Source organism: Lemur catta, chromosome 8 (genome assembly GCF_020740605.2).
Source record: "Lemur catta isolate mLemCat1 chromosome 8, mLemCat1.pri, whole genome shotgun sequence".
NCBI classification, from domain to species: Eukaryota; Metazoa; Chordata; class Mammalia; order Primates; family Lemuridae; genus Lemur; species Lemur catta.
Window position 1 is genome coordinate 41814765 of NC_059135.1, and position 72089 is coordinate 41886853.

The following is a 72089-nucleotide window of genomic DNA, read 5'->3' on the forward strand; positions in this document are numbered from 1 at the left end:
TAGACTTTCTTTTTCTTCTAAATTCTGGTCCCCTTCTAAATCTTTTCAGTCAGAACTCTCTTTCCATCTTGCATACAGTTCAGTCTTTCACCTCCTTTTCTTTCTTCTTATTCCTCTGTCTTGCTATATGTAGCTTTCTTTTCTCACTGCAATTCTTTCTTCTTTCTGTTAATCTGCTCTTCTTTCGTTCCACTCCATACAGTGCTTTTAGTTTTTCTTGTCTTGCTAGAAAACTTGAGTTAACTTTTTCCACGTATTTTTCTAGGAAAAAATTCTAAAATAATTTTCCATGTGAATTTAGGCCATTGATTAATTTTCACATTCATCTTTGTACGTGATATCTCTGCAAACTGGCAATTTTGATATTTTAGTGATCTTTCAAATATTCATCAGGTAACTCTTTTTGCCAATGTGTCATTATTCACACCAATGGCTGAGAGGTCTCCATTGGCACTTAAATAAGAATCATTTCTCTGTCTTAATGCTTTTGTGATTTAAATTGTTTTACCATTTCTGTGTGATAACACACTGTAAGACAGGTTAAAAATCAGTTTTTGAACATATTTGATCATCTCTTCAGTAAGGTCATTTTGCCTTCATACATTTTCTATCCATTTTTAATCACTTATATTTTACTATAATTACTCTCAGTTTTGTTCAAGAAAATCTGCTGTTATCTTTATGTAGATTTAATTCAAGTCTTTTACTACCTAGAATGAACTCTTAATCTAGAGTTTAAATTTAAAAAATGGATGGAAACATCCTTCTAATTACATAATTATTTCCTGTCAGCACCTGTATATGTATTTTAATAATTATGGTAAAAATAAAATGTTATTTTATGTTACTATAAAAATAAATTAAAACATACGAACTCAGTTTCTATTGAAAACATCATCTCCAACTTCATTAATGCTTCATAAGGAAAAAAAGTCCGTCATTTTCTCAATTCATTTTTTTGTTTCTAATAATTCTATGAAAAGGCCAAAATTATACCCAAATGACTTCCTGGGCAGGAAAATGTGAGCTAAGCAGTATTGGCATGTGCTGACAGAACATGTGTACAATAAAACAGAGGAAGAATTAGCCTTGGGGTTTGCAAATTCTATATAGAAATTCTTCCCAAAGCGATGAAATGTTTTTACGTATTTTTAAGGCAAGTAGAGAAGAATTCAAATCGGAAGAAATTTAACTTTGTTGGTATGTCAATTCTGCTGTCTGAGTGACCCCTCCTGGCATTTCTCAGATCAAGCTGAAATTGAGTGATCAGTTAGCTGAATGAGCCAGTGCCTTATTCAGAGAAAGCCTTACTTTAATATTTAATGTATCTCATGTGATAACTTATTTAAAGTATTGTTAATAGCATTTAAAATAAGATTAGAAAATTCTCTATTAAAAATTGTCCAGAATGTTTAGAAACAATGGTTACCTTATAATTCTATGTTTATGATATTGTTATTTCCTTAGGAAAAACTACTTTTCAGGTAACTCTTTTATAATCATGCAGAAACCATCTGCCAAAAGTCTCAGTATTTTTTTTCTCTATCTTTCTGAAGCAAATGTCATGGTAAGTATAGAAACCCCAACTTAGCAACACTTCCCGTAAATAAAGGAAATGGTGTCTCATCCCAAGTGCTTCAGAGCTACTGTTAAGGCAGTGGAAAATCTGCAGAGGAAATCTTTTGAAATTAATCAGCAGCAGCTTTGGGTGGAGTCCTGTAATAAGTCCTTACCTTTCTGTATTGGTTTCTTAGTTAAGGAACTTGAGACCAATGCCAACTGGAATATTACAAAATGTTGCCCGTAGAAACACACTTAAGTCTTTTATGTTATAATTAATTATATATGAAATATGTATAATTCCCATGCCCCATGTTTCCATGAACTAATTACATAGATAAAATGACAATAGATAATATTTACATTTAAAAGTAAAGCATTTCTTAGCATTCTTTGAGATTATAAATACTATTGTTATATAATTTAAGTGACTCTTTCTCCACATCTTCTAAAGAAAGTAAAAACAAGAAAATGTATTTATTCCATTATTAACATCATTGAATGAATATAGTTTTTGACAAACTAGAGATTTGATATAAAGCAGGCATTTAAAATTAAATTTAAAATAATGTGTTTTGTTTCCCTATATTTTAAATTGTATAACTTTCTATCTGCTTTATATAATATTTCAACAATACAATAGTGGCAAATATACTATATATTGTGCCTCTATTTTAAAATGTTCCATTTAAGTTGTACTTAATTTCTTTAAGGTTACATTCATAAATGAGATTTGTATAACTCTGGATCATTTGTTAGAAAAGAAGTATGTATTTAATGCTATTTCTGACAGTTGCCAAAAGAATACTGAGGATAAACTAGAACTATCAGAAACTGTATTAATCAGAGTTCTCCAGAGAAACACACACACATATATATATTTATTATTATTATTGTCATAGGGTTTGACTCATGCAGTATGGAAGCTGAGAGATCCCATGACCTGCTGTTTGCAAACTAGAGAACCAAGAAAGCCCGGAGAGTAAGTCAGTCCAAGTTCAAAAGCCCAAGATCTGGGGAGCTGATGGTGTAAGTCCCAGTCTAAGGCCAATGGCAGGAAAACATGGATTTTCCAGCTTAAGCAGAGAGAGAGCAAATTTGCCCTTCCTCTTCAATGAACTGAATCATGCCCACCCACATTGATCAAGATGGTCTTATTTACTTAGTCTACAGATTTAAATTTCAATTTCTGCTGCAACACCTCACAGACACATCCAGAAATAATGCTGCATCAGCTATCTGATCATCCCTTAACCCAGTCAAGCTAATAGTGCATAATGGACCATAACAACTATTTGAAATGTATCCTCCATACTTACTTCCTAGGACCCATTTCATAAATTGTAGGAGACTTCAAGCACAGAGCATTCATAATCACTGGTGCACCAAGGTCTTAGTGAGAATAAAACAGCTAAAACTTGTCTGACATATTGTATGCATCCAGAAAGTGTGTGCTGAATGTAAAAAATAAATACATGAATGTTTGGATGGATGAATTAGTGAATAAATGAATAAGTGAACATATAAAGGGCATATTCATCCTCAACAGTCTCACAGCCTCTGAGAAGGCAGAGGCAGTAAACAAATGTCACAAGCAGTATGCTAGAGATAATTCAAAAGCAGTATATATCATAGAAAATGGAGCCTTGCACTTCCTGAGAAAGTCAATGAAGAAAGTCTTCATGGGGGTGGGGCAGAAGGCATTATTGCTCAACCCTGTTCACAAATGTCTGAGCTTATTCGCGATTCCACTTAAATAGCATTATTCCATTCTGCTTCATTAACAGCTTATTTGACCATATAAAGCCTTCAATGACATTGCTTGTTCAATTATTGTGTCATTTTTAAAGACGCCACATATCCGAGGTCATAATTGCTGATCTAAGCCACTGAAACTTGTCCGTAAATACCAGTAAAATGTGTGCTATTTAAATTTATTCCTTTGAAAATTTAAGTTGCTTTTATGGAATGGACTTATTTGTCTTTTCTACATTTCCAATACTGCTTCTAATTTCTGCCACTGACTTTTGAGTTTAAGACTTAAGACGAAGGGTTAGTCGAAACATGAGAATTCTTATAACCTTTTAAATTATAATGATATTGTAACAATAAACAGACAATTAATTTGGCATCATGCATATATACACAATGGTATTCCAAAAACAAAAATAAATAAAATGACCATAAGCTTGAATTGCTAAACTTTTGGATGCAGAGAATAGGCATAATAATTCTTTTGAAAAGCATAGACACACACTGAAATAAAAGGAAAGCAAAATAATTTCTAGAAACTAGAGTTATAAAAAATTACTAATTATAAAAAACCTAAGCCTCAGGGTAAACAGATAATTAAAGTGAGGGTTTCCTATCTGGACCAAAAGAAATATGAGAAGCTATGTAACTAAAATGTTTGTATCCCCATAATATTCTGAAATTTTAAAAAAGTATGACATTAACAAATAAACATTTCTTTTCCTATCAAAAAAAATAAATATGGGCTGGGCGCAGTGGCTCACGCCTGTAATCCTAGCACTCTGGGAGGCCGAGGCGGGTGGATTGCTCCAGGTCAGGAGTTCGAGACCAGCCTCAGCAAGAGCAAGACCCTGTCTCTACTAAAAATAGAAAGAAATTATCTGGCCAACTAAAACATATATATATATATAGAAAAAATTAGCCAGGCATGGTGGCACATGCCTGTAGTCCCAGCTACTGGGGAGGCTGAGGCAGTAGGATCGCTTAAGCCCAGGAGTTTGAGGTTGCTGTGAGCTAGGCTGATGCCACGGCACTCACTCTAGCCCAGGCAACACAGCGAGACTCTGTCTCAAAATAAATAAATAAATAAATAAATGAATGAATGAATGAATGAATGAATGAATGAATGAATAAATAAATAAATAAATAAATAAATAAATAAATAAATATGAAAGGCAAATAAGAAGATTAAAAAGTAGAAAGTGCACTATTGTAAAAACTGGAAGACCTCCTGAATTCTCAGTTTTGTCAATGCTTAACTCAATAGTTGTTAGCTATTGGACATGCTAACTCCTCTGAACTTCGGCTGCACAAAGTAAAGTTGGACAACATAGCCTTTAAGAATTCAAATACCATATATGTATATCTAAAATTCATGACGTCTTAATAGACAAAAGAACAACTAATCAGTAATTTTATTCAACCTTCAGCAAACACGTATGGTATCTCCAATACTAAATTCACTTGGGAGTGACCAGAGGTGTATTTTTAACATATAAGATTTGGTATAAAAACAAAATCCCAAATTTAAAAATAATTGTTCTGTTGGATGTGAAGTTTGGATCTTCATTTGTAAAATTTGATTGTCCACTAGTAAGATACACCTGCAGCGGGATGTAGAATACCTGTGTCTAATGATCAAAGCACTGTGTCCCTAGGCCATATTAGAAACACACAGATCATTGCAAAGTAACCAACTCCTTTTCTTTTCTATTTTCTTCTTTCAGTTAATAATAAAAACATTTAAAAGAAACTAATAAATATTTATAGGCCCTTATTTTGTCCCAACTGTTATAATAGTTTACTTTCTGCTTTTTGTGGATGGCTGCATCATACTCTCATAATCTGTCCAAGTTGGTGCTTGGTTGTCATCATCATTCTTATCTTACAAATGAGGAAAGTAAAGCACAAAGAGGTTGAAAATCTTGCATAGGGTCATATAGAAAGGAAAATAGGAAGATCAGAATTCGAATCAAGCCAATTTGGTTAAGGTGTTTAACCTTTTAAACCAGATGTTTCTCCAGTTAAAGTTAATAACTTTGTCCTCTGTCATTAGTTACTACTTTTTTAATATTTTATTAGGATATTCATTAAAACTGCTTTGTGTAGTTTTATGTATGTGTCTGTTCTCAGTATAGTAGCCCCAATAGTAGCCAGGGCTTGCATCTTATATATTTTGAATTTCCCAAACATTTAGCACAATACCTTGTTTATACATTATATGCCTTGTTCGTAATAGTTTTTCAATAAAGCTTTACCAACCTTATTGACTGTGTAAATCTCAGTTATATTTCAAGCACTCCCCTTCTTTGCTCACTGTGACTGGTGTCTCTCTCAACCAAGCCTCTTCTCTATTCCTGGCATGGGAAACCTATAAATACATTGCCTACACTCCCTTCCTAGATCACTACCTGTTAGTCGCCTGTTGTTAACGGGAAGCACTGACAGAAGATTAAAAGATAGAAAGAAAGAAGAGGCCATTTCTTCCAGCTCTGGCAGTGCTTCTAGCAGTGGCTACAACAGGAGCAGCAGCAGCACCAGCAGCAGGTGCAGTCGCCTGTCAGACAACTCAGCTCCAAAGCCAGCAGCCTCAGTGGCACACTATCCTTGGGCTGTGGGGAGTAAAGTTGCTCCTGTTGCTTCTCCAGATTTATGGAGTAGTGTCATCCTGCTGTTTCTAATTTTCACCTCCTTGTTTTGGCTTTTCAAATTTCTAATGTCTTAGTAGCCAATTCCTAGTATTAAATTCCCTCTTTTATATGTTCTGATTAAATACTAATTTGATACACCTACCAAAAGATACATATTGGTCTTTATGCCTGGATTTATGTAAACTCTGATAAAGATCTAGTTTGATTTAGGGAATATTAGTCTAAGACCACCTCTAAGATTAGAGTACTTCTGTTAATAAAGTACTAATAAAGTACTAATCCCTCTTCTATTGATTTGTATTACTTTAAAACTGAACGGGTGACTTGTCCTTGACATCATTCCCAAATTCAGAGACCTCACGTTAGTATGGTACTCTATTCTATATATTGACCACTGCATTCACTGCAGTAAAATAGGATTCAGCTGCCTATACACAAAATACATTCATTCAATTCAACAAATGTTCATCACACTTCGATTACGTGTTCCACATTCTTTAATACTCTTAATCAGTTAAATTCATTTCATTTTAATGTTCAATTTTTTCAGGTACACTATCTAACTCATTATGTCAAATAATATGTTTATTATTACCAGATGACTAAATAAGTAAAATAAATCTGCAGAAGCTTTATACACATAGGTTTTTTTGGAAAGGGCGTACAACAATCTGAAACTTTATAAAGGATTTTCCACTCTTTCTTTGGGACAGGTGGCAAGAAAGGAGAACATAGAGGAGGGAGGTGACAGTTGGTCTGCAGTAAGAGTGAGTGATAAGGAGCTTGCCACATGAGGAACTTTGGGGAAAGAATTTCAAGCAAAGAGAGGAGCAAATTCAACGACAGGGAGGCTTAAGTTATACTGGTTGGTTCCCTTTGGAAGTACCCTTCATTTATTCATTTAATTAATTAATTATTTACTACGAGTCCACAATGCCCTAGACTTAGGGTTTTATCTTGGACAAGTTTTTTCTTGTGCATGTGGGAGCCATACTCATGAAATAGAGAGAAAGCAAATCGCAGAACCACAGAGCTGTAGGGACCATGGAAGTCATGTAGTTCAGTTTTCTCACTCTGTAAATGAGACAAGTGAGGAGGACAAGAGTGGCTAAGGAACTAAGGTGACATAGTCCCTGGCTCACAGAACCAGATTATTTCATCTTCTCATAAACAAAGTTCAAAATGGATCTACATGATTCAGTTTTAAAGTTCTCACTTTGAATTATTTAAAAGGCACTAGGCTTAAACAAATTGGTGGTGTTTTCACAATCACTTTCATTTCCCAAATGGGTTTATTACCAGTGTATAACCCCTACTGAACTTTGCCATTTAAAATAGGATTAAACAATGTCATGTTTTCATTCTCTGGTAGAATCGTAAAAAATAAAATAAATAAGGTTAAGCTAAAGTTAGATTCTGGTCAAGAGTGAAAGCAGAAGTAAGTACATCATTACAGCATGAAATCCAAATAAAGATTAAACTAACACATAAACAGAGTCTAAAGTATTTTACGAGTGAATTGGACCTTCTTACTTGAAATAGCATGTATTAAACAATCAAAGTATATAATTAAAATATGTTTCTTCTAAGATATTGGAAAGAAAAGGGGGAATTTGCTATGTCTGGTACAAAGAATGGTCGTAAATATCTCTCAAACGAGACGTATCAAAGGGGAAACACTCAGTAGAAATTACAGTAACACTGGAGGATTCTCTCTTCTGGGGGCACTTCCTACTATTGTCATGATTTACTAGTCAACTGCTCTGTAAATCAAGGCTCATCAAAATGTTACGAAGAGACATATGTCTTTTTGAACATCATTACTATGTAATTGTCTTTTGGGGGCATACTTGTAATACAGATTACATTCTCAATGATTTTTTTCCCTACTAGAAACTTACTTGAAAAGTTTAAAAACAAAAAAAAAAGACCTCTATTTAGTGCATAGTTTTCTTACCTTTCATGTTTATTAGGATGATATGAGCAACATAATTTGTGTTTATTTCATACCGAACTATTCCCTTGACCTCTGCTGTTTGAATTTCATCCTCATGAACTTGTCACATTTCCTATTAAGGGTGTATGCCTACATGATGAGTGCGTTGCACACCCTCTGGGGAATGGTCATGCTTGAAGGTGCTGACTCGGGGAGGTGGGGGGGAGGGGATGGAGGTATGACTACATGGTGAGTGCCAGGCGCACTGTTTGGAGAATGGACACGCTTGAGGCTCTGACTCAGGGGGATGGGTGGGACATGGACAATGTATATAACCTGAACTTATGTACCCCCATGATGAGCTGAAATAAAAAAAAAATAAATAATAAATAAATAAATAAATAAATTTAAAACCTTAGTATCTTCTTTCCCAAAACTAACAGCATTTATTGCTACTTTTCCTTAGCTTTACCATGGGAGAAAAAAAAAAACTTAAAAGAATCTGGTTTCCTACCAAATATTCTTTTCATTGCTCTTCAGATACTTTATTTACTGACCATTCTTAATATGGTATAAACCTCCCCCCACACACACACTGAGACTCATTTTTGGCTTCATATCCACAATCTGGAAAACTTAGAGCTGATATAAATTTCCATATAATTAAGCCAAGAAATATTTTATGGAAAATTTTGACTGTATAGGTTGATCAAATAATTTTTCTATGTATCTGTTTGAATTATAGTTGATGGAATAATTGTGCTATCCTGCATTCACATTATTTTGGAAAAGACAGACCAAAGGCTAATCTTGTAAACAAAGCATTCATATTTTCTCCTAAAGGTTAAAAGAGATTTCAAGCAGGTGAAGTTATAATTATTATAATAAGTGGAGTTTTCCATTCCATCTAGTATAAACAATAAATCTGGCTATTATACCAATTCCATAAATTTTACCAATACTCAGCTATGTTGTAGAGACAAAATTATGGTTAAAAAGAATGAGAAGGAGAAGACAACTATTATAGTCTTCTCCAATAATAAGTAGCAGCACTTGGTAGAAAAGTTTTCCATAGATGTTTGTATAGTATTATGTTTCCAAAAAGTTGAAGACTTGGATGAGTACACACGGGATATTTTCTATATTTGAAGGCTGTAATGTAATTTGAATAATTTATAAGGTGCATCTTACTAACATTGAAGTAGTAGGATTAATTTGAGTCATTTTAGATTTTTTAATATATTGCTACATAGCTGATTTGACATAATTAGAATCACTTCAGAGTTATAAAATATAAGTTATACCTATTTTTGCTGCTCTATATTTGTTATTTTAAAATGTATTATTTAATGAAGCTGGTAGTTTTGTTTCACAAAAATTCTTTAGACAATTTCTATCCAAGATGGTTACATTGCCTGATTTTTGTTTATATTTCATTTCTACTTAAAGCAATTCAGCAGTCCTAAATACTAAATAAGGAACCAGTAAAATAAATTTGGTTCCACTACATACATTCTGACTTATTAGATTTGAAAATTCAGTCTCATCAATTAGGCAACATAAATAAGAAGTCATGAATCATGGTTACATTATTATTAATCAAGGTTAGATTATATATGAATTAGAAACCAGAACCCCAAAATAAGACTATGAATAAAATTCAAACCACACATTACATAATTCTACTTACTAATAGGGAACCAAAATGCCTGTTCCTGTTTTGAGGCTCACTGAGAAATCAATAAGGAGCCAGCTCATGTGTTCGTCTGGACAACTCAAATCTAAATTTTTTCAGTTTGTTGTTTTGAATCTTAGTTTTCAAAGTTTTATGTCTCACTTTTAAAAGATCATTTTTAACATCTTATTTTAAGATAATTTTAAATGTACAGAAAAATTCTGGCTTCAAAAACAGCTTCAGTGGTAGGGGCTATGGCTTGTTGTACTAACATTTCTCTTACTGGAGTACTCCAGAAAAAAGAGGGCCACTGATATCCTAGAACAGTAGTTCAAAGAACTTAAATAAAAACGCATCCCTTCTTCCAGGATGGCTTGAATTCTCCAGACCACTGGACCTCTGTCCCTCCCATCAAATTTTACTGTTGTAGCAGGTCTCCACGTCTTCATAAGGCTTACAACACTCCTGAGTACATCTTACCAAAGTACTGGCCATATACTAATTAACATCATAATCAACATCATTAAATTGGTATAATGGGCAATGTGGTATTCTGCAGAATGTCCAGTTTCCTCTAGCCTATATCTGACAGACTGTGAAGCAAGGTAAAATAGTACTAGGCCAGACCATAAATGTGTTCTTTCTCCCATGCATTGATTTCCCCCAGCCCCTCTCCACCTCAACAGTCATCTGATTCCATACTCCTTATGATTATTACTTCCCCCAAACCCTTTCAATACTGAGATATTGCATTTGCAGTACATTACCTACACGGTTACCTCTGTTCTATGTTCACAATCAGGGAAACTTTAGCAATTTTCTTACTCCACCATAATTAGTGTCAGTGATGCGGTCCTCTCTGCCAGATGACCAACTGGTGACCTAGCTACAAAATTTCCATTTAGAATCTGTTTCTAAGACTACTCTTGACACCATCTGCCTTACTTCAGATTCCCAGAAAACAGACTCTGAGACAAAAAGTGGTTTATTGCAAAGTGCTCTTAAGAACTACAGCTATAAAGGATAAGAAAAGGATGACTGGGTAAGAAAGACTTTGAATTGCAATACAATTGCAACAACAGAGCCTTGGCTAAACCCAAGGGAAGCTCTGAAACTAGGGTGGCCCTTCAGAGAAGTCCTAAATCAAAGCAAGGTGGCCAGGCCCTTGCAGCCTCTTAGTTGTGGGCTGCCCATGTGTGAGGCAGATATCCTTGGCCAAGGGTATTTCCCCAGGAGTGATTAGCTATTAACTATCAGCAGAAAATACTACTGGCAGCTGAAATAATGATTGTCTTTGTACCAAAAGAGGGGTTCTGGTGGCATACAATAGCATCTATAACACTATAGTTCATTCATTTTGTGGAGTACTCCATTTTGTGAAAACCTCATAATTTTTAAATTAATTTTCTGTCAGCTCACATTTGGTTTGTTTTGATGTTTTCCATTTGTATACTGTGCTAAAATATTCTTGTACATGTCTTTAGATGCACTTCAACAAACGTTTTTCTAGAAATTATGTGTCCAAAAGATATTTTTACAGCAAAGTGCTCAACTGTTTTCAAAATAGTTGGGCAAATTTTGACTCTCAATAGCAATTTTGATCCACACGCACTCATAACATTTGACATTGTCTGACTCCTTAAATTTTTTCCATGTCTGGAGAGCATAAAATTTTATCTCCATGTGTCTTAATCTGCTTTTTTCTTATAGATCAGTTTTAGGTATACATGAATTAAATTAGAATTGAGGCACTCCTAATATAGTTTCTTAAAAAGATAAGAGTATCTTTAAAAACAGCTAGTTTAAATGAACATGTGTTACAACCAGCTGAGTTACATACAACCAGCTGGATATAGCTCTGGGAATGTGAGTGGAAGGGCATTTGTTCTCAGTCTTCACAGTAGTATGAGTGCTTCCATAATGTATTATTCTAAAGGATTTGTATTTGCTTTATAACTATCTCAGCATGGGTTCCTATATGCCTGCTTTGTTCTTTTTTTAAATTATAACAAGGCTCAACACTTTTATTTCACATAGAATGTAAAAGATTTTGCCACATTTTATCCTTTGAGTTTGATTTGGGAAAATGCTCTGGCTATATTGAAAATATATGGAGATTATATATATATATATATATATGCATTAATGAATATTGGCATTGAATCTTAAAATTGATATCCTTAAAAAAGTAGAGGGTTTTTCTTTTCTTTTTTAAAAAATAATTTCCTTCACTGACTAAAGTCAATTGATTTAGCTTCTATTATTAAATAGAATAAGTTATTTTCTGGCATCTAAAATATTTTTTATTTTTATTATTTTTTATTTACATATCCTAACTGTACATATTTGTGGGGTATATAGCGATGCTTCAAAACATATATCGTGTAGTGATCAGATCAGAGTAATTAGCCTATCCATCATCAAGCATTATCATTTGTGTTAGGAACATTCAATAGTCTCCTTCTAGCTATTTAACAGTATATATTATTGTCAACTGTAGTCATCCTACAGTGGTATAGAACACTCTAGAACTTACTCCTCCTGTGTAGCTGTAATTTTGTATTCTTTAACAAACCTTTCCCTATCCTCTCCTCCCCACTACCCTTCCCAGCCAAAGAACCAGTTCCTTAACTATTTAGGAAATGGAGTTGCTTTAGTATAATATTTGTGAATATCTCTATATTTCTTTTTATTGATTCATTCATTAAATTAATATGTATTGAACATTTTATCATTCCATGTGCTATGTGATGATATGAAACTTCCTCTCTCCTTCTTTCACCCAAACAAGGTGCAAAGGAGTGAGCCAAGAATGCAATTTGGACAAGTCTCATATCATTCTGTTATTCAATAAACAATTTCATTTGGTACACACACATAGCAACCACTAATTGGCTACAATAATCACATACTCATACTAAACTATTTCAACAACACTGTGTGTATGATACATTCAGCTCATCACATTACTCACTCAAAACCCACCTCCTAACAACTATAGCCTCAACTGCATGATTTGCAATTACACATTTTATTGCTACCTTACACAACCCATCTGGAATCTGTATGAATATTGCTTCTTCCCCTCCCCCATTCTCTGCCTGTCTTTCAAAACTGGCTTTTCAACCTCGAGACACTCTGTGAATTTTATTTCCTTTTCTTTTCCAAGTAGAAAGAACATTCTCAATCCAACTTGCTAGTTTAATCTTCGCTGCTATCCAGATTTTATTTCTCATTTTTTTCTTGCCCTCCCACCACCAAGGTTTTCTTTTGCTCCTCTATCCTTCTCTCTTCTTCAATTTATTTTCAGGTGCCCTTCAACATTTTCTTCCTCTAATTTTTTTCCTCTTTCTCTATGTACATTTATCAGGGCAGTTCTATGGCTACTAATTTAAACATAATCATGGTGAATCCATGTTTAATAATGCTTAGTGCTTCAATACTTTATTCACAGTTTCCTACATTCTGCCTACCACAGAATTTCTTCATTTCTCTATGCAGTCAGTTCAATCCTAGAATCTTTTTCATTTTTAGAGGGCATCTTTTTCTACAATAGAAAAGATTCAGTCTCTATTAAATGTGATATTTGAATTCTTCCTTTACCAAAGATAATGATACATTCCTTTATTTAAAATTTAAATCTGTAATGACTTTTCCTTTTAATTGAAAAGACAGAAAGCATTTACTCTTATGTTCTGATAAGAGAATATTAATTCTCACGGGAATTTCTTATACTTCTCATCTTAAAATTTAATGCAATAAAATTATTATCTGTTCCCTCTGAAATTATTTTTAGTATTTAATATATGGAGGGTTGTCAGGTTTAGCAAATAAAGTACAGCATGCTGAATTGAAATTTAATTTCAGATGAATAGCAATTTCTTTTAGGATAAACATGTCATTTGCAATATTTGGGACATAGTTACACGAAACATTATCCATTATCTGAAATTCAAATTTAACTTGGTGTCCTATAACATATCAGGCAACCATAAATATATGTCAACATTTTAAAAACAATTTCATTTGTATATTTCAATAGAACTAATAAAGAACAAACTCTACCTAATTAAATATCTCCAATAATTTCACACTTAAATATCTCCCAGATGATACTTGTTGTTTAATTGGCACAGCATTAACTAAAGTGGGCAGAAAGCTAACTCCAATATAAATAGAGATTGCATGAAATATTGTGAAATTGGGTTTATTTTTAATAAGGCTCTTCCCATGGAGAGCACCACTTTAAATGAATTTCATCATCTTTGACTTATAGTCATATTTCTCTTCTCTTGGGTTATTAGGTTTATGGAAAACTTTCTCTTTTCATGTTGCTATGGGCTAATATTTGTTTTCTACACTGAGCATTTTGGTAATTCCATTTCAGCAAAGAGAGACTCTAATGAATTTAATATTTCATGCTACCTCTCTGGGAATAAATAAACACATTAATGTTTTAGTTTTTTAAAAGTTTACATTGAATAATCAGGACAGATAATGTAGTAAACCTTAACATTTTCTGGGTCACACATCCTTTTTACAAGTTGATGAAAGCTAAGAACTTTTTTCCTAGAAAAATGTAGGTATACACTGGTATGCACATTTTTAATTAAATTTTCAGGGAGCTTACAGAGCCTCTGAAGACCACTCATAGATTTCAGTTAAAAACCCAGAAAGTACTGGGTTGATGTAATAGGTAGTGCATTTAAAATTTAATAACAGCTCACATTTACTGTTTTATAATATGTTGAAATTTATTTTTACCTGATTTTTAAATCAACAAATGATTCCAAATGTAAAGTAGCTCACATATTAAAACACACATATACTCCCATGTAAATTTGCTTTGTTATTTTCCCAAACAATGAATTAACATTTAATAATCAACCTCCCTTTACATGTGGGTTTCATAAGTAAGATGAGAGGGTAGCAAATTTACTGTTTTATACTTTAGTAATCATTAATATATGTATGTCTTACGTAACTATAGTAGTAAGTTCTCTGAAGGCTGGAAGAACATCACATTCTCTGACATGGTCTGTGCCCTTCATTAGCAGTTGCAAAATCATCTTTTAAATCATCTTTTCAATCATCTATTTAAGGAAGTAGTTATCAACCAAAGTTTTGCTCCTCATAACTTATTAATTGATAAAGACATTTAAATTTAGGCACTGGACTACACTTAAAATAATGACAGAAACAATAAAACTAAATTAATATAACATCATATCATTCCAAAATGTATTTATATTGCTTTAAAGAATGTTAAGCACAGCTTGAGTTGAAGATATAAAAACGAGTTCTTGTTTTCTCATTTCTCACTCAAGTGCACTTTCATTAAGTAACCAAGAAAACCTATCACACCGTCTGCAAATAAACAGGCTATTTTTTCTATAATATTTTCAGAAGATTGACATGGAGAAATAAAAGTTGAGAAAGAAGGAGGCTGAACATGACCAATCCCATGAAGCAGAAAGTAATACTTTTAGGGCCCTTCTATTTTGCAAGAGAAACACTTTTGCCTTTTGTAGCTGAGACTATCCATGATATGATACATTGCGGGGGCTTCCAAGTGTGATTCATAGACTCAAAAGCTGAAGCACCCCAAGGGATGTCTGTTCTTTTCATTCGGGCACATAAATATTCATCATGATGACCTATAAGCCTCAAGTGGTCCTGAAATCTTTGCCATTGTACATAAGATGGTGTCTAGGTATGGGAATGGCATTGTCAGAAACTGAAAGGAGTCTGTGACCCAGAAAATGTAGAGACCAAGTACTTTCAATCCCTGAAGATAAATTCCAGGAGGATTGTGCTTATTTACCATGGTAGAATATTAACGAAGTGTGGCAGTGTATAAATCACAGATTTTCCACTACTAAGACAGTAACTCAATCAAGTCATTCACAGTTCATTTTCAATTTAAATATGGTATATCCTGCTCTCTAGTTTTCGATTTTTAAGAGAATGTCTTAATAACATCTGAAATGTGCTATTTCACATTAATGTGTAGAATAAAACATGGAAAATGTTAAGCCACTGTATTTACCATGACATATATTTTCTGCCATGTAAACTGCCTTTAGTTTTATCAAAATTTTCATCATCTCACATTAAACTTCTGTTACAACGTACAACAATCAATGAGATTGAAATACTTGGGAAGTAAAACATCAATGACCTTCAGATGAACTTGTTAAGGAAACTATGCTGTGAGTCAGTCTGAAAAGTTGATGACTAGATATGTATTTGCTGTGGTAAAAAAAGAGAAAAAAATATTTACATTGGAAACATTAATTTTTCAAGTTCAAATGGGTCAAAGCTATTCCAGAAATTTATTTTGAATTGGATGAAATTGTTCTTACATACAGTTAAAAAGGCTCTAACATTTAAAAACTGTATTTATAATATATAAGCTATATTAAAATATAGGTTTAAAAAGACAATCTATATACATGCTCTAATATAGTTATAATTTTTAAAATGTTTACTTTTGTTTAATCCAGTGTTAACGAGAATTTGCAGAACTGTGTAGATTCTGTGCTCTATCTACTCGTAATTCAGAAAAATACAACTCCAGTTCACGTTTGTATTACTATAAGGAAAATACTATTAAATAGAGATTTTCAAAGTAAATCGCAAAATTCGTCAAATATAAATACCCAGATCTTTATGATGTGAAATTTTGATAATTTAATTTATAGCCACATGATAACATATGTGTGGTTTGCTTTGCCTTTTTTTTTCTTCTTATGTGAATCACTCTCTGTATTCTGGATAACTGCCTGTACTGTATAATGCCAAACATAATTGGAAAAATGTCAGCTCATTATGCAACAATATCAAAGCAAGTGAGTAAAATAATTACCCAAAGAAAGGGAATTATTGACAACATAGGTAAAAGCTACTAGATGTGATATGAGATCAACTATCTTTTAGCCCTTTCATTTGATTGCATAGTTGCTTGTGGAAAATGGTTACCATTCATGGGGATGTAGAGCTATAAATCACAAGAAATAGGAAATGTACCTTCACACCACTAAAACAATACAGTTACAGTAATAATCTTTTAAGAATGAATGATCCAGCAATTTTTTTAGATCATAAATGACTGAGCATGGACACTCAATGATTGTCTTCCTGCAGAATTTCCAGTTAAGATTCCAGCTGGCGGCTTTGAAAAATGATTAAGGTTATCCCTTTGCTGTGATTCGCTCTTATTATCAAAAAAAAAAAAACATTAAAAAGGCTACCATAGAATTTCTGTATGTACATAGAGCTCACAGTCAAAAGTCAATGTCCTTACAGTGCACCTGGCTGTTGCTTGCTTGTAGTTTTCTCCACTGGATTAAAAAAGGTAAACTGTATATCCTACAAGTACCATAAGTTTAATATATTCAAATATATTTAAACTGAATGAACTATCTTTTTCCCCAACATGTTGCCCTCCCTGTATTTTCAAACTCAACATCCATGCCAGAAAGTTGGTAGTAATATTATAAGACTTGATAACAATTAAAGAAATGACTGCCATGTAAACTTACCAAAAATGAATGTCATAACATTTGGAGCATGAAATAAGGACATTTCGACATATTTCACTCTCAGTGATTCTTTATTTCTGTTACTCACCTCTACATGTATTAAGTTATAGCAGAAATACCTTAGATTTGGGAATGAGATTTGCATTTCAATTCCAGTGTTGCCATTTAATAATTGTATTTTTGGCTAATTATTTTACTTTCCCAAGTTTTAATTTTCTTGTATATATACTAGAAAAAAAATACTGAACTTTTAAGGTTAGTTAGAAATGTTGATAAACTACGTAGCACAGAGCCTGACACATAGCAGCTGCTCATTAAATAGCAGTCTTTTCCCGAATAAGTACCATCCAGCCATACTAACCTGCCCTGTGATAGCCAGGGGGTTGTAGAAGCTTTGATTGCAATTGGAATACATAAGTATAATCAGAGGGTGACTTGCCAGCCTCAGATGTCAGTAAAATGTGATCTAACTACAGATAGGGTATTCATTTTGTGGCATAATTACACAATGCTTCCAAGAGGAAACCCTTCTTTATTAGCTGGAGTTATGAGGAAGGTACAAATTGGATATGAAGAGGAAATGCTGTTTGGGGTGGGGTATGTGTTGTGTGATGAAATTATAAATTCATCACAATTGACTTTTTTTCATCACATTTGATTTTTGAAGTTCCTGATATGCAATCTTTAGTTCATCATGTAGCTTTTTAAATTTTATTATTCTTATGCTAAAAAAAAAATTTGCTCAATCCTAAAATATGTGGGCCAATATCCTATTGTAAAAATGCAGCAACCATTCTCTTGCTGTGTTCTTGACTTCTTTTTGCCAACTTTGGTTTGAAATAGCAAAAGTTTCTAACCATATACAAGGGTCAAAGAAAGCGTGCCCCACGATATTAAGAAATACTGCTGTACTTTGTGCATTGATTGCAGAAGATTTCTCTGATGACTCCATATGCCCTGGCCACGTGCCCTAAGCTCCATAACCATCCTTTACACACTAAATCCTCTGTAGACATTTGACTGATGGTTTAGTTCAGATTAGCATTTTACTGAACAGATTTAACTGGCACTTTTTTGTTAATTTTTGTTTACAAATTATAATGGGGACTTATTGAGTGAAAGCTGATAATTTTCAAGCAAAATTTTAGGAAATATGAAAAATAAATCACGTGCAGACGTATTGAGACCATGATCTGAAAAATTATGTAAAGGTTTTGTCTGGTTTGGGGTTTCCCTGGAAGAAACTCCTGCGGAATGTTTTACCAGAATGAGCAATTTTGTTTACTTTGAACATGCAAAGTAAGTTTATCCTAACAGGATACATAGTTTCACGTAAAAAGGAAAAGAAAGAAAGAAAAAGAAAGGAGAAGGAGAGGGGAGGAGAGGGGAGGAGAGGAGAGGGGAGGAGAGGAGAGAGGAGAGGAGAGAACATGTGTAGTGCAGAGATGCTTGAGATCAAAGGTTAACTGTGGAGCCTCGTGCCCTTACCAGGGACAACTCTGTGGCCAGCTTCACACAGAGGGTTCCTAGAGAGGCAAGCAGCCCATGTGTAAATGGAAGAAGTTAAACAAGAGATGTTTTTGCTTTTCTTGTTAGTTATATAAGCCTCTGAAAAGATAATCTTCATCTATTCAAACTGATAATTTCTTATTTTAATTTTTTCACAACAAAAGGTTTTCCTTTGTTTGCTTCGTTGCCTAGGAGTTGTGTGATAGAAGGGGAAATGTGAACCAAATCAAGGCTGTGGAGAAAAGAGAATGGTGCTAATTTTTTCCTGTTAATTAAAGACCTAAAAATACATGACCAAAAGAAAAAAAATCTAAGTTCAAAGGGAAGTTCAAATTATTATCCCGAGAATACAGAAACAAAAAGAGACCTGGGCAAAATTAGGTAATATCAAGTACTGAATACATATTCCAATTTTATTCTCTGATAAATTAAGTTATAGAGATTTTATCCTGGGAATTTTTTTCAGATTATATTTCTAATATTTAAACATCCTTTACAGTTAAGTATATTTGACTGTTAAAATTATCTAGCAATATACTGACAACTGGAAGTCTAGGTTATGACTAGAAAGAGAAGTAAGTAATGTATTTTATGGCTATTATGAGCCAGTTTGCAAATAATAGTTTAGTCTGTAAGATTGTTATTTACATTTTAAAAATGAGAAAATTGAGCCTCAAGGATATAAAAAATAACATGATGGAGCCTACATTTGAGAGCCTACAATATTAACCTAGTGATAAGGAGTATTATTTTGGGATAAGACCTGACTCTCTTCCTTACTACCCGGGTAACAGTGATGCTAAATAATTGACCACCTCTCTAAACCTCAGTTTCCTTGCAATATAAAATAGGTGTGATGAAACTCACATTGAGTTGTTGTAAGAATTATAAAAGATAATGTTAGCACAGTGATTATAGTCATTGTTCAATAAACTGCTATTGTTATTAACACCAATATTGTTATTATCTCCAAGTCTGTCTGATTCCAATGTTCTTCCCCTTACCACTCAGGCATTTATTCAAATTCAGTTCCTAAATTTATATTTTTATACTTTTATTTCTATACTCTATTAGATTAGCATGAGATAAATTTGCTTCCTGAAAGAACATTAGGTGAAAATCTCCTTGATCATTGTCTAGAGGTAAACCTCACTACGCTGGTCTGCAAAAAGAAAGGGGAAAAAAAAAATGGCACCCTTACTTCAAATGGGCCATGGTAATTATCAGAGCTGGTCCCAGGTAAAATTGTGAAAAAGAACTGTAAACTTTTCCCTTGTTGTCTGACATTCCTTCCTTTGACTCTCAGTATTCTCTTGGGCTTTCTCTTCTCTTTCCTATCATAATGTGTAATTGAGATATTCTCTGATACTTGTTCTGATATTTAAAGTATAATACAAATTTATATTCATGTTTCATTAACTTCTGTAAACAGTGCACATAGTTTTTACCTGTAGTTATAACATTTAAAGTCCTAATTTTCCTTTTATAAAAATTTTTGTCATCATTAAGTACCTGAACAATGTATTTTCTGGTGTAAGAAGTCAGACACAACCACACAATTAAGGTAGCCTCTTCAAAACTATCAATATCATAAAAATCAGTAAAAATCTGAAGAGCTATTTCAAAATAAAGACAATTAAAGAAACATGACAAATGCAATCTATGATCCTGATTGGGGAAATACTATTGCTTATTATTATATAAAAGACAGTAATTATGAAAAAATGGTTGAAATTTAGATATCAGTCAGATAATACATAATTAGTATCTATCAAAATAAAATTTCTGAGTTTGATAATTGTATTGTGACTCTACAAGAAAATTTCCTTGATCTTAGGAGATATGCACTTAAGTATTTGAAGGTGAAGGTCATGATCTCTTGCAGCTTACTCTTATGCAGGTCATACAATTTAAAAAAAGAAAATAATAAGAATGTCCACATTAACATGTCTTGAGAGACATAAAGCAATGTGGCAAAATATTAACAATAAATGAATCTAGGTGAAGGGTGTATGTAGTCAATTATCATTATATTGCAATTTTTCTTTAGGTTTGCATTTTTTTAAATGAAAAGTTTAACTGAAAAAACATCAAACACCAAAAAGACCTATTGAATAATAAAACTACAAAGGAATTAATTAATTAACATGATCTAAAATTATTTTTAGAACAAAAGAAGAAATGAATAGTAATTAAGAATTTGTCTACAATTTAGCATAATAAATATAAGAACAAATATGAAAAAAAAGAAAATTTCTATCTTTAGAAACTTCCAATCTAGAAAATAAAATAGATACACATAGGAAAAGAAAATAAAATATTACAATAGCTTATAAAACACTTTATCAAGTGTAAAATAAAATTTCATTTGAATATCAGTATTCTATAAATTGGGTTCTTTTTCCTAGGTGACACTTCATATTCCCACTATTATACTGATAGGACTAAAATAAATTCTAATTAACTACAACTTCATACGTAGCATATACACTAAAAACACAGCTTGGGCATCAGAGAGATGTAATCTCACATCCCAAACTACCACTTACTAGTGAGTTGGACAAGTTACTTGCCCTCCTCAAGCATTCATTTTTTTTCACTTGTAATTATCTTAACTTCACAAGGTTGTTAGGAAATTGTGCAGATTCACAAAACAGTTTGGGTACTTAAACACAGCAAGGGCCCAATAAATGACTGACATATTGGTGTCACTACAGCTATAATATTTGTCTTAGGACACTAGTAGCACTCTATTAAATTGAAGATTAATCTTAATCTTACTTTTTTGAATCATCCAAATTTCAAGGAATGTTTTTATTTATACTGCTTTTAAGAGTGGGTGAAAAAGTAAGAGTCAAGTTATTTACAAGTTGACTTTTATAAAATTATAACAGAGACTATAATTTTGAAAGTTCTGTATTCCAATTCATAAAGCAGATGTTTGAGAAAAAAAAGTTTTTTTTTTTTTATTTAGTACTTCAAAAGCTTGACTTTAAATATCAAGACACAGAACATACATTTAACCCATAATCCATACAGTGAAAAGAACAAACAGGGAGATAAGAGTTGTTTCCTGGTCCCGAAGTGGTAAGTGTAAGGCTGGTGGCAGGTACCCCTCCCTTCCCTAATGATAAAAGAAGTCCCTCCTATCCCTCAATACCTGCCCCAAAGCTGAAACAAAGAAATTCTTCACTCTCGCACAGACATCTCCTGGCCGAAGAAACTCCCATCCCCCAGTCCTAAGAACCTATATAAACCCACTCAGACTGCTGGGCGGGGCGGCCTCTCTGGTACCACTCTGTGGGTCCCGTGAAGCTCGCCCGGATCCTTCTCAGGGACTCGTTACCCCCACCTGGGAGCGCTCCAATAAAGCCTCTTTACTTATCCCTTTCAACTCTGCTCGTCTTTCTTTCTATGGTGCTGGGTACTTCAAAGAAACCTTACAGTAAGATTTGGACAAGGGAGAAATGAAGGGAAAAATTAGAAAGATGACTAAAGTTTAGGCACTGATGAGTCTCTGAGAAGAAGCCAAATGACTTAAATGCTAGGCTAAGCTCTGAGGGTTAAATAGCTCAATAGAAACCCTTATGCATAGGTCTATCCCTCAGAGAGTTAGAAGACGCAGAGCAGAAAAAATTACAGCCTAGCCTCCCAAATCGCTCAAGAAAATGCAGTCTTATAGAGAGCTACCACTTAACACCATGATTCCTGAGCAGTCAAACAGAAAGGCTTAGAGAAATATAAGGTTAGATATAGGCCTCAAAGTGTTTAGCATTCTGCAGCATAACAAGGGAACAGTGGCTGAAATTTCCTACTCTTCCTACTCCCCGCCCAAAAGAAAAAAGGAAAAAGTGGTGTAGAAAGTCTGAGAGGATTAATGGACAATAGAATATTTGAGGTTGGGATGAGAAGGATTAAATGTTCCTATAAAGGCATTTATTACTTGTAGAGCAGTGTCTGAAAATGTGAGAGTAAGAACAAAAAGCACAACTGAAGCTGGGGGGGGAAAAAAAAAAGCGTTTGGCAGTCCCAAAATGCTAAAGATAAAAATTGGATCACAGAACCAACCAAGAAAGAGGTGTCCTATTACAAACCCTGAGTATTCAGCGTCTATCCCCAAAGGGATATACCTTAGGAGTAAACGTGAGCTAGAAATAAACTAGCTCTTACAGACCAAAAAAAACACCTTTGAATCAACTAAAAGTCTAATTGGATTGAGTTGAACCAGCTACAACTTAACTGCCTGCCAGAAGGAAAAGGAAAATCCTCTATAGAGAAAACAATTTGATCGAAAATCCTAGCTAACATTTTTTATGTATGACATATTACACTTGATAGAAAATAGGCATCATGCAAAAAAACAAACAAATAAATAAAGGAAAAAATTGACAGAAAAATATGAAGAGAAAAATCAGCTAATAGAAGCAGGTCCACTAGAGATCCAGACTTGGAATCTGGAGAAAATAATTTTAAAATAACAGATTAATATGTACAAACATTAAATTACAAAATGAAGCATTTGAGCCAAGAACTAAAAACTATGTAAAAGAATTAAATGGTAATTCTAGAATTGAAAACTAAAGATGACTGAAATTAAGCACTTAGTACATAGGTTTTCTAGAAGATTGGACAAATCTGATGAGAGAAACAGTGAATGGGAAGGTGGCTTAGAAAAAAAATACAATCTAAAGCACAAATAGATAAAAGGATGGAATATAAAGAAAAATGTATAAAGATATACAAATCATGGTGAAAGAGTCAACCAATTGATGTTTAGAATCCATAAAGGAGAAGAGATGAAGAATGGGAGGGACAAAGATAATATTTGAATAAAAAATGATCTCAAATTTGAAAAAAAAAACTAATAAATACTTCAGGAAGCAGTACAAATTATAGTAGAACAAATTCCAATAAAACAGGTTTTTGGCACATTATGGTTAAATGATTGAAAGTTAAATACAAAACTAAATGTGAGCAAATAGGAGGTACAAAAGGAGAAAGAAAAAAGGCAAAGAAATGCCCAATTAAGAGAAAACACCAACAAGTGGGAAATAAAAATTAGTAATTACAACAACACATGTAACTTGATTATATCATCCAATAAAACAGAGATTCTCACATTGAATTGAAAAAAATCCTCTTACAAAATCAGACACATACTTAAAAGAAATACTACATGGAAACTAGAGATAGATGAGAAGCTATATCAGGTAAAGAATAATAAAAGTGAAACTGGTATAACACAAGCAATGGAATATACCTTAAAATAATAAAAGCCACATATGACAAACCCACAGCCAACATTATACTGAATGGGGAAGAGTTTAAAGCATTCCCCCTAAAAACAGGAACAAGATAAGGGTGACCACTGTCACCACATCTATTCAACATAGTACTGGAAGTCTTAGCCAGAGCAATCAGGAAAAAGAAAGAAATAAATGGCATCTAAATCAGAAAAGAGGAGCTGAAACTATCCCTGTTTGCTGAAGATATGAGTTTATATCCAGAAAACCCTAAAGACTTCTCCAAAAGACTCCTGAATGGATAAATCAATTCAGAAAAGTCTCAGGTTACAAAATTAATGTACACAAATCAGTAGCATTTCTATACACTAATAACAGTCAAGCTGAGAATCAAATCAAGAACTCAATATCATTTAAAGGGAAGGGAAGGGAACAGGGAAGGGAAGGGAAGTTCTTTTCCTGTTACTAATGAGGCACTTTCATTGTTATTCATTTCATTGGGAAAGGGAAGGGAAAGGGAAGGGAAGGGAGAAAGAAAGAAAGAAATTAAGCCAATGGTTGTGACCATGATATGATTCTCAATAAGTGCTAAAGCTATAAAGAGAAGTATTAATAATAAACATATGTTGGACAAGAATTAGTTCGGGCATTGAATTTATGCTGAATTTAAACTGAGAGTGAGCATTGGCAGCATCTGTCTTAAACTCTCAACAAATATTCCTGTTCTACCATTTAATACCTTCCCCATAGATTTCTTATGTGGATTAAATGAGTTGATATGAGTATTTGTAAAGCACTTAAAACAGTGACTTTCATCTAATGTCTGTTCAATAAGTATTATGCATTATTGTTGTGGTTGTTAGAGTATTGTCCCCTGGAATAATATTTTCTAGAATAAATATTCTAGTCCCAATGTCTTACAATACTACAATTAAGGAATTTTAAAAAATTTTATGGTGAGACTATTTTACTACAACTTATTTCCATGTATTCTAAAATGTGATGAGAGAGATCAGAGATATCAAATATAGTCTCAGTTCCATTCACAGTTTTGAACAGAATACTGATTAAGATGGTCCTTCAAAGTAAAATAACTAATTTTTAAAATAAGCCCTTCAAATCATTAAGGCAAGTATTATTATACCCATTTTGCAGATGGAGAAACTCAGAGAAGTCAGCTGATTTGCTAAGATCACAAAAAAGAGTAAGGCAGGTCCTAAAGCTTTACCTTCTGACTCTATGTCTAGTGGTCTTTAAGAGTCCTCTTAAAGATTCACACTCTATCAGACACAAACTTAAAAGAAATATTACATAGATAAGGTGGGGAGTGGGGAGAGAGCTATACCAGACAAATAATAATGAAAATGAAACTAGGAGAGTGATTTAAAAATGGTAGCCACAAGCCTTTGGTGACTCAGAGACACAGAATAGAAAAATAATAGAATGATAAAATAACTAAGAATATAGAAAACCACACACATGAAAAAACAGATTTGTATACAAAAAAGTTATTCTAGGATCAATCCTTTATATTAGGAACAAGAGTTTTGGTTTTTCTTTAATTTATTGAACAAGAGAAAGTGAGAAAAATGATATAAAATGTTTCCTCTTCTGGGATTTTCTAAAAAAATAGTAAAAGAATTGAAAGATATAAATTAACAAATACCTGATGTGATTGAGAATCGTGACAATTTGCCAAGGAAAGAAGATCAATGCAACTACCCTTTCAGGTTATAGTTTAACATGTGACAAAAGGTCGGGAGGGCTAATAAATGGTGTTATGCAGGAAGTATGTGGTGTAGCGTGCTGGAGAGGGTGTATCACTGATTAGCACAGAGATGGTATTTTGATTTGTGGGTCTGAAGAGCACAATCCTGTAATATAAATATACTTCTAATGTGAACTCCAAAATCTTATGTAAAATGTACTGGTTGTCATGGACTTTCATTTATTTTTCTTTATAAACAAACCCAGCCCAGTTGTTCAACTGTGATTATAGACAACCTCTCATAGATTACTCATTCTATCATCTGAACTCTTAGAAATATAAAATTCTCAAACTGTCACTGTTGTTTTGTTTTCAGTAATAAACAGCTGGAGAGTGGGAAAGACTTCTCAATGTTCAATTTTTTTTCTTAAGCCATTCCATTAATATGTAATTTTTAATAAGCCTTTAAAAACTCCAATCAGAGCACCTTCTGAAAAATGTGTAATGATAATGGATTAGTACAAAGATCATATTTAACTTCTGAAACATCTCAATCATTGTTGTCATTTTTTTAAATTAGCATTGCATCGTTCTTTGCCTGTTACTAATGAGGCACTGGTTATTATTCATTTCATTGTTAGTTGAAATGGAAAACTCATTTCAAATTGACAGGTATCATATATTAACTGACTCACACAAACTTCCTTCATTTTCGTCATGATTTTCATTCTTATAGTCATGATTATAATTTGTCACTGATTTTTTTAATATATAGCTGTGACAAAATCTACCATTGTTCACCAATGCCTTGTCTCCATTTTTTTCCATAAGACCTAAACCCCTAGTTTTTAGATAAACACATAATCAGCTAAACAGACTAATGACAACATTTCCTAGGCTACCTATCTGCTAGGCATAAACATGTAATTAAGTTCTGGCTAGTAGGATATAAATGGGAATAATGTACACAACGTCAAGTCACACTCCTAAGAGAAAGGACACTTTCCTCTGGCTGACATGTGGACTTGTTGGTGAGCCATCTTGACCATTTGTTCTCTGACAGCCTGTTTACCTGCACACCTCTGGAAAAGCACAAGGTACAGGTATAGCAATGAGATAGAAAGAATTTGGTCCTTATGTAATTACAGTACTAGTTCTGGATGCCTTATGTCTAAACGATTATAGGAGTGAGGAATAAATTCTAGATTGTTTAAGCTACTGTTATTTGAGTATTTGTTATGGCTGCTGAAGATACTACATAGTCGAAACTACCAAAATGCCTTTAATTGTACATCCACTAAGTACTGTGGTCATCTTTGGGAGCCTACATAGTTTGACAAAGCTAGTGTGTATTTTCTACACTTAAAAAATTCCACTTCTGTAAGATCAAAATAAAGAATATATGTATGACTCAAAGAAAGAAAGAAATGAAAACTGTATCAGAGAAAGTAGTAGCCAATATATAATTGATGTGATTTAGTAGTTTAGTTTGAACTCTCTAGAAGCCCAGGCAAAAAAGAAACCCAATAATTCTTATCTCAAAAAAGATGTGATAGTATCTGCTTAAGAGAAAGAAAATTGTATCAGTACTGCATTTACAAATAGAATAATTACATGAGTTTTTCTACAAGAGTAATTGAATAATTTTTAAAGACATAATCAGCACTTTAAAGAATTTTATGTAAATTAAAGCATTCTTAAGAAAGTCAGTTTTTACCAATCCTTGTTAAAATCCTAGTGATTACCAATAAAATGTTTTAGTGAAGATATTTCTGAAGCTACCCACCCCAAATTGTAGCATTCTGGAAGTCTAATTTGATTGAAGAATAGAACTCAAAATACATGATGAAATTCATAGATTATTTTGGAATGCCAGCATATTTTAATAAAAACTGCATTTTCCTATTTTTTTTCAACCAATGACTTCAATGAATATGGAGTGTTTTTCTAAATGAAATCTTTTATCAACAGTAAATATGTTTCTGAGAGTAAATTACCATTAACCACGTGCCTCCGACTAAGATAATTCCAGAAGTGGAGTAGCATTGTTTGACACACTCATTGATCAGAGTATGTAATTTGCATAAATAAATGTTACATAGCAATTACAAGTGTTTCCTGGTTTTATCTATCTGAAGAAAATATTACATTTTATTTAAAATGTAAACCTTTATAAGCTTTAGTTTAATATAGAGTAGATTTCATAAGCAAATCAATTTGTTGGACTAAACAGTTTTATTCACATTATTTCTTTTTTTAAAAAAAAGTAATATGATGGTAAATTCTACATGTCAACTTGACCGGGTGAGGGGTGTCCAGATTAATTATTTCTGGGTATATCTGTGAGGGTATTTCCAGATGAGATTAGTATTTGAATTAGTGAATTCATTAAAGTAGTTGCCCTCCCCAATGTGTTTCAGAATCATCCAATCCCTTGAGGGCCTGAATAGAACTAAAGGCAAAGGAAAAGACAGATTCACCCCTTTTGCTTCCTGTCTTCCTGCTTGAGCCGGGACAACAGTCTTCTTCACCTGCCCTTGGACTGCGATTTATGTCATTGGTACCCCAGGTTCTCAGATTCAGACTCAGACTAAATTACACCACCAGCTTTCCTGAATCTCAAGTTTACAGACAGCAGATCATGAGATCTCTTGGTTCCTTAATTACATTAGTCAGTTCTCATAATAAATCTCTTCCTATATTTTCTCTTTGTTCTGTTTCTCTGAACAGAACCCTAACACAGGTCACCAACCAACAGTGCTGTTGGAATTTGGTTATAGTTTGACCTAGAGAATTTTGTTTTATAAATCATTATAGACTTCTTAGGTAGCCCCAATAAGATGACAGCGTTGTTAATTCCTCCAAAAACTGGGATAACAATTTTCTCTGCCATTTACTTCTAAGAGCCAGACTTCCCTGAACATATAGTTCATTTAGGAATACTACAGCAGGTTTGGACACTACAATACTGCCAAAGGGCCAGCTGTTGTGGTGAAATTACAATGTGATTCTGTCAGAAGTTTCTCATCAGCAAAATGAAAAGCCTGGGCAAATGTTATTTCAGTCCACATTCCTAGACAAATTATATTATCCTGTATTATTGCTGAAAAATCCAACTGGATAGCATTTTAGGAGCTTTAACTACCCAGCCATGTCAGCCCACCATGGCATGTCAGAGCCTGAGCATTGTCAACAGAGTGTCTGCATGGAGGGGTCCCCAGAGCTGGGTGTCAGAGAATGAGTTAAGTAAAAAGGGTATTTGTGTATGGGTAGCGAACGCTAACAGGAATGAAGAGCTGGTTATATGTACATGTCATTAGCATAATATGTATATCGAGGAGAACAAGAGTCAGGTTTCTCATTGTTAGAAAAGAAAGTTCCAGCTTTGGAAAGGAAGAAAATTAGAATGAATCCTGTAATGTTGAAATGGTATTGATGTGGACTCGTGGTGTCAGGTAGATAGGTAGATGGGGAGACAGGTGGATAACTAAATTTTTGTGTGTGTGTACATGTGTGTATACGTGTATATATAATATTCTCTTGTATATGATATATATTTGGATATATAGTTGTGTATGCATATAATTTATAAAAAATATAAAATAGTCCTTTGCTGTGTTCACTCAGCAATTTCACAGACACAGAAAGTAGAAGAGAGTTTTCCAGGGCCTGGAGGGGCGAAGAAGGAGGAGTTATTATTTAATGTGTACAGATGGAAATGATGAAAAAGTTTTCACAGTGGAGAGTGGTGATGGTTACACAATATTATGAATGTATTAATTACACTGAATTGTACACTTATGAAAGATTAAAAGGAGGCCAGGCGCAGTGGCTCACAACTGTAATCCCAGCACTTTGGGAGGCCAAGGTGGGAGGATCACCTGAGACTGGAAGTTTGAGATTGCAGTGAGCTATATGACACCACTACATTCCAGCCTGGGTAACAGAGTGAGACCCTGTCTCAGAAAAAAGTGGGGTCGTTAAAAATGATAAATATTATGTTACATATATTTTACAACAATGAAAATGAGAGTGCTGAGTTCTCCTAATGTGTTTCTTGATCAAGAAATGGACAGCATGAGTATATATATTCACTTTTTCAAAATTCATTCTGCTATACACTTATGATTTCTGCTCTTTCTTGACGTATATTATACTTCATAAAATTTACAGTAAAGTAGCACAATAGTCAGCTATATATATATATAAGTAAATATATGTTAAAAATAGAACTTTATTAAGAGTCATTCATTCACTATCTCTTGGAAAGTTGCATAAAATCCTTATACTCAGTTCCTTAGGCCATAAGCTCAACCATTCATAAAAGTGCAAGTAAGATGTTTGCATTTCCATTTTAGTTTGCTAGAGCTACCACAATGAAGTACATAAACTGAGAAATTTGAACAACAAAAATTTGTGTCTCACAGTTCTGGAGGCTAGAAGTCTGAGATTAAGATGTTGGCAGGGTTGTCTCCTTGGGAAAGTTGTGAGGGGGAATCTTTACCATGTCTCTCTCCTAGTTTTTGATAGTTTGTTGGCACTATTTGGCATTCCTTGGTTTATAAAAGCATCACTCCAATCTTTGCCTTCATCTTCATATGGCATTCTCCCTATATCCACATCTCTTTAATAATTTTTTCCTTTAATAACAACACCAATCATATTGGATTAGAACCCAGCCTAATAATCTCATGTTAACTCAATGAATTACATCTATGATGACCCTATTTCCAAATAAGGTCACATTTTATGATACAAGGATCAGGATTTAAAACATAAATTTAATTCCTAACAATTACACTTATTGAGTTATATAAGGATCAAACAGCTTCTTAACCATATCAACAGATTTTTCTCTGTAACACTGATATTGCTGAAGTCAGTGAAAAATGCAAGGACAATACTGCATTTGGGGCACATTTTTACATGACATCTTCTGCCTTCTAGGAGGTTAGTTCTGAGCTTTAATCTTGTTTTGAATGTTATGAAGTTTGTATTTTCTCACTCTTTAGTAATATTGTCCAGATTTGCTGCATTGGTTAATAATAATAAAATAAATATTTTGAAACTCAAATTTCAGTAATTGTTTCTCCTATAGTCTCCATTTTTATTTATTGTAAGTTTCTTTATAAAAACCATGATAAAAGCATCTTACTTTCCTAGGAATGTCAGGAATTACATGAATGCTTTAATATATCCTTTGCTAGTTACCTACCCATCTATCACTCCTCAAGTAGAGCCAACACTCCCAGTGATGGAAGCCACCTCATCTGTTTTGCTACAATGGCAGTTGAAAGCCTTTTTCTGCAATCGGTGTTGCAAACAGATAATTCCCAATAACCACTGGAAATCATTCTACCACACATGGTAAATAAATTACTCAGTAGTAAAACTATTTAAATTTTTCATCCCTGGAGCAAAATTTAACAATTATAGAGGCCACGTGGTATTCTCAGGGATGAGTATGAAATCCTCTTTGATGTTAGGGCATATTGATAAAAATAATTATTCATCCCACAGATATTGCGATTGAATCCTCTCCACAGAACATTTACTTTTTGACAAGGGAGATCAGTTTTTTTGTTTCAGAGAATGATAGTAACCATCTGCTGAGTTAAGTAACTACTTGGACTTCTAACTAAAATTAGAATAATCCCATTATCTCAAATACATAAAAGTATGATTTAGAGAGAGATAATCTATTGTTTAATGAAACATACTTTCCTTTCTCCTCTATCAGAAACTGGCATTCCAAAGTACATACTGTCCTTTACGCCCCTCCCAGAATGAAGTGGCTGGCTTCATTGTTCAAGGCCTGGCAGAACATTAATAAGCAAATCCTCTTACTCTGACTTCATAAGAAGAGTAGTCGGCAACCAGGAACAACAGGATAGAAAACCACCAGCTTTATTTGGGAAATTTGAGAGGGAGAAAAGTGCTGTCTGGCCTCAAATAACTCTTACATTCCCAGTCCAGAAAGCCTTAGCATTTTGAAGTCAAGGATTTTTTTTCCAGGAAGCCACAATGAAACCGGATTTGTCATGAAGTGTTAAAAAAGTAATAAAGCATTAACAAGGATTTGCTAGCCAAATTTTTAATGCAGCTGTGGGAACTGAGGAAATAGGGCAGGGCAAGTATATCCTGATAGGTAATTAAGGAGGAAAGGCCCAAAGCACTCAGCTCAAAAGGACAGGCTGAGGGTGGTGCCTCAGAAGCAGAATCTGGATTCTAGACAGCTGGGGCCACATGAGTAGCTACTTGCAGAATGACCAGAGGGGGAGGAGGGAGAGACAGAGAGACAGAGAATGTTACAACACCACCACAACGAAAAACCTCGGTTTGCTCAAATTTTGTCTAGAAGCAATCCTACATGACATGTGAATCTCCAAAATATATTGTCTCAAAATAAGAAGAGGTATCCTATTCATGTTGTTCCATATTGTGCAAACCTAGAAGGGATTTCCTCTGTGGATCCCATAAAGCTCAAGGCCAGGAAATTAAAAGAATAAAACTTGGAACTAATTCAGCTAAACTCCAAAGAGCTGCTTCTTATTTGTCATGTGTAAGAAATCATACCTAACAGGTACAAAGTACACTATCTGGGTGATGGGTGCACTTATAACTTTGACTCAAGCAATACAAAAGCAAATCATGTAACCAACACATTTGTAACCCCATAATATTCTGAAATAAATAAATAAATTTTTGTAAAAAAGATTTACTTTGAACATATTGAAACAAAAGTTAATGAAGGCAGAATTTTCTCTTCCTCAAAGGACCTGAGTCTTTTTTTTTCTCAAGTCCTTCAACTGATTGGAGAGGGCCTACCCATATTATGGATAGTAAGCTGCTCTACTCCAAGTCTACTGATTTAAATCTTAATAGAACAGAAACGCAAAAAAGGAGTAGGGGGAAAAATATAAGAGAACAGAACACCCATAACTGTGTGACAACATCAAATGGTTCAACACATGTAAAATTAACATCCCACAATGAAAAAAAAGAATGTAAAAAATATTTGAAAATATAGTGACTGAGAATTTTCTAAAAGGGATGAACAACAACAAACTACAGATCAAAGACACCCAAAGAACTCCAAGCAAAATAAGCATTCTTAAAACAAAACAAAACTAGAAGAGCAAATTATTCCCTAAGCAAACAGAAGGATTAAATAATAAAGAGCTTAAGTCAATGACATTGAAAACAGAAAAACAATAAATAAAACTAATAAAACTAAAAGGTAGTTATTTGAAAACACCAAAACATTTGATAAAAAAGGAGAAAAGACACAAATTATCAGTATCAGGAATGAAAAACGAGAATCACCACAGATCTTCAGACATTAAAAAGGATAATTCAGAAATATTTTGAAAGAATTTATGTCAATAAATTTAATAATTTAGTTTAAAAAGGAAAATTTCTTGAAAGATAAAAATTACCAAAGCTCTCAAGAAGAAATAAAAAACCTGCATAGCCCTGTATCAGTGGTCACCAAACTTTATATCTAAAACCCCATAGAAAATATTTTAGATTTGCAGAATCATAGAGTTCCTATTCCAAATTTTATCTCTGCAAAAAAGTGCCATATACAATTTATTAACTAATGGGCATGACTCTGTTCCATTAAAATTGTATTTACAAAAATGGCTCGCTGGCCCACAGCCCATCCTTATTCTAATCCTGTAACTATCAATTCAATTAATGATTACTACTAAATGTCTATACCGAGCATGATGGTAGGTGCTAAAGATACAACACTGAACAAAAGATTTTCAGGTATCAGAGAGTTTATGGTCTAGTCACTGATACAAATAAACAAATAGACAATGAAAATGTAATATGGTGACTGTAACTATAGAAGCAGTGCAATATTATGTACAAGTATGTAGGAAAGACACCTAACCCAGGTTTAGGGCTCAGAAAAATTACCAGAAATAAGTCATATCTGAGATGAAAAATTTACCAGAAAAAGAAGGGGATATAATATCTCAGGAATGGGGAAAAAAATAGCAGGTACAAATATATAAAAATAAGAAAACATGGGGAATTATAAAAACTGAAAAAAAAAATCAGTATGAATGAAGCTTGGAAAGCAACTTGTAGACTAGCACAAAAGGAACAGAGTCAAGATGTGCTAAGTCGTTGCTATAATTTAGAAGAGAAATAATAGAGGTCTGAACTATGGTGGTGGAGTGGGGATGGCAAGAAATGGACAAGTTCACCCAATGATTGGAGATTCTCCAATGGCTATGGAGAATAAGCAAGACCAAGGAGGAAATAAGACCATAGGAATCCAGGGTTCTGGTTTGAGTAAGCTCTGCTGTGGTGTCATTTTCTGAGATGAGGAACACATAGAGAATAACCAAAATATATGTCTTCAAAATATTAAATAATTCAACAAATGTATATTAAGTATCTCTTATTAACAGGAACCATGTTTTATACATATCAGCTCAGTCCTCTTTGCTATCTCCCTAGTTCAATGTACAGTGTTTGTATTTGTCCTTTCTCCTCCAGTAGAAACTGATATCCTTAAAGGAATGTGTATTCTATGTTTGCTACGTCAGTGACAAGTATAGTATTTAGCACCTAGAAATAGACTGTTGTTCTTAATGATGAGAAACCACTGAAATAATACCAGTCTGTACTTCCTATACAAATATATACTTTTTGCAGAAACATTTTATAGTTTACTGTTTAACCCTCTTCAATCTCATTATTCATCTGGATATACCAGTGGATGAAAAGATATTTAGCATAGAAATTTAAAGATGTAAGAAACCAGGTATTATCTAGCTCAACATCTTCAGACCACATAGGAGGAAACTGAGGGTGGTATCAGTGGACACTGCCAAATTTTTATATAGAAGAGACTTAGGAAAGAGATGGTATTAGGAGACCAGCTTTGATGCAGCATTGTATAATATTTCACACAAGATAAGGACATGTCAATTGTTCTTATTGTTGAAGACATGTCTGTGCGTATACATTTGTGTGCATGGGTGGAGTGAGGAGAAGTGCCAACGGAAATTAGGAAAAGATTAAAATTCTCCTAAGGCCCACCTTGAGTCTCTATTGAGTGGCTTACTTCTTTTGTTTGACTTGATTTTGGAAACAACTTCACATAATTTCATTTTTGTTGTGACAGGTTTTTAGGTATCAAAAACTTTCAGAATTAACTACAGCATTAATTATCTTTACCAAAAAGCAACTGAAGCAAAATAACTTTTTAAACACATTTAGGGAGACTATTAAGATCTGATTGAGTTATAAGCAATGACAGAAAAAGTTACAAATGCTGGAAATGGTGAAACTATGTGTTGGTGGAGTGATAAAATGCTGACTTAGTTAGCCAGTATCTTTCAGGTACATATAAACCATGGAATGTTAATTCATTCTGTTAAAGCCAAAAAGGAAGTCACTTTTCCACCCTAATGTTATGATATTACTGAATGGATAATGGACTTCAAAAATATAGCACTGAGTAATGGTGGGATCGGTCACAGAGGGAACTAGAATACCTCTGGCACTGACTGAATGGCTTTTACTGGCTCTGTGTGACCTCTGAAAGGTGATTCCTGCCACGAGAGTAAGCACAGCAGCGGACAGCTAAGACAAAGGTAGAACAGCTGACACTTGCAAATGGACCAAATAGAATTTCACGGAAAATTTGAGTACTCTAAAGGCATGTTCTTTTAAACAATGTTAGGGTGTTCCTAAACTAAATATGAGGAATGATTTGAAATGATTTTCAGGATAATATAGCCCCCAAATAATTATTAAGGAAGAAAATGAGTGTCATCTGAATAACAACATTGGTCATATTTACTGTAATACTAATTAAATCTCTATTTCACTAAAGCATAACTTTAATGCCATAACTAAAAAATAGAAAGCAAAAGAGCCTAAGCTACTCTTTATAAAGTGAAGTAAATATATTCTCATAGCAAGCTTCAAATGTCCTGCATAGCTACTTATGTTCTAAATTTTATAAGAAAAAGGTCAGAAAAGATAAAGTTTCACCTCAGAACTAAGCTCTTAATTGTAGAATATAGTAATAGAAAATGAATTTATCAGCTGAAAGCTTGCAGGAGCTAACTTAACCAAAAAAAGTCAAATAATGAATATAGAACTCTAGCAAATGGGAGTTAAAAGCTGCTATTGAAGAAGCAGCACTAACATCTTCTTGAGCTGAGGCTGGATGAACCAAAGCACCTGAAATCAGTTCTAGGATTTTAGTTCATTTTTAAATAATATAAACTTCAGGAATTCAAAAAAAAATTTTTACAATTATATTTTCCCAACGACCAAAGAATAGTATCTTTTCTGTTATGCTATTCATTAAATTCAACATGCTTTAAATTATTCCACATCTAGCATTTCACCTTAACCTCATACATTCAAGGTGGCCTGTTCAGATTCCATTTCTGCAGAATTTAGGAAAACAGACTGTTAGATTAGGTGAAACTATTGTTAAACATAACCTGTATTTGACACTCTTCTAGACACATAAACTGTCACAGTGGTAAGAGATTCTTTAAGAGGTAAGGGGTTGAAAAAAATCATGTCAAGAGATCTATCAAACTGATATATAGGAAGAACTGAAAAACTCCACCATAAATATAATTCACAATTATATAATAATTTATAATTCATAATTTACTGCAGATACAAAAATCACAGCTTTTCCTGGAAACATAATTAAAATGTCTTCTGATTACATGGCTAGAATTAGTTAACCATAGTTCAAAAATTCACCATTTATGTCTTGAAGTGTCTTCTTTTAAAGTAAGCAGTGTTAACCCTAGGAGGAGGTGGACATGGCTGACTATCTAGAAAGAAGGCATCTAACCCAAGATCTGTCCCACCTCTCACCATGACAATTCCCAACTTCTTTTGGAGACATCTCCCAAAAGGCAATATGATATTTGGGTAAAATCACTTTTTACACTAGCCACAATTACTTAATTCTTTACTAGATAATAAAAGCCATGTATGCATAACTACTATGATAATACCTCAGTAGCTAGTATTATATTCCCCAATTTATATACAGGAAAATGGAGGCTCAAGAAATAAAATAAACAGGTGCAGTAGCTCACACCTGTAATCCCAGCGACTGGGGAGGCTGAAGCAGGAGGATTGCTTGAGCCCAGTAGTTTGTGGTTACAGTGAGCTATGAACATGCCACTGCATTCCAGCCTGGGCAACAGAGCAAGACCCTGTCTCCAGACAAATAATAACAGGTCTAAATTCACCACCATTATTAGTTAAAGAGTGGTGTTACGACTTACATCAGTCTTTCCAAGTCTGACTCCAAACCCATGATCTTTATTGTGGTTCCTCTTACATAGCTAATATACAGGCAGAGACTGATTTATCTGATTAACTTATTTATCCTGACTTGGCAGAGACTTCAAGGGGTTTGACCAAAAATAAGGCAAGTATTTTAAAAGATAGTAGATCACCACTAATAAAGAACTCAACATGGGCTCCTGCCATAATATGAAGTAGTCAGCACAAGAATTCTGAACTTCTGGGAGAGAGCATGCCTCAGAAGACAGGGGGACACAGCTCACCATTTGCTCAGGACCCTCCTTAGTACAGTGGTAAAACATACAGTTTCCTTTCAGTAAGAAGTATATGTCTTGATAACTCATTTGTCAACTGGACAAATAGTATTAAGAGAAATATCTTTAAGTTTTTATTTATTTATTCAGCAAATATTTATTGAGGACCTATGCTGTGTTAGACATGATTCTAGAGTGATACAGTTGTAAAAAGACAGACATACAACCACCGTTTCTGCTAAATTTTATTGGTTAAAGAAAGACACAAGACCAACTTTAAGAGGAGGAAAAAGACTTTGATAGAAAAGCAGAAAAGTATTTGTAGCCATATCTCATCCAATTTATTTTAGTACATTCTTATTATTTTTAATGTTTTCCTTATGCAATTTTTACGCGAAGCAAGTTCTTTGTGCACTGGTTACCACCACAGCTCACTACAATTTCTACTACTTGCACAAATCCACTGACACAGAACACTCACAAAACAAGTTAAGCAAAGCAAATTTATTACTCACAGGCAGCAAGGGACAGCAGAAGCCTAGGGCATCCTGACTCCCTGAAGACACAGAAAAGCTGCCCAGGATGGATGAAATCCTGTCCCATGTGCCTCAATTGCACCGGAGCTGAGAACTCCAAAAGGCAGCCTACCTAGGTTTTATAGCCCTGGGGCAACATGACATGCTGGGCTAAAGCACTGAAAAATATCCTATTCTTAGAGGGAACAGGAACAGAGTCCAGGTTGTTCCATCCAGCCCCCCCTTATCTCAGGATCTCAGTATATTGCATTTCCAGCACATTTTACAATTGAGAAATACAAGCAAGAAATGGGGGAGAACTGGGTTGGTCTGAGGCCACATGGAGAACTGTCCTGCACTCTAGAAAGGAATTAATTCTCTGGCAATGGTAGTTGCTCAAAACTGAATATCAGCTCTAGACTTGCTGACCATACTATAAAGAAGGTTATATGGTTAGTTAATACTTTTTACTAACCTGTGTAAATTAAACAGGCCAACACACCAGAAGACTGCTGTTTTTTGTAATGAAGAATATTCTTTAGAGATAATTTATAATCACAAGGGAGAATCGGTTAAAAAAAAAAAATTCGAAATTGCTAATAATACCTGCATGTCATTTCAGTGTCATACTGGAGCATTATCTATCAGGACCACCCAAGAAAAATTAAATTCTCTGGAGTATGTTCCTTTGTTTGCTTTTCAATTTACTGTTGATTAAGGCTCAGAGTCTGGGAAGCTACATGTTCATTTGTCATTTTTGTCCATTGGAGATACATAATTTCTTTCCGGAAGCAGGGTTGCAGTTTTATTGCCCTGCAGAGTATTAACCAGTTTTGTGCCTAACTTGGCAAACTCACGTCAGTGTACCTTTCCCAACAGTCTCCGTTCTCCAAATGCTGCTTGAACTACCTTTACCATTCTACTGATTCCCTCATTAATGATTTAAATCACTGTTTGACAAGTACGTACTTGATATTTGTAAGAAAGTCATATTTCTAAATATAAAAATTATACTTTGACAGTATAATGATAAAAGTGGAGGTGAAGAAAAGTAGTGCCAGAACTTGCTGATAGATTGGACATGAAGAAAAGAGAAATATGAAATATAACTTGCAGATGTCCTCAGACTCTGAAAGTTATTTGTGAAAGTAACATAACACCACAAAACCTAAAAGTTTCCCAGGGTACGTTTTAAAGCTATGGATGAATTCTGTAGTAGCTCCTTTTCTTCATTTCTAATTTTAGTAATTTAAGTAGTTTCTATTTGGTCCTTGGTCAGTCTAGCTAAAGAGTTTTCAATTTTGGTGATCTTTTCAAAGGACCAACTTTTGGTTTATTTTCTCTAATTTTAAAATTTTCTATTTATTTCCACTACTAATTATTCTTTTTGTCTGCATGTTTGAGGTTTAGTTTACTCTTACTGCTCTAATTTATTAAAGTGGATGGTTAGGTTATAAATTGGGATCTTTTTTTTACATAGGCATTTGCAGGTATAAATTTCCCTCTAAGCACTCCTTTAGCTGCATCCTATAAATTTTGGTATGTTTTGTTATCTTTTACATTCATCTCAAGCTACTTTCTAATGGACTTTGGATTTCCTCTTTGAATCACTGGTTATTTAGAAGTGTGTTGTTTAATTTCCATGTATTTGTAAGTTTCCTAAATCCCTTCTATCATTTATTTCTCATTTCATTCCATTCTGGAAAGATAATATACTTTGTTTTACCTTAATTATTTCATATGTTTGATATTTGTTTTATGGCTAAACATATGATCTATACTGGAAAATGTTTTATGTATACTTCAAAAAGGTGTATATTCTGCAGTTGTTGGGTGGAGTGTTCTACAGATGTCTGTTATGTCTAGTTGGTTTATGGTGTTATTCAAGTATTCTGTTTCTTTGTTGCTCTTTTGTCTTGTTCTTGAATCCATTGTTAGAAGTGGAATATTGAAGTGTCCAACTATTATAATTGAATTGTCTATTTCTCCCTTCAGTTGTATAATATTTTGGTGTGTGTCTTTTGGGGCCGTTGTTAAGGACATATATATTAACAATTCTTGCTCGTCTTTGATAGAGTGAGTTTTTATCATTATAAAACATCCATGTTTATCTTTAGTAACATGTTCTGTTTAAAGTTTATTTTTCCAACATTGGTATAGTTATTCCAGCTCTAAGGTTGCTATTCTAAAGCTCTGTTGTTAGATGCACGTATATTTGTATTGTTGTATCTTCTTGATGAATTGAGCCTTCTATCATTATCAATGTCCTTGTCTCTTATAACAATTCTGTCTTAAAATCTATTTTGCCTGATATTAATACAACCACTCCAACTCTCTTTTGTTTACTATCACTCTAATTAAGGTTTCTGGGTACATATATGTATGCATTTTTTAAATTTATTTTTATTGAGGTAAAATACATATAATTTACCATCTTTTATATATCTATCCTTTTAGTTACAACTTATTTGACTCTGAATTTAAAGTATGTCTCTTGTAGACATTATATACTTGGATTATTTTTTTATCCATCCTATTAATTTTTGCCTTTAATTAGAAGTATTAATCCATTTACACTTAATATAATTACTGATAAGGTAAGATTTACTTCTGCCATTTTGCTATTTGTTATCCATGTCATTTACAGTTTTTACTTCTCTAGCCTTCATTACTGCCTTCTTTTGTGTTAAATGTTTTCTAGCCTAACTTGTCATTTTGTAAACTCTATTTTGTGAGTTTTTTTAGTGGTTTCCCTGGGGCTTACAATTAAGATTTTAATCTACAACCATATAGTTTGGATTAATATTAATACAACTTCAGTACTATACAAAAACTTTGGTCCTCCATTCCCTCCATGCTCCTTTATGCTCCTATTGTCATATAAGTTAACATATTGTATGTCCATCAACATAGATTTATAATTATTGCCTTATGCAGTTGTCTTTTAAATCAGAATATTTTTAAAAAAGAGTTCCAAACAAAACACACACATTGTATTTTACATTTCCCTAATAGTTACCTTTATTGATGTGCTTAATTTTTTTCTGTGAGTTCAATTTATTGTCCTTTCATTTAAATCTGAAGGACTTTCTTTTAGTAAGAATTTTCTTCCTAAGAAATTATTGCAGGGATCTTTTGAAAATGAATTTTCTCAGTTTTTGTTGATCTGTGAATTTCTTTTTCCTTCACTTTTGAAGAATAGTTTCACTGGATACAGAATTCTTAGTTGACAATCTTTTTTATTATTATTACTTTAACTATATCACCTCACTGCCTTATTACCTCCATAGCTTCTCATGAGAAATCAGCTGTTATTCTAATTAAAGTTTTTTGTGTTGATGAATTGCTGTTCTCTTGCTGCTTTCAAGGCTCTTTCTTTGTCTTTATCTTTCCACAGCTTGATTATGCTATACCCAAGTCTCTTTTAGTGTAATTCTACTTGGAGTTCATTGGTCATCTTGGATGTGTAGATCAATGGTTTTCATCAAATTTTGAACATTTTCAATCATTATTTGTTCAAACATTCTTTTGCCTCTTTATCTCCACCTCTATTCCTTTTGGGATTACCATATGCATATGTTGGTACACTTTATGGTGTCACATAAGTCTCTGAGTCTTGCTTAATTTTTATTCTCCACCCACCCCCAGGGTGGATGATTTCAGTGAACCAACCTGCAAGTGTTCTGATTTTTTCTTCTGTCAGCTCAAATCTGCTATTGAGCATCTCTAATGAATTCATTTCAGTTGTTGTAATTTTCAATTCCAGAATTTTTATCTTATTTCTTTTTATAATCTCCAACTTCTATTTATATTCTGTATTTGGGGAGACATTGTTCTCAAATTTTCCTTCAGGTCCTAGACTTGGTTTCCTTTAGTTTTTGAACTACTTTAAATAACTGATTTAAAGTATTTCACTGGTAAGTTTAATACAGCTTCCTCAAAACCAGTTTGTATTGACTACTTTTTTTCCTTGTGTAGAGGCCATTGTTTCTTGCATGTCTTTTTTTTTTTTTTTTTTTTTTTTTTTTTTTTGAAAACTAGGCATTTAAAAAAATACATTGTGGTGACTCTGGAAACTAGAGCCCCTTCCCATGGGTGTGTTGTTGTTGCTATTGTTTGTTGTTGCTTCTTGTTTGTTTAGTGACTTTCCTGAACTAATTCTGTAAAATCTGTATGTTTTACCAAGTTGGCCACTGAAATTTCTGCTCAGTTACACTGGTGGTCAGCTTATTATTGCACAGAAAATTCCTTCAATGACTCTAACCAATCAGTTTTCTAGTGCTCTGTGTGTGTGTGTGTGCTTCAATATTAGGTAAGTAGTTTACACAGCCCTATGAATACACAGATTCTTCTAGATTCCCCAGAATATGTCAGAGCATTTAAAAGCCACCTATAGCCATCTTTTCCCCCAGCTTTCCTTTTAAGATTTCTAATCAGCCTCTTTTTTGCTCAACTGCTATTTCTATGTCAAGTAGCTGCAATGTTAAACTATTGTCACTGATTTTCACAAATGTTGCCAGTGAAAATGCTGCAACAAACAAGCTTTTATTCAGATCATATAAAGGCTAGCCCTGTGAGTGAAAGTTTTCAGGGAACCTACAGACAGGCCAAATAATGACAATATCTTGAGAAATATGCTGTTGAGGATCTCCAAACCTGCTCTACCCACCATAGTGACTGACAGGCTGCTATTTTCTACCATGATTGCAGAACTATTGGTTTCCAAGGCTGCAATGGAGCTAGGGAGAATGGGATGGAAATAGAGGAAATTAAACTATCACAAAGATGGTGTTCTTACCAAGACTCGGTCATTTTGCTTGAATAAATGCTCCCCTGATTGTTGTAAGACTTTAATTTCCAGAGTTCTGAAAAAGTTTGTTTTGACTAATATTGCCAGTACACTAATTTCTTTTAGGGAGGAGCAGATTTTGAAAGGTGTTTACTCTGTCATTCCCATTGACCAAATTAAAGGATTGAGCTTGGTAAATTTCTTAATAACTAAATTATATCCAAAAATATATATTCTAAGGTGAAAACTAATTTTCCAAATGTGAAACATTTGAAAAGGATATTTTTATTTAAGTAAGCATTAGAAAAAAGATTACTTTATAGCAGTACCTTTCTTAATTTTAATAAATTATTCAGGCTCTTTCAGTAACATTTGTATAATTACTCATGAATACTAAAGCAAGGGTGGGGTTCTTTGAGAACTTCCTTTGATTTATAATTACATACCCTTTATTATTTATTAAATCCTGCAGGAGAATTATTTTCCAAATTACATAAAGTGGCCAAAGGATACAATCATGCAATTATAAACAATATTAAAACTTCAAGTCAAAATCAAAATTATTGAGTTCTATTTTAATATTAAATTGCTTATAACTTTTGGATTATCTTTCAAATTCTAACAAAAATAAAATTGTACCAAGATTACAAATATTTTACCAATGTAAATAATACTACCAATATATGAAGTTTTTCCAGTTTTTTAATTGAAATTATACCTTTCTATGATGATATATCTTAATGTTCAGCTAATTTTCAGCTGAAAAACATTCTACTTCCTCGTCGCCATTTTTCCTAATATTTTATTTCCATGGCATTTTTAATGGCTTACAGGGATTTTTGTGTGTTCATTTTATATTACTTTATAAATTTTTACTTATTGCTCTTTTAACCAAAAAGCCATTAATCAAATTCCCTCCATACCTCAGCCATACTTATAAAAGCAACACAACAATTATTTTTATTATTTTTAAATATTTATGTTCTATATTTAAAAAACCATGTATTTGTCCTTAAGGGCTGTACTTTCATTATCATCATTAAATAACTATTAAATGTTCTCCGACATATCATGTAAAATATTGTTATTTCCTGTAGCCTAATAACATAGTGGAAAAGAAGACAAACATGAAAATTGTAAGGTAAATGAAGTGGAAATTGAAGCGAGATAGAAATTTAAAGAAAAAAGCAAGTGAGATCATACACATACACACACACAAATGCAATGAAAGTAAATCTATTAGGATAAATGCTGCAAGTTGAGGGAGTTAAGAAAAAAAGAGGTAATAAAGTAGTTAAGAGCATACTTCCCAAAGTCAAAGGTAATTTTGTACTGAATCCTGGCTCTGTCACTTCCAGTGAGTGAAATTGGGGAAATTATTTCATTTCTATGTGGGGCTCAGTTTAAAGAACTTCAAAATAATGATAATGATAGAACATCTCGGAATTGTTACAAGGATTAAATAAGAGAATAAATATGAGATACTTAGAGTGCTTGTTAAGAAAATAAATGCTTACTCTTAATAATAGTATTGTTATTAAATGGGCTAATCATGATAACCTCTCTGGATAAAATTATATCTTTAAAAAGACTTAGTGAGTCCAAAAGGAACTGATGGGTTTTCCTCCATTTCTTGCAGCATTTTAGGTTCTTGTTTACATTTGGTATCATAGGAAATCTACAGTTCTTAGCTTTATTTATTACATTACATCTAAACTACATATTTCTGTGGTTTACAACTACCTTATTATTTATCATAGTGCCTTGTCCTGAAAAAGATGCTATGTAAATATTTACCGAATACTGATCTAGTTTTCAACTAGGGGTTTTGAAGGAAATGGAAAGAGAGAAATGTGTTTTCAGATTTGGTTTCTCACCTATATTTATTATTCTTCTTGGCGTTCCCTGATATCCAAAAATGCTGAGTGTTCAAGGAAAATATGTTAGATGAGTTCTGATTGGTATTCAGACTAAATGGTAAAGACTAGATGATTACATTAAGGAAGTTACTAAGACATGTAAAAATAACAGAAAACTTATAACCTCACAAATGCAAAGGTATTTTTTTGAACCTGAAATTACAAAATGGTGCTGTCAAACCATAGAATACATTCATTGGTTGTTCCTTTTTCCTCCAGTAGTAACAGTAATACATTTTTATTGAGGTCTAAAGTCTTTTCAGCCAACTCTTTCTACAATCAATTCCACACATATTAACCAGATTTGTGGTTTAACACTTAACCACAAATAGTAATTAACTGACTATTACCCTTGAACTTTACCCCTTGTTTAACAATTGTTAAAATTTGTTACTATGTATAAAGTTTTTCTTCTAGAGAGAATTTGGTGCCTTTACCTTTATAATTTATACATTCTTTTCTTTTGGAAGGAATGCTAAACCTGTGTATTTAACAATAGGATTAAACTTCAGTTGCTTAAATATGTTCCCTAGTGCAATATTCTATTTTTTCTCTATGCTTAAGACATTCAAAATGTAAGTAGTACAGAATAAAGTTTCTGAACTAAATCTTGAAATGAAATATATCAAAATTCTATCATTTTCCCATAACCTTGTATAAATTCAAAAAGAACCTAGATGCAACATTCTGTGCAGTGAATCCATTTGACTTTGCCTGAAGGCATTGCTTTGTAATTCTCAGGAAATAAAATGCTTTGAGCACAGAGTAAAGATCATTTGTATGTTTGTGAAGTTAATGTTTCCTAGATCATTTGGTTTTGCTGATCAAATCCATTTTATTGAAAAATAAAATTAAATCTGCTACAGTGAGTGCTTTTGGATGACAGATAATAAAATTGAAAACATGTTAGATTTTTTATGTCCATGATTGTGACTAGATTTGGATTCTAACTCGTGCCTTAGGGCATGAATACAGTGTTTAAAATAACCATGAAAACTTGAATAAAAGATCTACATCAGTGAAATTCAGTAAGGAAGAGAGTTCATAGTGTATACTTGGGTTTTCTTTGCAGAACAAAGGCAAACTGAGTCTAAATTCATCAAGAGGTAAACCTTTGTAGAACCAATGACTCCATTATTCCAACCCTCTTTGTTCAAGGCCTAGTTATAATCATTATCTCAACTGTATTGCTATTTACTTAGAGGCCTCTAAGCTTCTGTGAAATGCTAAGAATTCCAACAAGAAATGAACATCTTTAAAATTTGTGAATTCTTTCCCATCACCATCCAACCATTGGCCTTTTCTGCAATTGACAAGTAATTTTTTCTGAAGAATCCAATCCATGTTAGGCTCTGTGCTAGAAATTCTTGTTTAATCTTCAACAATTCTACTAAAAAAAATACTACTAATCCCATATTAAAGATAAGGATAAGAAACTTGCTCAAGTTAGTAATTTTGCTGGCAAATTGCAAAGATATGCTATTTCTCTTCTAAACCTATGGTCTTTACATTTGAACTGCAGATGAACTTCATAAGTGGGGAAGTTTTACACCGTTAATCACATTTGTATTAGAAAAATCTATTGAAAATTTCCAGTGAGTTCCCAGTGTTCACAATAGTGGTAGCAATATTTATAGAAGCTCTAAGAAATCTACTGGAATGGCATTTTTATTAAAAATAAAAGTTTAAATAAATAAATACATGAAGATATAAATGTATAGTGTTTAGCCTAGAGAAAGTACTGATACTAAACACTCTACAATATATCTATATTCTTTTTTAAGGGTTATAATTTTTTATGAGTTGAAAATCATTATCAAAAATTTAGATATTAACTTAAGAAAAAAAGCTATTCTATAATCAATGTCATACATATGTATACATATACATCTCCTTACCCTCATCTACAGACCATTAAATTCTTAAGTAGCTATATATGAATCAAATATTCATTCTTCTCTGCAATTATCCAAACTCAGATTAGTAATCCCGATTCACAAAAAAAAAATTTGAGATCTGCTGTTTTAACATAAAAGTTAAATATGGGAAGTAACAGTCACTTAAAGAGTAGGCTTTACAAATGGAGAATATGCTATATTTAAGAAAATGTCATATGAGTGACCTAAAAAACCTTAGGTTAAAGTGTTGGCTTCCCTTTGTCTACATAACTTCCCTGGACTTTTTGTAAACATCATTGTAAAATTCTCTTTTCTTAATAGCATTTTAATCTAATTTCAATTCTGCCTTCAGTTGTTTGATTCCATATAGTAGGGTGAATAATGGTCAAAGATATCAACTCCTAATCCCTGGAACCTGTAAATGTTATCTTATTTGGCAATAGGGTCTTTGCAGATGTATTTAAATCAGGGTTCTGAGATGAGGAGATTATCCTGGATGACCAGGTGAGCCCTAAATGCTGTCATGTGTGGACACAAGCCAAGGAATGCTGGCAGCCACCAGCAGCTGGAGAGCCCCCAGAGAGAGCAAGGCCCTACCATAACCTTGATTTCAGACTTCTGGCCTCCCAAACTGTGAGAAAATAAATTTCTGGTGTTTTGAGCCACCCAGTTTGTGGTAATTTGTTACACCAGCCACAGGAAATGAATACACTCCCCTATGAGGGAAGGAACTTTATCATTTTCATCTTGTAACTTCGATGCCTGGAACACTGTTGGTTTAGAACAGCAGTTCTAAATCTTGACTGCAATTCAGAATAATACCCTAAATTTTAAAAAAGTTACTAGTGTCCAGAACAAACATCACCACTACAGAAATTCTGATTTAATTGCAACTTGCACGTTGTTGTTTTGTTTCTAACTCTCCAGATTACTCACCAAAGTTGAGAACCATAATAGGCATCAAGAAGGACTGAATGAAAGGAGAATTAGTTACTAGGGTGTAGGAAGCTAAGAGCACCTACTCTGGAATCAGACTGCCAGGAGTCCAGTCCTAGCCCCATCATGTGCTACCTGTGTGGTCTAGGCCAAGTTGCCTACTTCTCAGTTTCTTCATTTTCTAAAAATTAGATGATAAAATTATCTTTGTTACAGAGTTATTTTGAGGCTTAAATGAGATAATGTAGATTTTAATATAGTGGCTAGCCCAGTGCAAAATATTGTCCATCATTGTTAGATCTCAACGTTAGGAAAAGAATTTTAAGGTCCCAATTCTTTAATCAATCATTATTTTGAATTTGGGTTAGGAAGATCAAGGATTTTAATCAAATCAAAATAAATATTTAGTATTTACAGAAAAAATTCTTACAATCAAATTTTGGTTCCATTATTTAAATTTGCTGAGATTCTGAAGTTGCTGATTTGCCAAACAAATTCTTTAAAACCCTAGCACTGGGGCCCTTTTGGCAACTCATGCAATATGTTCTCTTTTAATGTAACTGCATTAGAATTCCCTGTGTAAGTTAAAATTTGTATTGCTTTGGATGCTAGAGAATGGAGCAACATTCTGTATATAGTACAGTCATACCAATCTTTGCAATGAAGTTTTTTCTTTTTTTTTCTTTCCCAAATCCCCATCTGTTTTGCTGATGTGCCAATATCTGGGGTCTGTTTTTCATAATGTCATTTTGTTTGTGAGGATGTCTGTTCCTGAGAGTTCACAAACTGGCTGACAATGAAAAAGTGATCATAGTGAGGCCAGGAAATATCCTGAAAAATAAAGCAAAAGCCAAGAAAGACACTGCGCCCTGCTGGCCAGTCGCACGGAAAGCCTTAGCACAAGAGCAGGGACAGCAGCTTTGGATGCTATTCTGGAGCACTACCTTGGTGGCTGGAAAAACTTGCAAAAAGTGACCACTGAATATGTGCATCACATCACAGCTGCTCCCCCCACCCCCAAATTGTTTAAACAAAACAACTCTTTGGGAGAGCATTGTTTCATTTTACAAAGAAAGCAAGCAAACAAGAGAAATGGCAAATGACATATGCTTTTTTAAAAATCATCTCTGAAACATTAAGGAGGGTGGGAGGAGAGACAAGAAAACAACATTTAAACACTTCTATTAAGTATTTATTCGTTCTGTGTCCATATTTAACTAAAGGAAGGCAATCTGAAAACTGCCTAGAATACAAATAAATTTATGTTCTCCTGATATTTTTGCCTAACTGATAATTTTATATAATTTACACAATACCAGGTGGATGAAGAGAGGATTTTTCCCCCTCTGTCTTTAAAAGAAGCATCAAAATCTTACACATTTACTAGGCAATTTATCTTTGCTGGACTTTCATACACAATTTCCAGCATGGGTTAACATTATGCTCTGAACATAAGCATACATCCTTTAGAGTTTTACCTACATGAGAAAACTGCCAATGAAAAGAAATTATTTTAACAAGGGTAAGAATATTTTTCCTTCAGAATTCCCACTTACTATGACAACAAACAGACAATCTTTACTCTTATATCATTTTCTATTTTTATGCCGGGAGAAAACACGAATGTTATGCATTTACATTGGCATTAGATCAAGGGTTATTCTTGATTTAAAAACTATTTTCATTCTGATGGAAAATAGAAGTCATGTTCTCTTGGGTAACGTGACAGTGTGATTTCCTTATAGGAGGTGGTAGATAGAAGCTTGAAAAATGCCTACAAAGCAGCCTGTCAAAATTCCTGTGATAGCAGATCACTGTATAGAATTCATGGATTATTGTTCTTTTTTTTTTTTAACCTTCATTTTATCAACAAATACTCCAAAAAGAACAGGTGGATTCACAGAGAGCCTGAGAAATTGCAAACACTCTGTGTAACAGTCCAGCCCAGACTGTATACTGTAGGCCATCAGCTCGACAGGCATTGAGCTGGGCTTTCATCTGGCAAGAGGAAATCAGGAGGAAAAATAAAGAACGTGACTTCTCCCTAGCTCTGGTTAATCACTTCCAAATAAAGTACTTTAGAATGCTACAATATGTAAGAAAGATGGAGTGAGGAAAGAACATTTCAAGAAAAATATAAACTAATTTTGGAAATACTAAATTTCCTAGTTAGTTTTATGTCTACACAAATAAAGCACCCATTCAGGAATTAGCTATGAGTTTCTAAAACTTTTTGTAAAATTCCATTTTCAGTGGAGATGTCATGATATGCTATATCCCTTTCCCCTCCCTCTGGCTTTAATTCAGGTGATAGACAGGAAAAGGAGAGTTCCAGAATCCCGCCTTTTCCCAGCTAGGCATAGCTTTTTCAGCTTGAGGTATAACAATTGTAGGAAATGGTGAATGATGGAAACATTTTCCTAGAAGGGGAGTTTGAAACTTAGGAGAGCCACTCCTATTTGAGCTATAACTACTTACAGAGGCATGAATCGGAGGAAGCTTGCCACATTGAGAAGACCTAAACAGACCAACTTGACAGAGGACTAGATTATCCCTTCCTGAAAGTGATGGACTAACACACTCCCAGGATGCACCTTCCTCTGACATTTCCTGAGCTTTGCTTCATTTTTTTTTATCTACTCCTAGGATTCAGTGGAAGAGATTACAACCTACATTTTTAAAAGCATACATATAAAAAGCAGTTGCTAATAATACTCTGAGGCAACAAACCATATATGTATACTACTTTCCTTATGTTAGCATTTCTTACAAGGGGAGTGCTGCAAAGGAAACACCTTAAAGATGGCTTTACATTTTAAAATTAAAAAAAAAAGAATCCAGCTGCTGAGAGGCTGGAAGAAAAATCAGATTACCTATAGTTTGAATAGAAATCATTCCCATTCTTCAAACATGGAATTTTCAGTCAGTGTTCAAATGAGAGCAAATCATTCAGTAGTGGTCAGGATTTTCATTTCCCAAAAAAAGTAAAACTAAATTGCCTTGGCTGCTCTCTTTTAACTTTTTTTCTTACAATTACAAAAAGGATTATATATGAGAAGTGATTTGTATTCAAGGTGACTTAAAAATTGGTATTGTCATTGTACTAGGCAAAGACGTCACGTATAGGATGGAGGCAGGCAGAGTTTAAATTGCATTTTGCTTTAAATACCATTATAACAAATGTAATATTATCATATTTTATAATTAAGGAATAAGTTAATATATACGTTTTTAAGGTGTCTTAGGACCAAACAATTTTTTCCGTAGGGACTAGGGACACATATTTGGGAGTAGAGAAAGTATATGGATATTAAATCGTGAAGAAAGGCCATTTATTACTTAGGCCTCAAGATTAATAATTAAAGCTTGAGGCAGTAGATTAAATTCAAAAGAAGAACTTTCATGAAACAATAGTGATGAGGATACAAGGAATTTCCTGAGGATTCATCTTTGATTAGGAAAGGTCGTTAGACGCATTTGGCCTTTAATTCTAGCCAGTCCTTAATGCCCAGGAAGTCTCCTGAGCCTTAACTGCTATTTAAGATATACCAAAAGCTTTCAGAAAGAAAATGGTAGATGGTCTGTCTTTTTTCAAATGATGTAGCTCAAAGATATTTTGAACTCTTTAACCATTTCTCAGCATTCCAAACAATTCTGTGTAGTTTGTAGTATTACTACATACAGTCTTAGAATTATAGTATAATGGTTAAGAGTAGGCTTTTTTAGTCATACAAAATACCTTTGAATCTTGGTACAGAAAGTACTATGTGACTTTGAACAGGTTACTTAATTTCTCCAAGTAACCATTTCCTAAACTGTAGCATGGGGATAATACTTTCCTAATTAATGATGATTAAATAAAATAATATGCAAAGTGCTTAAGTACTTCACCTGGTATATATAGTTCAGCTTCCTCATAGCTATTGCTAAGTTTTCCAGAAATTTTAAAACTTTATAAAACAAGGTACATGTATGTCTTCATTATTTCTTAATTCCTTTCTTGCATGTTTTTCCTCAAAAACTTTATAAAATGAGTGCTTATTTCTATATTCAAACTCAAATTTTGCATGTTAAGAACTCATTGAAACATCTAATACAAATATATCCAGGTAATCACAGAATGTACATAGAATAACATGTAGCTCTCTCTCTAAATTTTTCTGTGTCCATCTCACAATAAAAGATCTCCATTTAAGGTCCAACACTACAGAACCTATTTGCCTGTACATCTCCAATTTAAACTAAGAATAAAAATCAATTTTGGTGTAGAGATCTTGAGTATAGATGGTAAGCAGTTTGCCAAAGCAAAATAAAGTATCTGCTAAAATAATATTTTTTGTTTAAGAACCCAATTTGCATATATTATTTCCATGGAAATAATTCCTTACATATGTCAATTCTGACAAATGTAGTGGTGATATTAAGAAACGAAATTATAATTATCTCTAAATTTTCATGACATAAGAAGCATTGCAAGGGCATACTCTACATCTATTAACAAGTGAAGGACCAGACTAATAAACTTAAATCAAAGAAATGGAAAAAACAAACAGAAGTAGCCTCAACAAGGAGAATAGAGCAAAAAGTGGTATAAATGAATCTTCTTTCCCCCTTTTTCCCTAAAAACATGCGCTAAGCTTCTTTCTACTATAGGAACCAGCATGCAGGTTGAGGGGTGAGATTAGCGTGAAGACAGAAAACAAGTGGAACTTATGTCCTTGAATAATTCAATTTCTGGCAAAGATGACAGAAGCTCAAACAAATAAGTACAATATAGCATAAAAAACATTATAAAATCATGGGAAATGGAAAGTGGGTGCCTATACAAAGGAGCAAGAGACAAACTGTAGGGAACTAGAACATCTATATAGAAGTGGCTGTATTTAACCTGGATCTTAAGGAATAAGTGAGCACATTCTGAAAGGCAAAAAAATAGGAAGGGACTTCCGGGAAGTAGAAAAACATGCATTTTTGCATAGAGATGTGAAAAAGCACAATGTGTAAGGAAAATTGTAAGAAGCTCAGAAGAAATGGAAAGTAGGGTGTCTTGAGATTGAGATGCAGATTGAGGCCAAAAGATGAAGCTGGGAAATATTATAAAGTCCTAGTGTGTCTTACCAAGAAAGCTAGACTTTTCCTAGTACCAATGGGAAGCCATTTAATACTGAAAGTGTTCAGCCAGAGAAAGGAGTATGTGGCAAGAGACTAGAGAGAGGATGGCTAATTAGGAAATTATTGCATTTGTCCAGACAGACTCGCTGCTGATATTTGTGGGCCAAGGGAGAGGGATGAATGGAGGCCTGGGCCTGGACCTCCCTCTGTTGCCTCCTCCAGCTCTCCCCTTCACCACAAGGGACCCCAGGCAAAAAGCCATCCACTACCACCACCTCTCATCCTCAAAACATCCAGAAAACAAAGAACCCTTGTCTATAACTCAGTCTTGTAAGTCCCCAACCAATCTCTGGGAAGAGGCCCTGGAAGAGGCCTGGGCTCCTGGAGTGTAGTCTAGAAGGGTGGGGGACAAAGAGTCTAGGTAAGTACATTACCCTTAGCTCCCAAATTTCTCACCCACAGGGCTCTGACAAGGATAGGGCCAGAAAATGCAGCCAAAGACAGGGGCTCTCTGGTTTAGTTGGAACTTGTACAAAGATGAGATGATAAGGGCCCAAACTAACTCAATGACAGTGGGATAGAGAAGAAAGGCCAGTCTCATATCAATGAGATTCATTCACAAGAATATGATGACAGAAAACATAAGGTAGAAATATGTATGTGAAATGGCTATAAACTTAATACATGAGAGGAAATGAGTGAAGAAGGATACCAAAATTTCTGTATTGGTAGATATAATAAATGTTATTAACAATTATTATTATAATGACAATGGTGACCACTGCTGCTATCACTACTATTTCATTACTATGTTCCAGGCACTGCTCTAAATGCATTTGTCAATTAAGGAGTAGAAGAAGAGAGTGGAAAGGAATATGAGAAATTGGAGCAACATTGGGGAGGATGAAAATGAGTATAGCTTTCACTGTTTGAGTTTGAGTGGTTTAAAATCATACAACTAACTGCATCAGACTTTAAAAAATATCAGTAGAACAAGCACTCCTCTGAAATAAATCTAAATTAGTAATTAGTTATAGAAAATTTCATTTAAAGCATATCACTTTTTAAAAACCCTGAAGATTAGAATTTATTTACTTATTTATGCATCACTTTGTTCTCAAAAGAATATGACTTAGAAGTATGATAATCGAAAATCAAAGCATGTGTAACTCATTCAAATATAACAGGAAATTATCTTATTTTCTAATACTGTTTGCCAGCTTTGTCAAACCACCTTTTCTGATGAACGGAAGATTTCCTAAAGACCTGACTTTTTCTAACTTTTGTTTTTCAAAACAGGCGTATTCTAGCTATTTGGACTTAGTCCTCTTCATTTAAAAACTTCCATCTCATGGTCAATTCCAAATGAAAAGGCATCTTACATTTTTGCTGTTGTGAAGTGGTAGTCTCCGCTCTGTTGATCACCACTACTGACCTACTGCTTGCCTACAGTGCAGGGGTGGCCAGTGTGGCCTCAACGGACCTCACCAATGAACAACTCAATTCTAAGAAGCTTCCTTAAGTTTTAGTGGTCCCTGGCAAGATGAGATCACATCCTATAGCTTATACCCAGATTTTTGACACCATATAAATTCCTACTATGCCCAAGCTAATCTGTGGTTTTCAACATGTAGTAACTATGTGAATGGGAAGAATTTATCTTCTGTACATCTAGGCACTCAGGAATTTAAGGGAGGGGGCAGATCTTGACTCACTCTCTATCAAGATGCACTGCCATATCTTCAAGGCTCTCTCTCCCTACTCTGATAGCATGGGCCAGGTGAGCAATGTCTGTGGCTAAGCAGTCATTCAACTGGAAAAGAGTTGTTTGTCTCCTATTCTTATATAATTTAGAAGTGATTTTCTTGGTGTCTTTCAATTGGGAGCTAAGGAATGACTCCTATTCACACAAAAGTACCTACCATATAGTGCTCTTGTGAGAATTAACTGTGTAAACAAATGTGCATGGTTCACCTCATTTCGTTCACCTAAATACATCTCTGCTTTTGTCTGTCCTATTCTGTGCCCTGGGAGGCTGCCCTCTACAGACTATAGCATCCAGCTTTCCTTGCCTTCAGATTTTCAGTTGTTTTTGGCCATTGGGAGGCACCAGCAGTAGATATTGGAGTATTGCTTCCTATGTTGCTTCCTCTGGGCTTCAGTGTTATGGTCTGGCAGATAAATGTTTCTCCACTTCTACAGCTCCTTTCCAGAAGTTCCACTTCCAGGTTACCAGTTCTCACTGAGCTCTAGTAACATTGCTCCCTCCATTTGCACATTCACACATACAGGCAGTATGGCCTCCTACCATGGCAAGTCCTTGGTTCCCTGGGAGAGTGATATCCAACCTCCAGGTGTCAACTAGTACCTCCCACCATTTTTCTATGTATTTAACAACTAGACTTTCATTGAATGTCCTTGCTATTCAACTAGATGTTTATTGACATAAATTTTAATTATTAGAAATGTTTATAAGACCATTTAAATCATATCTAGATATGTGTATACATATTCATATGCATGCACATACACATATACATGTAACTGCACCACAATACGTAGCACAGAATGGTTCTTTCCATACAGTCATGGTATTATTCTTTTTGCTAGATAAATTAAATCACATCAGATCCCTTACTTAAACTTTACAATGGCTTTTCATAGCATTTTAAATAAAATCAAAATTCTTTACCAAACCCAACATAACTTGACCCTGGTACTTCTTAGACCTCTCTACTGCCACCTCTCTTTTCCTCACCATGTTCCAACAATACTGGACTTATTGTTCCTTGACCTCACCAAATTCATTAGCGCAATTGGGATATTTCTTCTTGCCTCTGCAGGGAAAGTTCTTCCCTAGGTCTTTCCAGAACTAGATGCTTCTCAATCGGCTCTTGTAAAATGTTAGTCAAATAGCACCCATCACAGTCACTTGCTATTCCCTTCCTTGGTCACTGTTATACTTCGTACTATCTGAAATCATATACTTATTTGATTATTGGTTAAATGTCTGTTTTCCCCCCAGAATGTAAACTCCTCAGCTGAGAGTGGAAGAACTCAGTCTTCTTTATCACAATAGTCAAAATACTAGCGCTGTGCCTCACGCATAGTAGGAAGCAGGTGTACGGTAAGCAGCCAATAAATCTGTTGATTGAAAATATTTAAGAAATAAATGGACCTCGTAAGTTATATCACCCATCTCCTTTATTTTATGATTGGTAAAAATGAGACGGAGAGATTAAACTTTACTTCTGAAGATTCAATATTTGGTTAGTGGCAAAATCAGTACATAAGTGCAAATCCTCTGTCCCTTATTAAAGTTGTTTTTACTGTCAATAATTTATGCTTTCAACTTAAAGGAATAGAAAATGATAAATGATGAGTCAATATGATTTTATAAATTTTGAAAATTGGCACTTAATACTACAGAACTTTGGAAAATGCTTTAAATTTATTAGTAAGTGTTTTGATGCCTTACCATCCTGTTTTAATAAAACCCTATTTTGAATTGGAGATAGCAGCAAGCACACAATTACTTCTTAGATATTTTCCACTGGCATAAATAGTCAAGAATTTCTACCACCTGCTTTTTGTTCCTCAATAAATGATCCATGTATCTACAATTCTTTACCAAATCCCTCTGGCACATTACTTGTAAACATCCTTTAATATTGGTTTTTCATGATTGGTCTTTTTTCCAGCTTTGAGTTATAGTTGATAAAATTTGTATATATTTAAAGCTTACAATATCATGATTTGATATATGACTACTTTGAAATTATTACCACATTCAAATTAAGACACATCCATCATCACCTTTAGTTACCATTGTGCATGTGAGTGTGTAGGGGGTTGAGGACACTGAAGATCTACTGTTAGCAAATTCTAATTATATAATATAGTAGCATTAAATATAGTCATCATGCTGTACATTAGATCCCCAGAGCTTAATCATCTTGTAACTAGAAGTTTGTACCATTTGACCAACATCTCCCTGCTTCCCCCACCTACAGTCCCTGGCAACTACCCTTCTAGTTTCTGTTTCTCTGAGCTCAACTTTAGATTCTACGTGTGAGATCACACAGTATTTGCCTTGTTGTGTCTGGCTTATTTCACTTAGCAAACTGCCCTCCAGCTTCATCCAGGTTGTCATAAATGGCAGGATTTCAATCTTTTTATGACTAATATCACTGGTATTTTCTTATATTTCTTACAACCACAAAAATGGATCTATAAGATCTAATTCACTACTGCAATGTAAGTACAAGCACTATGGCATTTCTTTCTGGGTGGCTTTTTAAAACATAATGCTTGTAAACAGAAAGTAATTCTTATGGGAATTACTATGGCTTTAAATTCCTAGGATTGCCACTGGCTATACAAATTGTTCCCATATCCTAACTCAAAGCCACTGAAATACATTTACCGTTAGACATGCTTTGTTACTCCTGTGTCACTGGAACATTTTCATCAAAATTATTTAAATCTCATGTGAAGACAATGAATGTTTACAGAAGGAAGGCAGTTCATTTATTGTTTAACTTTATCTTATCAATGTTATTCAACTGTGAATAGCATGCAATAAAAATATTTACCAGATTTTTCTTTTTTAATTATTATGGATACATAATAGTTGTATATCTTTATAGAGTATTTGTGATATTTTGATACAGGCATACAATGTGAATTAATCAGATCACAATAACTGGGGTATCCATTACCTCAGGCATTTATCATTTCTTTGTGATAGGACCATTCCAATTCCACCCTTATAGTTACTTTAAAGTATACCCTAACTTATTATTGGTTATAGTTACTTTGTTGTGCTATCAAATGTTATTCATTCTATCTAACTATTAATATGTTAACCATCCCCACTTTATCTCCCCCTTCCTGCTACCCTTTCCAGCCTCTGGTAATCATCATTCTACTCTCTGTCTCTATAAGATCAATTGCTTTTTAATGTTTAGTTGCCACGTATGAGTGAGAACATGTGAGGTTTGTCTTTCTTGTGCTTGGCTTATTTCACTTAACATAATATTCTCCAGGTCCATCCATGCTGTTGCAAATGGCAGGATTTCATTCTTTTTTGTGACTAATGTTCCATTATATATATGTACTACAATTTCTTTATCCATTCATCCATTGATGGACACTTAGGTTGATTCCAAATCTTAGATATTATGAACAGTGTTGCAATAAATATGGGAGTGCAGATATCTTTTCAACATACTGAATTCCTTTCTTTTGGATATATACCCAGCAATGGGATGGGTGTGTCATATCGTAGTTCTATTTTCAATTTGTTAAGGAATCTCCATAGTAGTTGCACTAATTTACATTCTCACCAACAGTGTACGAGGATTCCTCTTTCTCTACATTTTTGTCAGCATTCATTATTGCCTATCTTTTTGATAAAAGCCATTTTAACTGAAGTGAAATGATATCTCATTATAGTTTTAATTTTTATTTCTCTGATGACTAATGATGATGAGCATTTTTTCATATACCTGTTGGCCATTTGTATGTCTTCTTCTGAGAGATTCTTTTCAGATACTGTGCCTATTTTTTTATTTGATTATTTGATTTTTTCCTATTGAGTTGTTGGAACTCCTTATATGTTCAAGTTCTCAGTCCCTTGTCAGATAAGTAGTTTGGAAATATTTTCTCCCTTTCTGTGGGTTATATATTTACTTTCTTCATTTGCTGTGCAGAAGCCTTTCAGTTTGATATCATTCCATTTGTCCAATCTGGCTTGGTTGCCTGTGCTTTGGAGGTATTACTCAAGAAGTCCTTGCCCAGATCAATGTCCTGAAGCTTTTCCCCAATGTTTTCTTTGAGTAGTTTCATATTTTCAGGTCTTGGTTTTAAGTCTTTAATCTATTTTGGGTTTTTTTTAATTTTTAAAAATTTTTATTTCAGCATATTATGGGGGTACAAATCTTTAGGTTACATATATTGCCTTTGCCCCACCAGCGTCAGAACTTCAAGAGTGTTAACCCCCAAGATGGTGCGCACTGCACCCATTAGGTGTGTATATACTTATCCTCTCCTCCCCCCTCAGATCTGCCCAACACCTAATGAATGTTACTACTATATGTTCACTTAAGTGTTGGTCAGTTACTACCAATTTAATGGTGAGTACATATGGTGCTTATTTTTCCATTCTTGGGATACATCACTTAGTAGAATGGGCTCCAGCTCTATCCAGGATAATATAAGAGGTGCTATATCACCATTGTTTTTTGTGACTGAGTAGAACTCCGTGGTATACATATACCACATTTTATTAATCCACTCATGTATGGATTGGCACTTGGGTTGTTTTCACATCTTTGCAATTGTGAATCGTGCTGCTATAAGCATTCGAGTAGAGATGGCTTTCTTATAGAATGTCTTGTGTTCTTTTGGGTAGATGCCCAGTAATGGGATTGCTGGATCAAATGGTAGTTCTACTTGTAGCTCTTTGAGGTATCTCCATATTACTTTCCACAGAGGTTGTACTAGTTTGCGGTCCCACCAGCAGTGTATGAGTATTCCTATCTCTTGACATCCATGCCAACATTTATTGTTTGGGGACTTTTTGATAAAGGCCATTGTCACTGGAGATAAATGATATCTCATTGTGGTTTTGATTTGCATTTCTCTGATGATTAGAGATGTTGAGCATTTTTTCATATGTTTCTTGGCCATTAGTCTATCTTCTAATGAAAAGTTTCTGTTCATGTCCTTTGCCCACTTTTTGATAGGGTTGTTTGCTTTTTTCTTGCTGATTTTCCTGAGTTCTATATAGATTCTAGTTATCAACCCTTTATCGGATATGTAGCATGTGAATATTTATTTTCTCCCATTCTGTAGGTTGTCTGTTTGCTCTCATGATAGTTTCCTTAGCTGTACAGAAGCTTTTTAATTTGATCATGTCCCATTTATTTATTTTTGTTGTTGCTGTGATTGCCTTTGGGGGTCTTCTTCATAAATTCTTTGCCTAGGCCAATGTCTATAAGAGTTTTTCCAACATTTTTTTTGAGAATTCTTACAGTTTCATGCCTTAGGTTTAAGTCTGTTATCCACCATGAGCTGATTTTTGTGAAGTGAGAGGTTTGGATGCTGTTTCAGTTTTCTATATGTGGCTATCCAATTTTCCCAGCAACATTTATTGAATAAAGATTCTTTTCCCCAGTGTATGTTTGATTTGTTTTTTTGATATGGCAAGAGATAAGGGTCTAGGTTCATTCTTCTCCATATATCTAGTTTTCCCATCACCATTTATTAAAGAGACTACCTTTTCCCTTTGTCATCCTGTGTTCTTGGCACCTTTGTCAACAATATTAACAAGTTCACTATAGATGTGCATATTTATTTTTGGGTTCTCTATTCTGTTCCATTGGTCTGTGTCTGTTTTTATGCCAGTACCATGCTGTTTTGGTTACTATAGTTTTAAAGTATAATTTGAAGTCATGTAATGTGATTCCTCCAGTTTTGTTCTTTTTCCTCAGATGGCTTTGGCTATTCTGGGTCTTTTGTGGTTTCATACTAATTTTAGAATTTCTTTTTTCTATTTCTGTGAAGACTTTCATTGATACTTTGTTGAGGGTTGCATTGAATCTGTAGATTGCTTTGGGTAGAATGGACATTTTAACAATATTGATTCTTCCAATCCTTGAGCATGGAATATCTTTCAAATGTTTTGTTTCGACTTCAATTTATTTCATCAATGTTTTATAGTTTTTATTATAGAGGTATTTCACTTCTTTGGTTAAGTTTACTTCTAAGCATTTTATTTTATTTACAGCTACTGTAAATGGAATTACTTTCTTGTTTTCTTTTTCAGATTATTTGTTGTCATATAGAAATGTTATTGATTTTAGCATCCTGCAACTTTACCTAATTTGTTCATCAGTTCTTATAGTTTTTTTAATGGGGTCTTTAGTTTTCTCCAGATATAAGACGATATCATCTGCAAACAAGGATAATTTGACTTCTTCCTTTCCAATTTGTATGCCTTTTATTCCTTTTTCTCTTGTCTGATTGCTCTAGCTAGAACTTCCGGTACTATGCTGAATAACAGTGCAGAAAGTGGACATCCTTGTCTTGTTCCAGATGTTAGAGGAAAGGCTTTCAGTTTTTTCCCATTCAGCGTGACAGACTCACTGTGGGTTTGCCATATATGGCTTTTATCATGTTGATGTAAGTTCCTTCTGTATCTAATTTTCGAGAGGTTTTATCATGAAAGGATGTTGAATTCTATAGAGTGCTTTTTCAGCATCAATTGAAAGGATCATATGGTTTTTGTCCTTCATTTTATTGATATGATGTATCACACATTGATTGATTTGTAAATGTTGAACCACCCTTGCATCCCTGGGATGAATCCCACTTGATCGTGATGAATAATCTTTTTTAATGTGCTGTTGAATTCAGTTTGCTAGTATTTTGGTAGGACTTCTGCATCTATGTCCATCAGAGACATTGGCCTGTCAGGTTTTTTTGTTCTGTCTTTGTCTATTTTTGACATGAGGATGATACAGGCATCACAGAATGAGCATGGAAGTACTCCCTGCTCCTTGATTTTTAGTTTAAGTAGGATTGATATTAGTTCTTTGACAGTTTGGTAGAATTCAGCAATGAAGCCACTGGGTCCTGGGCTTTTCTTTGATGGGAGACTTTTCATCAATGCTTCTATCTCATTACTTGTCTTGGTTTATTCAGGTTTTGGATTTCTTTCTGGTTCAATTTTGGTAGGTTGTATATGTCTAGGAATTTATTCATTTCTTCTAGGTTTTCCAATGTACTAGCATATACATAGTTGCTCATAGTAGTCTCTAATGATCCTTTGGATTTCTACAGTATCAGTTGTAATGTCTCCTTTTTCATCTATGAATTTATTTATTTGGGTCTTCTCTCTTTTTTTCTTAGTGTGGCTAAAGGTGTGTCAATTTTGTTTATCTTTTCAAAAAACCAACTTTTCATTTCATTGATCTTTTGTATTGTTTTTTGGTTTCAATTTATTTCTGCTCTGCTCTTTATTATTTCTTTTCTTACACTAATTTTTGGTTTGGCTCATTCTTGTTTTTCTAGCTCTTTAAGATGTATCATTAGGTTGTTTATTTGAAGCTTTTCTACTTTTTTAATGTAGGCACTTATTGCTATAAACTTTCCTCCTATTACTTATTTTACTGTATCCCATATGTTTTGATATGTTGTATTTTCATTTTTCATTTTGAGAAAATTTTTATATTTTCTTCTTAATCTCATCAGTTTTATTTAAATTACAAAATGAGAATGATATTATTTTATCATTGATACAAAGGCTGATTATATTAAGAAAGTTGAGTGTGTGTATGTGTTTCTCTTCAGGGTATACCTTACATATAAATGAAGCAGATAATTACAATAATACTTGCCATTTGATAATTTAAACTTAAAAAGAATATTTGTGTATCCCAAGCTGAGATTATAAACACTTACAAAATTATATCAGTTTTATAATTAGAATATGCAAATACTATACTCATAAACATACCTACACACAAGAATTATACTTTAAGATAAAATGAAGAGACTTAGGGAGATATTTCTAGCTGATATATTACTAATTTCTAAGTACATTTTAAACACCCAAATTCACTGAGAATTTTCAATGAGATGCAGTGCTTCTACATGTTCGTGCTATTTTAAGAATATAAAGCTTAAGCTAGTACATCTGTTAAATACTGAAATAGCCAAAAGGAATCCCCAAAGACATAGTCTGCTTTTTCAGGCAGCAACTTTTCCTTTTTGCCAAAGGTTTATAATCAGAGAAGTTTTACCCAGTCCAGGTGTGGCCTTGAATACTGAAGCACAGCTGCAAAGAAACTAATCTGATTTTTTTCTCTTTCCTTTCACTCCCTAAGCAATGCAATAAATATTGCTTTTGCCTCTCTTGAGGGGAATTCATGGATTTATGTTTTAAAAGATTTTCCTCTTTCTGTTGCCTAGCAAACATGCTGTTGTGGTCAGATGAAAAATAATGTGCAAGCGAAAGCTAGGCAAACTGAGAACATTTGATGTATTTATGATATGAACAAACCTCAGGGCAAAAGTTTTTAAAAATACATTGTACGTAGTATGGGTTTATTACTACTTATTATTTTACCATGAATTTTGTAAAAAGACTTTATGGCATCTTAGTGTAGAACTATGAATCATGCATGGAGAAAGATGTTTAGTATGTTTTACATGCTAAAACCTAAGCAGTTTGAAAAACACGTGAATTTTGGAGTGCTCATGAGCTAACCTAAGCTCACTTAATGGAATAATGATATCTTCACTGTGTTTTCATAATATTCCAAAATGCTAGCTTGAGAAGTAAAAGAGAAAGCACAAGTCTTAGCTGTGTCTCTATCAACAAATATTTATTCATCAAGCAGGTATTGACCAGCTACCAGGTTCTAAGTTCTGTATTATATTTTTGAAATGCTGAGACAAACACCACCCCACGAGTTCATAACCTACTAAAGAAAACAGGAGTGTGAATAAATAAAACACAGTCATGAGATGTAAATGAATTTAAGAACTTAAATACAGTAGCCAAACTCCACCAAAACACCATATTTCTTTGTCAGATTTCTGTAGGTAGATGGAAAACCAAAGTTTTTTTATTATTTATTCAATATCTGTTTAACATTCATTTAATGAGCACCTAATCTATAACAGGTGCTTTACATATGTGATAACAATGGGCTTAGTAATAATAAGCCTCAGAATTATGAAGATGAGAGCAGGTTCCTTTCACGTGGCAGAAAGAATAGAAAAAAACACATTCTCTCTATTCGCCAGCTCCCAAGAAGAAGGTACAATGAGGTGGCAGAACCATCTATGCCCAGTTCCCCTTCTAAAACTCACTAATCTGAGAAGTCTTCCCACCTCTCCTGAGAAGAAGAGAAGTAAGGAGAACACATAAAAGAAGAGATCCTTGTAGAGATCTTTCCAGATAGAAATACTCAGCATGAGTAGGAAGCATTTTCCTTGCCCCTCGATGGTGACATTTGAGCTGGGTTTTGAAGGAAGAGTAAGAGTTTTGTAGATCATGGGAGACTGTGGTGGAAGATGAGATAAATAAAGCATGAGATGGTAAACACATTCAAGTAAAAGTCTAATTAACACCAGAATCCATGTTTGGAATCATCATGTAAGACAATGAAGAGCCTTCAGGGTATTTTAAGTCAATGTATAGAAAAATAAGCTCTATTTAAGATGACAATCCTAGGATCAGTATATAATCTGGGATAGAAAAGGATTGATGTCAGGGAGACTAATTGGGAGGATGTTGCAATAATTTAAGATGAAAATTACGAAGGTCTGCATGAAGACCTTGGCAAAAGAAACAAAGCAGAGAACATATTTTGTAGATAGTTCTATAAGACAATGAATGAGAACTGGTGACTAACTTTGTATGGAAGGGATATGAGAGAAAAAAGATTGTGGGATTCTAGTTTAACAGATTTGATATAATGCAACATGACATGAAAACATAAGATTAGCATGGGGGTAGAAGACGAGTTCTGCTTTAGACATTATTGGGCTGATACAAAGCTAACACTTGCCTTAGTCTCTTCAGGAAGGTATAACAAAATACCATAAACTAAGTAGCTTATAAAAAACAGATTTATTTTTCACAGTTCTGGTGGCTGGGACGTCCAAGATCAAGGCACCAGCAAATCTGGTGTGTAATAAGGGCCCATTTCCCAGTTCATAAACAGTGGCTCTTTGCTGTGTCCTCACATTGTGGAAGGAACAAGGGTCTCTTAAGCCTGTTTTATAAGGGCACTAATCCCACTCATGAGGCCTCACCTCCTAATACCATCACCTTGGGGACTAGTATTTCAACATATGAACTTTGAAGGGACATAAATATTCAGACCATAACAACATCCCAAACCCAAGACCACATCTCAGATTCAGGCTTAGGCTGGCTGGCTCCTTTCTTTTCAGCAATCATTTAGGACTCAGATTCTTTTCTGTTTCTCTTCAACAGTACCAGAACCCTTCCTGTGCCTTGGGAAGGGATTCAATACTAACTACAAAACGAAAATGTATTGTTGTCAATATCCTCTTTCCTCAGTAGTATAAAGCAAACAAATAACAAAAACAACTAAAATCCTTCGCATTTTAAGGATATTAAACGTATCAGTGTGAGGAAACTCCTTGGAGAATAGTCAGAGATAATTAGCCAAGAAGGGATTTGAGTCATGTCTCATGCCATCTTTTCAAAGAGCATAATCTTAACAATGTTACATAAAATAACAATTCCTTCCATCACCTTAGAAACACATCATGAATCTCTATATCTTTAACCTGCTTTATTCTTTTCCATAGCATTTACCACCACCTTCATAGCAATTGCCACCATTATTTTTCACTTATTGTTGCCTCTCTCCACGAGGATGCAAGCTCCGTAATATCAGGCAATTAACTTTTACTTTGATCAGTGCTATAGCTTACAGCCTAGTACTTGGCACATAGCCAATCAATGACATATAAAAATAATATTTGAATGAGTATCAAAATTATAAGTTCCCATTTTCTAACATTGCTATGCTGAAAACCTTACAAGTTAAACTGGAAAATCCCCTGCTCCTGAAGCTTCAGAGTTGACTACTTTGTTTGTAACATTTTTCTTAATACACTGATGGTCTCTTCTAAATGTAATTACATCTCATGAAATGACTCCAACATCTACAGTTGATTGGACCTAACAACATCCAATTTAAAGACTGGAATAGATTTATAACACAGTCCAATGCCAAAAGAGGAGTTAAGCCAATCAAATCTCTTATGGAATTTGAAATGGGAAGCCTACAGAGAATAAGGCAGCTAAAAGCAGGAGCTGAAGCTGGGAGAAGATTTAAAGTAGAGTTAAGGCCATAAAAATTGAGGTAGAATTAGGAGCCTTCAAGCCTTAGGAAAAATCCATGTTGTTAAACATCAGAAACTATGAACAGCCAGAAGCTGTGAGGAGAGGAAAAAATTAAATTAGAGGGAACAAAAAAAAAAAAATCTGGAATCAGCCAGTAAGCAGTAAGGGAAATTGGAGCAGATATAAAGAAAAACTGCTGCAGAAACAAAGAAAAAGAGAGAAGGAAAGAGAATTACTGTTGCCCATGAGACAGAGACAGATAGAGCTGCTTGTCTCTAGACCTGACACAGCTTCTGCTGAGTTTGAGGTTCCAATTCTGTTATGATAAATCTTCATCTAATGTAGTTTGAACCTATGAAAAATATAGTTCCTGTAACATAGTTATGTATATTCATAATTTTTGTAGTGCCCAAAAATAAATGCCAATATCCATATACCTTGTAAAGTACTAAGCAACATTTAATTTCCTGTAAAATATAATGCAACTTAGATATCACATCATGATTCTACTAAATGAAACTAGAATAACTAGAGTAACCTACATTGGAATGAAGAGGAAGAGAGTGAAAAACAAGAAGTTAGGAGATACTCTTTCTATGAGGCTACAACATTATTATTTTTCCTCTACAAATTTTTTCTGACCTCATCTTGACCTGTCTCTTCCTCCTTATCCCCACAAAAAAGATACGAAAAAATTTTTGCTATTGTTTAAGCATAATTCAAGAGAAGAGGAAGAACAAAAACTAAAGAGCCTGACTCAAGCTCATCTTTCTCTGGTTTATATAAGAATCCCTCTTTTCTGAAAATTATGCTGTAAGATTTAGGCTGTCATAGTCTCCTTCATGTGACAGTACATTGCAAGTAGAAACGGACAGAGTCACAATCAGAATTTAGAATCTAACATAAAAGATGCTTCTAAAAATGTCCGCATTATACATGCTTCATTAGCCATGGAATTTGATGCTCAAGTTTAGGATTAACTTAATCTCACACCTGGGGGAAAAAAACTGGATTTCTCTCAGAGCTAAAAAATAATGAATTGCTTCATAGCTGAGTGTTTGCAATGATTTTTCCCTTAATTTCGTCAGAAGTATAACTTAACTGTTCCTAGAATCTTCTAGATAAAACTCTTTAAGATGAGGATGACATTAAAGGAAATGAAGGGGTTCTGGGTCTTAATCTCAAGCCCCTTGAATCAAGGCAAGAAATGGAAACCAAGCTTAATATTGACTAATAGGTCTATTCCTAAATGAACAAAAAATTCACCAGTTAAAAACAAAATATAGCTTGGGTAAATGAACAAAAATAAAAATGATGACTTTTCTATTTCATATTTGTGTGAAGTTTCCAGCTCTTAAAGTTGCCTTTTCTACCTTTTTCTCTTTTCTGATCAAAAGATCCTGAAAGAATTTCTGGAAAGCAAACTGAGAAATCCACAGGTAAGAGAGTATAGAAAAATGTGTGAAGAAAAATAAAACCAGACTGTTGCCTGGAGTCTAAAATTCTTCATCTGTGAGTTTTTTTAATTAAAATTTCTGATGTACAAATGTTAACAATACAAATGTAAGCAATCAACTCTTGGAAGTGAAGAAGCTTTTTCCAATAAAAAGAGACCAAGTATTTTTCATCTAAAGCTTACTATGAAAAAAAAAAATGCTTAACTTTGATAATTAGAATGATTGACTCAAAAAAAAAAAATTCCCATGATAGATATAGCATAGAATGTGTGTTACATCATTTTAATAGAAACTACAGTGTGAAAGTCTGATAGCTCTAATAATTAACAGTGAGGAGTTGGTCCATTGTAAATTTTGTCTGGATTTTCAGTCTCCTTCCTGGTTTAATTATAAGCAAATTCCAATTTTACTGAGGTCAGTTGGAATTCATTGGTAGGAACACAGATTATGTTAACTAATGTGAGGCCCTGTGATCCTGTTGCATCTGTGTTCAGCTAAAATGCCTGCACTGCTTGAGTCATTAGCATCATAGACTGACCCATCCATGCAGAAATGAACTCTAGTAAACTCACTAACATCAGAGGTGAGCCTGGCTGATATCACTGGGTGTGACAAAAAACGTCTCAATTTCTAAAACTTTAAATGTCATTCTTTTATGAATGTGTGAATCCAAAAGCATTTTCATAGTCTTGTTTTTTTTTTTTTTTCTTGGAGAAAATTTTAGAGAAAAAGTACGTAACATGTTCACAGAAGGTAGACAAGGTCATCTATTTATTTATTGAAGAAATATTTTATGAGCAGAAACTATGCACCAGATGCATTAAGGATAAAGGAATAGGGATGAAGGGCATGTTTGTTCACTTAGTATTGAGGAAGACAGGTTAAAAAATGTTTTGAAAACTGTAAGATGGAGGGTTATGCAGAGTACTACAATTGTACAGAGTGGCACCTCACTTGAGCTGAGTCTTGAAAACTGACCTGAGAGAAAACAGACAACGGCATTTGCCAAACATAGAGAAGAAAGTTAGTTTAGGAAAGTGCATATACAAAGGAGTGAATATACAAGGGAGTGACATGGCGCAGGGAAGATATATGAGGATAGCAGAAATGAAGCTGAAGAGATGAGCAGTGGCCAGGCACAAAATCTCTTGTTTACTAAGTTAAGGAATTTGTATTTTATCCTGAAGTTGATGGACTTCACAAAACTTACAATTCTCGAGAACTGAGGTTATGCATAATCTTTCACTCTCAGAAAATGAATTTCACATTGTTTAGAAACTTTTCATAGTTTTGAGAATATTATGAAAAACCATAACCCTTATTGGCTGTATTATTGCTAGAACATTTTAGATTTTAATTATTATTTGTGTATTCTCTTCCATAATGATGGAAGACCACATTCCAGTTTCTTTGGAGAAAATACCTTAGTATTGGTAAGTAAATATATCATCAGTGAGAATAGGTTGTCTTTCAAGCCTAGTAAGAAACTTAGTAATGAAATAATATAAAAAAAGCTATACTTTGACCAGTTCTAATATTCTCAAGTTAATATTTGCCAAATTGTACATTAGAGGTATGTTTTCCATCCTCTTCTTCACAGAAAGGTAAAATTTATCTGCATTAATATATTTTTCATTCTGGTACAAGAATTATATGTGTTGACATATAGTTAAAATTTCTTTGAAAAAAAATCCAGTGATACATATATATATTTCAAAGTAAATCAATGAGGGCAATCTGGCTACAATACCTGTCACACCACTGATCACCAGGATTGATTTGGGTGATCTGTCTGCATAGGCAAGTGTCCCCTTCTTCCCACCACTCCATGTGCATCCCTCCTGAAGCTGAGCGCTCAGTGGAAAGGCATGACCTTCCCCTATAGAGGAGGACCATTCTTCATTCAGGCTATAGTAGCACCTTGCTCTCCTGCTAGAATCTCTCAAAAGAAGTTCTCAAAAGAAACAGGTGATTCTGAGAAATAGTTACATTAAAAAATAAGTTGTTATTCCAATTATTAATATATTGCTTTAAATAAAGGCTCTGATGCACACATTCATCTTGAATTTGTGAAATCCAAATTGTAGTTCACTGAAAATATAAAATGATCCAAAGAAAAATATTTTCACAAAATTCACTAAAAATTTTTAGACTCATTTTCAGTTCCCTTAAATAGTGTCATGTTATCTCTTATTTAAGCAAAAGCAACCAATAAAAAGAAACTACATAATAAAATGTCATTAGAAAAATGAAGATCCTCAAAATATACATGAAAATAGTTTCATAGGGCACTTAAGAAAGACTATGTTCTTTTTTTATATTAAAACCTAGTGCCATCCAGAACTAAAATAACCAGATTTTTCAGAGGCTGAGTGGGTATAGAAATTCAGTGCTCTTCAAAGTTTTCAAAGGGCTTATTTGGAAATATCCAAACATACGAAACTTGGCAATGTGAAGACACAAAGTGTGGATATGGCTCACAATACCTGCAGAACTACTGATTTAGGAAGAAAAATAAGATAAAGGTGGAAGAACAAAGAGAAGATATGTTTAATAGCTGGGTAATTTATGAATAAGGTTATAAAATTTATTTTGATTTGTATTTCAATTTTTATTGTTTTTTAAAAATTTAAGTCTTCAATTTAATGTGCAGTTTGTTAAAAAGTTTCAAGTCATCAGGGTACAAGCATAAAATAATTTTAATTTTCCCAGTAATTGCCTTTCAACTATGCTATGTTGTTCCACTTAATGACAACTTTGGCTAAGCTCCATCCCCTTCTTGTTATATTTGGCTACTATCACAGTCTCATTTTATTTTTAAGACTCAGTTTGGGTCCACTCAAAAAGATCATTCTCAAACTTGTTTCCATGTTTGTGTGCTTGTGTTCTCCCAACCTCCACACTGAAGAGTAGAACTGATTGCCAAAGAGTGAGGGGTGCCTGACTGGTGTGGTTCAGAGACATCTTCCTTTTCTAGACACTGGTTTCTCTGTTGTTGAAGGCAGAAAGAAGGATAAAGACAACAAAGATGTCTTACTGTTACTGCCTACATACTGGTAAAATGCGGTCCTAGACTCACTGATTCAGTCTATTTGATGCTAATGATCTCTGCCAATCATGCTATGCTTCACATAGTTGGTGCATGTGGTTTTCTTGGGGCAGTGTTTAGCATCGCTCTCACCCTCCTTGCTGCTGAGGCAGAAGCGCCATGTGGAATTGTGTAGGTTATGCACAAGGGTGCCCAACTAAGTGGGTGACTGAATGCTGAAATCCAGTCCCCACTGTTTCTGAAGGCTGCATCCTCCCAGAGTAGTGCTTCTGTCTAACTTACACAAAGGTCATAACCTGAAAATTTTTTCAGGGGGATGTTTATGTCTGTCTTTGATGTATTCCTAAATGTCTTTGCTAAGTTGAATGCAACACACCAAGTGATCCCCTGGCTGACCCTTCACATAAAGATATGAGAAGAGTTGGGGTCTTCCACAGTGCAAATATTGTGGGGTCCTTCAAGCAGTACAAACAATCAAGGCACAGTAGTTTTTCCTAAACTTGAAGTCCTGCTCATCTTTTCAACCAACCTCAGAGAACACACAAAAAATTCCCTTTTCTTTCCATTAGTAGTGAGAGAGAACTGAAAAGGAAAACAGCTATATTCCTGGGATCCCAAAATTATCTCCAAAGGACTCCCTTACTGCACACTCTGATCTTCTAGTGACATCAGGGTGTTACTATATGTTTGCAGCTTATCATGCTTCCAACAAGAGAATGAGATGCCAATGTCTTTGTTCAGATACCTCTAATCTTGATTTTCTTAGGATTTTCCTTATGTGGTCTCATTCTGTAAAAAGCACCTATAACTTTTAGGGAGAGGGAATTAACTCCCACTAAAATACTGTTCAACTCACAAAGCCAAAAACCCCTCTCTCTTACTCCTTTTCTTGTTTTAACTGGGAAGGAAGGTGGCAGAATATTTTTGGGGGTCTGGCCAACATCTAGCAAGTATAGCTGGGAGTTGGCTTTCTCCAACTATAGGATGACTGATGCTTCTTTTAGAATGAGGGATATCTTCTGTTCTTGGGTTTTGGCCTTAGCCAACTCAAGAATAATAGAAAAATTGCATTTGGTTCCACAGTTGCCTCAACTATTACAAGAGACTTGTAATTGAGCCACATAATTAGTTTCTAGCCTTTCCAATTCATCAAAGCACAAATTTATTCTTTCTGAAAGAAAGCTCTTCATGTATCTTTGACATAAAACTTTCAATTCCTCCACAATATGCTTAGAAAAAAGTCCGAACTCCTCAGCATGCAACTTTAGTCCTTCACAAACTAGTCCCAATTTGCTTTTTGTCTGATCCCTCAGTATACCCTCCCAAACTCGGGAAGTCTCTGCTTTCCCATGTTACTCACAATCCCAGTACCTTCCACATCTGTTTTTCCAAAGCTGTGTGCTTTCGACTGTCCTTTCTCTCCTCTCTCCCCCAAAACTACCTATTGAAATTGATCACTTCTTTCCAAGACAGGTCCTTTCCCAAAGAAGGGAGAGAGGAGGAAAGGGTGGGAAGAGGAAAGGAAAGGGGTAGCAGAGGGGGGAGGGGACCAGAAGGAAGAGGGAAGCAGAGGGGAGGGAAGGGGGAAGTGGAGGAGAGGGAAGAGGGGAAGACTTAGACTTTCCTTTCTCTCCTGTCTTCCCCCAAACCCACCTACTGAATCTGATCATTTCTTTCAAAGAGAGGCCCTAATTTCACTTTTATCATGAATTCCCATCATTCCTATAAGAATTAATAAATATTTCATATGAATTTCCTTATTAGTTTATCCCTTATATCATGGCTTCCAATGAATCTTTGCTAAAAAAAAAAAATGTATAAAATGTCTTCCAGTGAATTGTGAGATCCCTGAGGCAGGAATTATGCCCTAGTCATCTTTAATTCCTCACACACACGCACAAAAACAGTATGATCTATATAGGAGGTATTCAACATGTTCAATTAAATTAAATGAAACCAGATGTAGTAAACAAAGAAGCACCATGAGACAGTAAGAAGGCAACTAAGATAATTTCTCATTTGTCTCTATTTGCATTGTTAAGAAAAAGTAGTGCTCAGGTCCTTTGTTGGGGGGAATAAGGTTATGGGAAAATTCCTGATTTCCTGATGACACTATGAGGATTATTTCTGCATGCTTAAAAAAGTCTTCCATTTCCTAAGGGCACCATCATAACCTTAGGGTGGATTTTTGTCTCTTCCAGCAGATAGAGCAAGAAGCTCAGGTGAACTTAGTTAGCACTTTCCTTTCTCCCTTCTAACTGAGTGACAGTGTGAATTTGGGTTAAGGCTGTGAAGGTGGCAGGTGATAAGCACAAAACAAGTCTGCCTTTCAATTATATCTGTCCTTTTAAATTTAGAAATATGCCTC